At 39.1% G+C, this 72,089-nt stretch overlaps 1 protein-coding gene across 2 annotated transcripts; it reads left to right on the top strand.

Annotated features, from left to right (window-relative positions):
- The first annotated feature begins 14,259 nt into the window (after positions 1-14,259).
- SLC28A3 (solute carrier family 28 member 3) lies at positions 14,260-49,049 on the top strand. Of its 2 annotated transcripts, XM_008934222.3 has the most exons (18): positions 14,260-14,490; positions 18,619-18,720; positions 22,762-22,844; positions 25,405-25,496; positions 26,887-27,076; positions 28,971-29,115; positions 30,473-30,586; positions 32,036-32,113; positions 37,667-37,747; positions 37,987-38,067; positions 38,751-38,876; positions 39,170-39,300; positions 40,091-40,259; positions 41,890-42,087; positions 44,733-44,814; positions 45,589-45,687; positions 47,308-47,431; positions 48,747-49,049. In XM_008934222.3, exons 1-18 carry the CDS (start codon positions 14,434-14,436, stop codon positions 48,847-48,849), a joined length of 2,055 nt encoding a protein of 684 aa, XP_008932470.1. In that variant the 5' UTR covers positions 14,260-14,433; the 3' UTR covers positions 48,850-49,049. The 2 variants fall into 2 exon arrangements, with proteins under 2 accessions (XP_008932470.1, XP_017936503.1); XM_018081014.1 differs by lacking the exons at positions 14,260-14,490; positions 18,619-18,720 and adding an exon at positions 21,527-21,652 and having other exon boundaries at positions 48,747-49,047.
- The last annotated feature ends 23,040 nt before the right edge of the window (positions 49,050-72,089 follow it).

Below are 72,089 nucleotides of genomic sequence, written 5' to 3'. Positions count from 1 at the left end.
AAGCTCTCCTCTCTCTCTCCCCGAATACACATGTGCATGCATCTTGCTATCTCCTGGAGCTATAGTGACTTCAGAAAATATTTTCAATGGGCCCTGCAACTTTTGAATTCTGATTAGTTCAACTCCCAACTCCCAGTAGTATTGCCTTACTTAGCATAAATTATGAATTTATTACAGAACATTTCAAAGGGACAGAGGAATAATACTGCTTGATAAAGACAACTGCAAGAAGAGTGTACTCCCTATGTAGTAAAAGGGGGAAAATTTCTGTTAACAGTTTTTCAAATGAAAACAGATGGAAGGATGACTCAACTGGACATGAAAATTTCCCAGCTTCATCCCTAAAATTATTACTCAGTAGATCAAATTCACAGTCAGTAAAACTAGGCAATACTAAATATATACTACTTTATACCAGCTAAGGACATCTCAGCATTTGAGGGAGACTGAGTTGTTTTCTAGTGTGATTTTTTTTTTAACATACTGACATAATTTTTTAGAACAAAAATCCAGAGTTTTGAGCATCAAGAAGAGAGCCATATTATGACCTTATTGCACACTCAAAGCTGTTAAAACCAACTCATGAGACCAATAGGGTCTCTCCTCTAAAACAAGCAGGAAAAGCAGAATCAAAATTTGGAGGAGGGGAACCCTAAAATATTTTTTTTGGTTCTAACTCACTGGAAAAAGCTGATTTCTTTAAGGAAAGAAAATATCTAGCCAAAATAAATGCCTGGCATGTCTCTGTTTTCCTGGAACATCAGATTGTTGCCTTTAGTCTTACCACAAATGCTTTAATCTGCTGTTCACAGATACCAAAAAAAAAAATCCAGAGAAAACCAAAGAAAAAACCAGACCAACCAATGAACACCAAACCAAAAGCCAAGCATTTACACAAATTTTATTCGATAATAAGGAAGGTCTTATACAGGTTTCAGAACATAGAAGGGTCGAATTTAGTATTGGTATACATGTGCCAAAGTGGTTTATGCATTCTTGTTCGACACAGTCCTTGTATTAAGCTAGGGTACAATTGCCAACATCCCACCCCTGCCCCCATCCCCGCCAAGTGGCTTCTTGACACCTTTATACCTCTGCCATTTGTGTGCAGCATTAGCAGGAGATTACTTCTGTACAGGCTAGGCACTCTCAGATAACCATTTCCAAGGGTATCACCAGTGGCAGATCAGCAGGAAAGTATGTAGGAGGCTGCTCCTCATTACACTCACAGACTGCCCTCAGCTACTCACCTCTTTACAGATATTCTGCCAAGTGCTTCAGCTGCTGCTGAAGCACTGTAGTCCCTTGAAGGCAACAATTATTGGAGGCTAATGCTGCATAGTCTTACCTTCACTTTTAATCAATAGAAACCACATCAATGTTATCAGTTGCACTGTGATAGACTTCAAATCTGTTCACTTAACTTTTGTCCTGAGATCAAGCAGACAGGGTCAGTGAGAGCTCCCAAGACAGAAAGGCAACAATAACCAGGAAAATTAAATAGTTAAAGCAAAATCGTTTTTGGTAGCTGTGCCAGTAGGACTGAAAAGACTAAATCATATTTACTGTCCTTCCACTCCTCTGCAGTGATTCTCTCCTCGGACCCCCTTCCCAATCAGCCTAAAATGCCCACAGCTCTTCAGAGACTGCGCTGGCAACAATAGAGCTAATGGCATTACCGGGGCAAGAACCCAAAGTAGATACTGCCATCAAGTGTCCAGCAGACCAGTTTGCAGTGCAGACCCTTCCATCTACATCTGCAAGCAGAGACGTGGATGTTAATATACAGCATACGTGGGTGCTCACAGACAATTTCGCTGGTACAAGGTCAAGCAGTTAACAAATCTGAACAGTTAACCATCCTCCTAGGGACAACAGAGCTTCATTAGAGTTTAAAAAGTGTAGCCATGATGGGAAATCATTCTCGCCATGGATTGGCTTCTGTAATTGTACGGCCTATTGCATTTCCTGGAATGCCTCAAAATTAAATTTAAATGCTCTGTCTTGATTCAGCACTTAGGTGTATTGGCAAGGGTCTTCAGGAGAAAGTACACTTTAACACATGGTATTGCTACCAAAACCCTCATGGTTGTGGGTGTCTCAGTCTGTAACACTAATGTGGGTGTCTCAGTCTGTGCCACTGATGACAGTGCAACAATGCCCTACAACACCTGCAAGGATCCCCCCAGCCTGCTGGGGACCTCCAGGGCACCTCCCATGCAAAAGCAGGGACTAGCTCCTGAGCCTTATCCCTTCTCTCCTGATTACTTGGGAGGTGACACCATGCTGCTTGCCTGGCGCTCTGACTTGCTGGTACCAAACACCTTTCCCCTCCTTAACTCTTGATCTTACTGCTCAGTTTTAATTAAATCTATCTGAATGTTTATAATTTTTGAAAATTGGTGATTTGCAATGAAAAAGAGAAACCTCAGGTGAATTTGAATCTTATTAATCTTGTGAGATGGCTGATCCATAAAAGGGATAGCAAACAGATGCCTACCATTAAAGATAATTATGCTTGAATTTTTCACATTTTATTTGTTACCTTAAGCAGGTAGTGTACAAATAGCCCATCACATCCTCTGGCCTTCCTTGCTAATTTTAACTCTGTAACTTACAGTATAAACAGTAAATCTAAGCTTTGAGGGAACTGAGTGCAAACAACAGTAATCAGTAAGAAAAGCAGAAGTGGGAAGGTTTTCCAGCTAAACCATCTTCAGAGAGACTTGAAGGGAACTGATTGTGGATAGAAATTGTGCAGCTTCTTGAAGCTTAAGAAGCACCAGGGCAATATATAGGAAGTTCGGAGAGAGAGATGAAAAAAAGGTGAATTTAAAAGATTAGGAAAGCCAACTGAATTTATGAGGAATTTACAGTAAATAAAGCTGGAGATTGAAGCAGAAATGTGACTGTATGGAACAACCAAGGTAAAAACAAAGAAGAGATTAAATAGTATACGTAGCTTCAATATTGTATAAGCCACAACAGTGAGAACTAAAAGCCAGAATATGATGTAAGAAGATATTCATATAATCAATGTGATGTTTCTAAATGGAATCAAAGACCCTGAACAAGAATATTATTTACAGGTAGCTGTGGATTAGATTATTCTGTGTGTGTAAATTATCAGTATGATAGTAATTAGTATTACTGGCCATAGCTGAGCATAAGGAACCCTTATACTGACAAAGAGAGAAAATCCTTATTTGGGAAGACTAGGTGAAAACAAGCCAGGGAGTGATTTAATGTAAGTGTTGGAAAGAGAAAGATTACAATTAACTCAAGTAGGAGATACCACAGCAAAACAGAAGGAGGGATTTCGGTGTCACCAGAAGAGGAGGTGGGCAGGGAGTTGGCTGTTGCTGTGTTTCTATAGAGGATCTGGGCCCAGGGATGACCTCTCCATCTGGGAGCCCTCACAGGCAGCAGTGAAAGCTGGCACTGTCTTTCAAGTCAAACTTTGACTCTTGGCAGGAAAACTGTTATGAATGTACACTAAAGAATGCATCTGTCAGTAGGCATGGACCAAATGCTTTTGTTCTGTTATTTCATCAGGCAATCAGGGCATATGTGTGAATAATCACATATGAGAAATAGGAAAAATAATGCTTATATTCACTTTTCAGACCTCAAAGACAGCTCAAAAGACCAGTGCTTACTAATATTGTCACTTTAGGATAAATAGAGACTTCCTGCTCTGAGAGTCTGGTGTGCAGCCTATCTGGAGAACACCACATATACTGAATTTCTGCTACAAACAAATGTCACTCCTCTACTTAAAATTAGGTAATTTATGGGAGCTTATTTCCTCTTTCCAAGAAAGAAAGAGGTCAGGAAGTGCACCTAACCTTTCATAGTTCTACACATCAATCACTACTGGGACTGTAATATGATTCTCACACCGTGCAGTTTGGTGCTGCCTAAAAATTAATCTTATGTAGAGCTGATGCAAGGCAACTCTACGAGGTAATTTGCTTCCAGTGGAATTTTTGAATATGCTTTAAAGTACTTTAGTGTAAAGCTTTGTAAAATGAATAATCCATCACAAATAATTAGAGCTACCCTTGGAGGACTTGGCTAGTTAGTCAGAAACAGATGTGTCATGCATTTAACTTACTAGTTAGACGTGGCCTGAACAGTCAGCTTTCCTAATAGCCTCTGACTTGCATGGTAGTTAGCAACTCCAGAGGGTGTCAATGGACAGTTTGTTCATGTGAAAAAAGGCCACAAAGAATGGTAAGAATGGAAAACTAAGTAGCAAGTACTTTTCCAGTGGTTAAAGAGAGATGTGACAAGTTATTTACTTTTTTTTTTCCATGTGGCATTCACTATCCAACTGGCAATTGCTAGTTTTCTGACACACGATACCTTTTCTCTGACTATGTTCTGCACTCAGTTTTGTAATTAACTAGAACATCTTGCTCAGCTGCATAGTTGCAATTCCTTCCTGCTGTTAAACTAATTATTTACTTTTTAGTCCAATGGTAAATAATTTCTTTTCCCCTTCACTACTTTTAAGCAAGGTGCTACTTCTCATACATACTGAATATGCCCCTGTCTCACCCTACTGTGATGTGTTTGGCCACACAGTTCATGTTTGGCAATGGAGCCTGGAAGGATTTGAGTTTGACTTTCTTTATGGTATGCTTCTTTCTCACTTACATCTTCAAAAAGTCTCATATTTATTCAGCAGTAACCCTCAAGGATGCTGTGCACCCGTACAGGATGAAACACATGGAATTTAAAGATATGCAGAGAAATTGCAACCAGTAATGAGATCTGACAAAATTAAAAAGAATTATATGAGCAAGGGGGATCAGAACACTGAAGTGAACAGGATTCTTTTTGTAGAAGTTTTGTGCATATCTACCCTCAAGTTTCAAGAGTGTTTCTAGTTCAAGCTATATCAACACAAAGTAGCTAATTCTTCTGCAACAACATAGATGCATGTCATCAATCTCTGGATCACATAACTCTGCTAGGGAGACCTGTTGCTGAAAAAGCTGGGAGAAAATTATACTTGTGATATGGTGAAGTGAGATAGATGATGGCTTTGTCTGTCAGAAACACAAGTAAAAATTGTCTTCAGGTTATGTCATGTCAGTTTTATGATCAGGTTGCTCTATCTAGCAGTATATTTAAAAAACTCCAAAATGTCACTGGGTCAGCAAATATTTAGCTGAAAGAGTACTAATGAACCACCAGTAGAGAAAGCCTGTGGTACAGAAAAATCATAACAAACATGCAAGGCAGAAGCTTTGGATTTTTTTGTTTGTTTGTTTGTTTGTTTGTTTGTTTTCTGAAGCATAGTCAAACAAGATCTGCAAAAAGGAGACTGCAAATATAAATTTCCCACTAACGGACTAGTTGTGTGAACACAGGATCTGCTGGCGGAAGGAGAAGTCATTTATTATACTGGTTGTTCAAATCCTCTCACACCCTGTTAAATCCTTTGCCTTAACAAACTGTACTTTTTTGTCCCTTGGACCTTGAAGATATATACGCCAAATTCCTTAGTGAGGAGTGGGAGGTTGCAACTCCTTGTACTAAACTGTGCTTAGAACACATATTTTTTATTCTTAGGCATAATTCTAGGCTCTCTGTCTTGCAAGATGAGTTTAACTGTTTCCCAGACAAAGCAAACAGCGCAGGGGATGGGTGAAATGATCCTGTTGGGATGACACAGGGTGCAAGCATCTCCACTGAGTTAATTTCACCTGGAAGAACTGGTCTGGGTAACACTACTGTGATGCTGGGGGCAACCTAGCCCCAAATTGTGCTCTAGGGCAAGCCCTCTCCTAAAGTGATCAGGATGATAGCAGCTTTAGTTGTGTTAATAGCGGTATGTTGAGAGTGCCGTTTAGCCACTGTTGACCTCTTCATCTCCTCAGCTGCTGCAAAGGCTTGAACTTCTAAATATCCATTAAAAATTCAAAAGAGCATTTTAAATAGTGCCTCTCCCTCCCCAGGAGGCAACAGTTCCAAAAGAATGCTCTGGAATTCAAACCGAGTGCATATGTTGTCCTTGACTGGTGTAATATTTCAGAATGCAGGAAAGTATTTTCTCTTCTGAAGCACATTTTACTTCAACTTCTGTTTCTGGTCAATAAATGTAAAATGCACAAATAAGGAAAATACTAAAGGGTGCTTAAGCACATTTAAGTATTCCAATGAACTAACTTTATTATATTCAAAGGGGAGGATTCTTTCTGTTTTAAAAAAGGCTTTTGCTATTTCTTTTAAATTGCATTCAGCACTCAAGAGATGACTTTTAATAAAATCATGCTGCATGATCCCATTGCATCAAGCCGAGAAATGCTATATCATCTCTAATATACCTAGGGAACCAGCACGAAGAAGAGATTTAGCACAGTAACTTAAGAGTTAGACAACCTCACTTGTCTTCAAGACTTTATCATCCGTACTGGTCTCATTTCTGACAATTTGTTATCACTGTAGACTTACAGAATATTTATTCAACACCACAGTATGTGCTGGGCCAGCTTCCAAGTCATCCATCCCACCAAAATTTATGTATATAATTAAAGTAAGATTGTGTAGTGGGAGTGTATGAGTAGTGTATTTGACATTCCCTTAGAAAAAGTATCAGTATCACCCAAGCAAAAAAGCTAATCCCAAATCCAATCCATACCAATAGACCAACAAAGAAGACAAAGATAATGGGTAAGAAATTTGCCCTAATAGAGCTTGTATTAGTATAGTACTTCAGCCCGATAAAGTCCAAATTGTTTCTTTACTTCCTCTTGAAAATGCACACACAGTTCATGCCCTTGGATAGGCCTTGTTATCTGTACTAGATAAAAGGTACTTCTAGTACTAGTAAACTAAATTAAAGGTACTCAGGCTAGAATGCATCCCAATCCTCTTCCTCCTGCCATATTTCTTGTGTTATTAAGTAGGCTCTGGTGCCAGAGGTGCAGTATATTAGGACACAATACTTAGCTTTGTTATTCTGAAAAAATAAGCCTGCTGAACTGACAGTGTGACTTGGTGATGGATTAAAAAAAAAGGAAAGATAGGACCGTTTGTTCATAGATAAGACAATCTTACAGAGACTTCAAGGTTAAATCTCTCACCAGTGCTGCTTTTCAAATCTGGGTGACTTGGACTGCAGGTAAATTTACAGTTCTGTGTAAAATTGTTTAACCTCACTGTGATGGTGCCAGCTCTATAAACTGTACTGGTTGCAGATTTTTACAGCAGTGAATCCTTGTTGCTTGCATGATGAGTGTCTCCACAGGGAACCACACTAGGCATTGTATATTCACAGTTTCTAAATTACCTTGGATATATATATCATAAGAATGAGTGATTTATCATTAAATATAAGGAATGTAAGCTCAGTTTTTTGTGACTTCCTCTTCATTCCCCAGCCAGTGAGGATTCCTACCCGCTGGTTTAAGCTCCTACTTATCAACATCCTCTTGCAGTTCCAGGCTCCAGAATGCAATAATCACACAGAAGAATAAGTTTTATATTATAGGTATAACTTTTTCTTGTAGACAGACATATAAATACTTTCAGAACTTTTGCTCAGGTTCTTCAGATTTCTGATACATGGCTGTCCTCTTTTTGGTACTTTTCAAATACTTTATCATAAGGAAAACATTTATTTGTGCTACTAAAGCTTGAAGATCTGTACTGTACGTGAACCTGTATTGCACTGACAGGACATCTATTTACTTAGACAAAAAGCATTTCAAGACGTAGGTAAGTATGATTGTAACAGGAACAAACAAATATACAAAACCCACTGAGATACTCAAAACTTGTCAGATTATCACTTCTCTTCCAACCAAGTAGAAATAATTTAGATTTTTTTATACCAGAAGATTTTGTTTCAGGAAGAAGACTCTCTGATCTTTACAAACATTCACAGACAGCATGCTAGTTACAAAAATAATTTCTTATGACCTTTTGCATTGATGGAGTAATGGGGAACTAAATCTCTCAAACGGGGCTCTCAGTTACTACACAGATGATGTAGGACTCTTCATTGCAAGCACTGCAATGGTATCTTCACTGGCTCAGATCAGACTCCCAAACTGCAGTTGAGATGAACTCTTACAGCTCTAGTGACTATTAAGTGTCCTGCTCTAGTCCTATTAGCAGGACAACTACTCCAATAATTGCATGTGCTAATTTAAAGTACCTGCAAAACATATTCTATCTTAGCTGTATACAAAAGACCTTACCGTTACAGGAAGAGTTTCTACTGATTAGTCAAAATTCAATTATTCAGATTCTCTTATCTATGCATATTTTGGTCATCTTCTTTCCCTGCAACAGGACCTGCCTTGCCCGAGGACCCTCCAGAATTACTCCATTTCCCCACCCAGGGTGTCAGCTGACACATCCCAAAGTGCATGTAGCACCTAACTACTGGTCTCAGCCCTGAAGGAGGTGCCAGGGAAAGCCCTGGCATCGCTGGGAATCCAGCACTTGGGGAGATCAAGTGTCAGTCAGGCAGCTACTTTGAGACAAAGCAAGCTAGAAATTCAGTGAAATAATCTGTCACAAATGAGACCGCTCTCTCATCTGTACAGAGAAAAGCTGGGAAGTGTCTGTGAAGCACTCCCAGTATGCCCACAGGCATACACAGCCCCTGAATATGCCAGCCACACTCAAATAGAACTACAGAAAGACCTTGAGTTTCCCCCTGATATCATAATTATAGATTAATTTCCACGAGGTTTCTCACACCTTCCTTTGCATGTATGCATTATTTACTTTTAATTCACTTTCTATTTCAGAAGTCCAATTTTCACAGGAGCAGTTATTGTCTATCTCATTGACTCTGTTCCATTTCATCCCACTGAATTGAACTTTTACAGAAAGGCAAAATTATTACAAAGTAAAAATGAACTAATGAGACTACACACATACCCAAACCTAAACTGCATGCTGCATGAAGCATTTTGACACAAATTACACACCAAAATCAGTTGTCTTTACACAGTCTCTAGGGTCTATTCATGTGTCTAAGTGTCCTAGTTAGAACAGCTGGGCCCAGTTCATCACTGGATGGGTGTAGCCCAAAACTGTGTATTCTATGGCCCTCCATGCCATTTCCCAGAAACTGTTGTCGGCGGGGGAGGGCGGGGGGGACGGAAAGGGGTTGGGGGGCTTGCAAGGTGGGGGGGTGTTCCTGTCCCTCTCTGAGGGAAGAACTGAGCATCCTTTTATGGAATTCCTGCCTGAACTGGAGAATATATAAACCTGGAGTTTCAGAACCTTTCCACCACTCGTGGGATCCAGAGGAAGACTGCAGCTCACCGCTCTCAACCAGACTGAGACCACCACCCTCAACTGGACTGCAATCACCACTTTTGACCAGAATGCAACAGCTCTCCCACCAGCAGGTTTTCCCCCCCCCTCCCTTTACTTTGGACTCAGGGGGGGGGCCCAAGGAACACCACTTTGTTCATGCCCCAGGGTGCTGGGTTATACATTTGGGTTTGTGGGTTAAGACCAATTGTTTGTCTGTATAATTGTACTTATTGTACTATTTTAATAAATTGTTATTCTGATTTATAATCTCTGTTTTAGTTAAGTTCATTTCCCCTGCTGGTTAACTCTTAAACCAGCACACTAAGCAATGATCAGAAATGGTGTGGAAAAGTTTTCCAGCATACAGAAGGTGTAATTTAGCAAGGACTAGTAAAAACAAACAAAACTGACAAACAAAACCACTCAAACTAATAACCAAACCAAACAAAGAACACAACCCAAACCCACTGCCTAAAAGAAACATTGTTTCAGCCCATGTCTGCATGTGATGATATTTGCAGATCGATGCCAGTTATATTTCTATGGATAAAAGTTTAGAAAAAACAGTACAAGTGAGAGAGAACAAATAGATATTTTTTTCTTCAGTTAGATGTTGCCGGTGTATTTTGGTGCTGAAAAAAATCTCCAGAGCAGTTAATTAGGGGTGAGATAAGAAAGGGTTTATTCTGCCAAGGCAAGATGTTCCAAGACGCGCACAGGCCGTGCCTGAGAGGTTACATTTTATAACACCATCCATCCAATCCCAGTTGTGCCTACCCTGTGTCCTTTCCTCTGGTCCGCCCCGGGTCCACCTCTTTGAAATGAGTCTGGGGTGTATTTTGGGACCCCCCCTTCATCATCATCATCATCATCAGAGCACAAAGGGTACATAATTACCTAATTCCTGACCTGTTCTGTGGTTTAGGCCCAGATATGCTGTTCTGTCAACTGTCTAGGCCTTGCCTTGACAAAAGCCTAAACACTTCTGCTGTATTCAGAAGTAGGATTGATATGGGAAGTATAGAATGGGGTAAGAGGGTTAAGAAATGTATAAACAAGGGTGCTAGAGAGAGGGAAAGGAACAAGGGACAAGGGGGGGGAGGAAGGTTGCTGCTTTTAAAACTTACTTATAAAACTTACAATTCTTACAAATATTAGAAAAATAAAAACCATTGGGGGCTTAAGGCATCAAGATTTAGATAATTATATCAAAAATTCATCTATTGATAAAGATATTTTAGATAAATAAGACAATTTTAGATGAATAAGACATTAAAAGACAACTTTGTAAACCTAATAGCATTTTTCTGTCTTTGAGCCCATGTTCACACACAAGCTTCCACCTGCAGGTGGCCAAACACTTTTGAAACAGTCGTTGAACCTAGTTAAGATTTCTACCTTATTAGGTAGTTTCCTTATTAGTATTCTTTAAAGTAAACCTTTCTATTACCTTTAAGTGTATAACTTTCTTCTTTTATATGCTTTTATTTGTTTGTTTGTTTTCATTCCATGTTCACATGAACGTGCTATGGAAGCATCTATGTAGTGTTATTTTCTTTTACTTAGCCCTTGTATCACACAATTAAGGTATGACATAAAATCCTTTTTCTATGTTTCTCAGAAAGCCTGCTCCCTCTGGGATGGTCACTTTGAACTCTTCCGAACTTACTGCTACTCTCTGAGAATCAATAGATATAAGATTCCTTTTGTTTAGCCTTACATGGGTATTTGTCACAAGGGAGAACACAATAGTTCTCAAAGGCCCTTGACTTTCCTCTAAGGTTTTTCTTCCTCCCTAGTTCATTACATTTGTCAAGCATGCACTTTTTTACAGCGTTTCCTTTCGTGAAGGGGAACCATAGGACAACTGGTAAGCATGAAACAGTTGCATTTCTACTGCCACAGAAAAACCAGGAAGTGAACAAGAGAAAATAAAGAAGGAAGATAACAAATCTACTCAAAATCGTACAGATTTGAAAAGATCCCAGGAGAGCTGGGAGCCAGAATAGGGGCTGGAGATTTACTGGGCAAGAGGCTGTGACTAGTGAGGACCAAAAACTGAACTCACGGTCCAGCCTGGGAGGAAAAAAGGTCACTCAGCCACCTCATTTACAGTCACTTTGTATACAAGAGCCCAGATTTCATCACACTTGACAGCATTCTGATTTTTTTATGGCTTTTTTCTTTATCTGGCAAAGAGCTTTTCACTGTTCCCTTTTCCCTAAGAATGTGGGACCTGGAAAACCTCCTGGAAAACCGGGAGGGGAAGTTTCCCTCTGCTAAAAATGAGTCCCAAAGTCATATTTTCCAAGAAAAGTATGTGTTGAGGGACAATTTTACACACATAATATATTTCTTTCCCCCCGAAACAGTATTTTCTTCCCTACGCCCTTCATTCTCATGATAATGTGGAGGTTTAGAGTTTATATTTTACATTAGTATCAAAATGAAAATATTTCTAAAAACTGAATAGGCCATACTGCAAACACTTGAGATTGGGGATTATAGATGTTAACAAAATACTTTTTTTTGGTCCGTGTCCTTTCAAATATGGAAGACATCTTTTTCACTCAAAGAAGTCAGTAGAGGGATAAGCAGGACTGGCTAAATAAAGGTTAGGATATATAGCAAAATGTAAAGGAACTAACCTTCTATTTGCCAACCGTTTGTCAGTGATAATCATGCTTTTCTTTCCTTGACCTTTCCACTGAGGAGCAGTTTACTCAGAGCATGTAAGAGAGACTAAGATTGGTTTATCTCAAAGCTTTTGAAAGTTTGAAATGAAATGTTCGAAACCACAGCTGAGTATTATTAGCACAACTATAGATAATTAATAGGATCAATTAAGTATGTAAAAAATTTGACTTTTGAGCAACTTTACATGTCCTAACTACAAAATTGCTTCCCACAGTTCAACAATGAAAAAAGCCAGAATGACTCTACTCTTTTCTAGATACTTTACTTGTTCTTAATATTCCTGCTCATCTTTTCTACGCATATAGCAAATTAGCATGAATCACATTGCTAAGTATTTGCCTGATGTTTATACTGTAAGCAGTGCTGTTGATTAATATTTCTATACTACCCAAAAAAGCCTTTCTGGCCTAACCAAGCTACATGACATTTTTATAGTAGTTAGGGAGTTCACCCATGTGTTCATGTAAATATTTAAACTAACTAGAAACAGGAAGGGGTTTTGCTGTTAGTCAAACACTAAATATATTTCTGACCAATATTTTTTATACATATATATATATATAAAATTCATATATATATATAAATATATTCCTGTCAAAAAATATCAGTGAGTTTCCACCTTTTCTTTAACTGTATGGTCCTCTGTCCACAGAGAAATTGCATATTTCATTCTTTTTACAGTGATTTCAGGACTTGTCTTGGATGTGTGGATTTTGTTTTCAATATCCTCTGAGTTTTTTAACATAAAATATAATTCAGAGGAGAAAACTGCACTGAAATTATTGAATCAGTGTTATTCTGAGATTTTTCAATGAGAAAACAAGTTTTGAAAACTATAATGGGTTGTCAGAAGAAGAGGAGCAATAACAGAAAATACTCATATCTTGTAATAGTTAGCAGGATAGACCTTTCTTCGAACCATGCAAGTGAAGATTACATATTTTAAAACTGCATGGAGCAGATTTGAAAATAATTCATTGCCTTGTTTTCTCTGCCTTCTAATAGTAAAAGCATGTTCAAAATTGGAAGGAGGAGAGAAGGAAGAAAGGAAGAGAAAAACAGCTGAGGTATGCAGTAATTAGCAGGCACTTATACTCAAACTTGTTAAAGATATTTTCAGCTATTTCTTGCTGGAGAGTATTGTGCAGAGAATAAATTAGTCAGAGAATTTCCTCTATTCAGAGGGAAAATACAAATAGCAACAAACATGCTGATTCCAAAACCTGGGGCACCAAAAATATTCTGAATACTGAAAACTGTAATTAATTATTTAAAGTCATGCACTTCTTACTGAAAAAAAACCCCAACTATCTCTCCCTCTTGAGCAATAGTTATGAGATTCATAAAATATATATTGCAACAGTATGATTTATAATATTAGTAAAATATAGTTGGAGGATTCCTCAGAAAGACACATCTTATTTTTCATGTAGTTGTTCTTTATTCCAAATAATATATTCAGTCCTGCTAATCCGTTCCATCTTTAAACGTAAAACAGGGCATAACATTTTGTTTTTCACAGGATGAGGCATAACTCATGACAGTTTCAATCTGTGTGTAGAAAGACATGAATGCAGGCACCTAATGAATACATGAATATACTTTGCTGTATTTCAAAGAAACAGAACACTATCATTTTCGTTGCTCTTAAAGGCAAAATTTATATTCACACGAATCCTGTCTGACATTAGTATCTGTAATAGTGCTACTGTTTTCAAGACTTAGAACAATTTGTATACACAAAGTCCATAGTCAACAACAAACATGGGGAAGAGACCCAGCTGATACTTCTAAGAATGCATATTTGCAATACTGCAAATAGCAAGCCTGAAAAGTGTTAGAAAAACTCTCTGGTTAAAGATGAGTAATCTATGGACAGATAACCAAATGATTCCATACCATAAAATACAGGATGCCAACTGAAAATGCATTACCAGTATTTGTAAGTTTTGGGAGTTGTTCTCATTCTGATTTTTTCTCTTCCTGGGTAAACTCCTTAACTACTATAAAAGTAGAGCTGCAATAATTTCACAAAAATAGTTACTTGAGAATACCTGTAAAAAAGACTAAAACTGTGTTGACCTCTCAAAATCTGAGTGTGGAAGATTTTCCCTACACAAGTGAGGAAAGCCAGAAGTCACATTTGCCTTTGGACTCACCCAGAGATACACCCACTAAGACACATTTCTGGTGCCCCTAGGTATCCTCCCTTCTTGTCTCTGAAAACACTGAATGCCATTTTTCATGCTGGCCAGAAAGGCTGTACCAGGGGAGCGAGAAGGTGGAGCTAAGAGTGATCAAGAGTAATCTGAGAGAGCCTCCAGCTAACTAGGCTTCAAGTGATACTTGTTCCGTGGATGGATTAACCAGATTCTGGCTGCTGTTGTCCTGTGCTGCAAGTAGCTTTCAACACTCCCTCAAAACTCTCCTGCCCAGATTAGGCACATGGAGCTGATGGAGACCAACTGTGATCCCTCAGGAGTGCACAATTTGGCCTTCCAGGTAAGCATAGTTTCCTTTGTTTGTGGGGAAGAGAAAGGACTTAAAACCAATGAACAATGCTTAATTCAGTTCCTGAAAAAAGAAAAAGCAATTTCTACTCTCTACTTGCAGATATTTCACAACACTTTACATGCTTTGCTCTGCTATCCTGCCAAAGTACACGACTCTTGTAAAAAAAGCTGGAGCACAATTGACACATTCAGGAGTATGCTCCGCTCACTGCCTTCATGTGCTGCCTGGCATGCAGCTATCTTTGAAAAGTCTCCTGACTCAGTAATATTTCATAGGCTGATGGATCTCACTAGCTTTTCCAACTGCTGTACCCTTTACTTGTTTTTCCTGAGGATAGGTGATTTACTGTTCTGTTGAAGAGAAGGGTCATCATTATGCAACAAGACATATAACTCATCAAAGCAATGTATATTAATAACACAAGAAAAATAATAATTTAATCAGTGGGGCATATCATTCTCCCAGGCATAAAATAAGTGCAATTGTCTTGTTCTGCTCCCAAGAGAGAAGTAGAGAGCCAACCCAAAAGATTCTGCATTTTATATGCATAAAGTAATATTAAAAGCCATTTGAAAAATGCAGATTTCAAAAGCAGAAACACACACACACACACAAAAAAAAAACAACAAACAAAAACAAACAAAAAACAAACCCAAACCAAAAAACCCAATCCCAAGAAAACGGAGTTAGTTATTGTTTCTCAGTGCCCAGCATCCGTGTGCTTTCACTGAAATTAGAGCAGGGAGAAACAAAAATTTACGAAGCCACGGTCAAGCTGTGTCACTGTACTTGTTGCCGAAGGTGCAATAGGTCGGGGGGACACAGTGGCTTTTAAGTATCCTGAAGGGTGCTGTGGTAGCAAAGCAACACCTTGCTCTCCTCTGCAGCCTTTCATCCCTACCCTGCCCCTGAGCTCAGCTAGCAGGAAGTGGGTAGTGGATTGGAATATCAGCCGACACTATTCGAATAACATAGAAAGGTCTTCGTAGAAGCTAGGCATGTGGAATATTGCATAACATCAGGGACATCCAGCCACTCTGTATATTTATTCACTTCGCTATAGAGACAGATAAGCAATAGACTGATGTGAGAGACTGCTGGTCAGGGAATATTTGCGGAATGTAGGCGTGTCAGGGTCAAGTCCTGCTTCAGTCAATAGCTAAGCGGGACAGGTCCAAGAGGAGATAGAGAGATAACTCCCTTAAAACATGATAGCCCACTGGTTAGGTCATTTTCCTGGGTAATCTGAGAAGGCGTCGTGTTTTCACACAAAATGTGTGCCTATGCTAGTGCCATCGGCTTCCAAAGTCTGTGCGTATAAACGCAAAAAGGAGAGGAGCCCTTTCCTAGCTGGAAGCTCGTTGAATGCTCTTGAATAACATAAGCTGAAAATCACCTTTTTCCTCAGCAGTCTCTGTGGAGCATAGTAGAGTGATCTGGGTTAACCTTCTGCCTTGCGCAGCCTAGCTCACCTGGGCCTGGGCCGTGTGCAGGGAATCCAGGTTTTTCCTTTCCTGTCTGTTGTAGAGTTTTGCAAGAGCCTGCAAATCCTCTCTGATTTAAATAATTCAAATGCCAAATCGCTGAGCTATCCAACAATAAAACTTGGTCTGACCCAGGTGTTTTGGTTTTGGTTTTCTGGTTGGTTTAGTTGGTTTGGGTTTTTTTCCTGAAACATCAGAAGGTGCTCACAATTACATTTACACTGTCTATCTCTGACTCAATATGTAAGCTATTCCTTAGAGAAAATAAGACACAGAAGGAAATAAGTAAACTTCTACAAATAGACAAATAAATCACTTCATAGTAGAAGTCAGTGAGAAGTAATCAATCTCATAATTTTTTCCTATTTCTTGTATTTAAATTTTTCTTGCACAAAAAGTGAACACTTGAATTCCTTCAAGATAACAGGGTCTTACAGTATTAAGCAATGAATATCTTACCTAAATCACATCCTCCTTCAAAAATTGGGGATGATGGTAGGGAAGGGCAATGAATGTGGTCATGCAAAAAGACTTGGTAAATGAACAGCTCAACATGAGGGAACTAAACAAACTTTGAAAGAATGCTTCACTTACACGGCAATGCTCTTGCTCTTTAATATTTTGCAAGAGGGGAGTTCCAGTCAGGAAAAGCAAAGCAGCGTATGAAAGCAGAAGCACTTACTTCATACCAATTTTCATCTTGTAAACATTTAAAATAGATGGATCAATTCCGTAATTCTTCAGTTGTGGCCTAAAATATTAATGAAACTGTTATGTAACTATTGCAGCTGAATGGTGCGTTGGACAAAGTGACTTCTAGAGATTTATCCAAATGCAAATTATTCCCTACTTCTGTAGTTCATAGACAGCAACTCCCATGCTTATTGTTTTTCACATGTTCACTGACAAAAGTCCCAAGAAATCTCTACTTTTTCTTGCTCAGCAAGAATTGTAGAAATCTTCAGAGACTATTCCCAGACGCACGTGTGTCAGTTACACAGAACCATACCCCTTTGACTTCACTATGCTGTCCTGTAGTATTTTTAATATATTATTTCTCAATGCTACAGTTAATCACTGCTTTATTTTTTTTTCCCCTTGTATGCAGTGTTCAGTAGACGCTTTTGTTGTCAACTGCAGGGGCAGCTACAGAAAACTCCTGTGACAGCACGGTTAGAAGGCAAACAACAAAAAAAGAAATACCTCCCTCTTAAGGGAATGAAAAGATACTCTTCTCTTAGAAGGAAGAGAACTAATGTATCAAGGCCACAACATACGAATAAACAGCTAATTGTGACTCCTCTCTCCCTCAGACACTCAGGGTTACAGAACCACTTTTACTGAAACAGGGGTTTTTTTATCAGGTTTATAGTCAAAGTGACTTTAAGGAAAATTTGTTACTGAACAGTGTTCCAGTTGTTTCTAAGATCATGTGTCTGCTAAAAGGGAAAATTCAGTTTATTTTTAGTAGTACTGCTTATTCCTGCCTATATCATAATTTACTATAATTATGCTTATTTTGTGTTGTTCATTTGGAAGTGATTGTTTTATTATAAGGCTAAATGCAAATAATGAGATAGTTAATGCAATAAAACCCAGTGACATGGCTGTACTGTAACTGCTGCCATAAGAAATCACTGAAATATAAAACAATTCATAACCTGATATTTTGTTTAAGCAGCTTTCTTACAAAACCAAAATAAGAACTAGACATTTAAGGACCATTAAACAGAGATAATGGATCCTCCATAACATTAAGAAACAAGAAAACTCAGCTTCAGAATTTATTTAAAAAAAAAAATTAGAAATAGTGGAACTGGTTATGGCTGTCTCAGTATACTCTGATAAAAGCTATACCTCAGAGGATTAATGCAGTAAAGCTAACTCCTCTCTTTAAAGACACCCTGAGCGTTTTATTCCAAGAGCAATAGAAGTACATATTTTTTAAAAAATACACATGTACTGCATGTGCATAAGGAGTATATATACCGGAGCAAAGGTACTAACAATCAGGAAAGGCCCAAATAGTCCATTTTGCCCTTGGTGAGGAGGAAGGCAGGATCTTTGTTAACTTGTTGAACCAGTTCTGAGACAAAGGGTAGCAGCCTGAGGACATGTGAGTTTAGTCAAGAAAATAGCAGATACCCATTAACTGAGCACCATCCATGGCTGATGCAGCTTTGTGCAACAGTGCAAGGACTGGAAGAGTCAAGCTCTGTACACCGAGTTTTGGACTCCCTGTACTAGTAAAGAAATGCACAGAATTGTAGAATCATTTAGATTGTAAAAGACCACTGAGATTATCAAGTCCAATCTAGCTCCACCCTTTTCACCACTTAACCACGACCCCAAAGTGCCACATCTACAGGTTTTTGGAACACTTCAGGCCTGGTCATTCCACCACTTCCCTGGGCAACCTGTTCCAGTGCCCAACCACCCTCTCAGCGAAGAAATATTTCCCAGTATTTAATCTAAATCTCTGCTGCTGCAACTTGAGGCCATTTACTGTCATCTATTCACTTGTTCATTTGGAAGTACAGGCATCAGAGCATACATCATTTCTTACCACATATAGAAAGTCTTTCAGCTTCTGATTTGAGCCAACACAATTTCTGGTCTTGTCATGTTCTAGAATGACAGTGAAAGTGTGGATGCTACAAATCTGAAAGGCCTCGGAGACAGTTCACAGAAAATCAAGAATTCACAAAAAAAGAGAACAGGACACACTAATCAGGTATGGTTTTTTCTTTCTTTTTTTTTTTTTCCAAATAATGTTATGTAAGTTCTCAGACCTAAAATTCAATGTCAGTAATTGGCTGTGATAACACAACCAAGACAAATATTTTAACAAAATTTGAATTTCATTTGAAGTGTATAAACTGACAGAGAAGTGAGTTCTGTTCTCAAAAATACATCTAGGTAAAAACATGTTAAAATATCAGGATGTATAAGGTTCAGAAAAAATTTATTCTTTTGTTATAATGGCTTCATACAAGATACAAAAGAGGCATGAGAAATGGCAGTCAGAGGGAATACTGTGGACATGGAGTTGACATAGAACCATTTTCTCATGAGAAGGTAGAAAAGGAGAATCTTTAAACAATGGGTTTAGTGATACAATCTTTCAGTCTGACAGAGAATACATATTATTAAATATTTAATAATAAATTCACTAATATTAAATGAACATCCAAAATAGGGGAAATTGCAGACAAACATAAACTTGGGACAATAGCTCCAGTATAAAACTGACCAGAGAAGGAAGAAATAAACACATTACAGATTACTTTAATAATAAAATTCATTTTGGCTTCTTTTAACTGTTTAAACCAAGACAGTGAGTAGCTCACTATGAAAACATGAGAGTCAGGTTAAAAAAACTAGAGTCTAGTATTAACATTTTCACATCCAGTTCAGAAATAAACTTCTATTCTAAATGTTCCATTATGTTGTAATCATATCTACTTGCCAATTTTGGTGATGGTACTTGAATGAGCACATAAGAAATACCTGATGCAGTGGTAGTAATTTCTATCCTCCATTGTTTTTTCTGGCTATAATCAGAGGCAGCAAAAGCATGCTGCCAAAGTAATGCCCATGATTTCAAAGTTAAAGTAATTCCAGATATACAGTAGTAGAAAGGATCACATGGAGTGTTCTGATATGCAGTCCTGGGAACTAGACTGGGATCTGAGATCTTAGGAGAGAAAGGTTGTAGATGATACCTATAATTTTCTCTTCAAAAAAAAAAAGCCAGAAAAAAGGAAATTTTTAAAACAAAAAGAAAAAAAAAGGACTTTCAGAATTGATTGAAACTGTAGAAAATTGGAGAAAATAGTGGCAGTCAATGAAACTTGATTTTTATCAGAAAAACCAATTTCCAACTGAAAGACTCCATCTGAAAGCATTCAGCCTCTACTTGGTGAAAGTTTAGCAGAGATGAGTATACCCACATTGACACTTTCCCAGGCATACTGTGACTGATGCATAAAAATTTATTTTGAGGGTCTGCAGCGTATGGATTTTGCTCGAGCCTAGCTGGCAGCAGTCTATAAGCTCCACACAGCCCTTGGGTTACCCTCAGTAAGGGCCAACACTCACCAAGAGCCAGATCTGATATTATGTTTGTCCACTAGAAAAAAACAGAAGAAGAAAAGGGGTTTGGATCCGTTCTCCATTTTCCTTGTGTATCTGCCTAGTTTCACACAAAGTCGTCTTTTATTTCAGATTTTCTGAACACCTTTTAATGTCAATGTAGGAAAGTATTTGTGACAGTAAAATAGTGACATAATAATATTCTGAGCATATTTAAATACATTGTAAAAAATGTGAAAATATTTGGATTGATTTTTTTTAATTCAAATACTTGAAAGGAAAAAGAGGTTATATTCTCAAGACAAACCGTATATTTCACAAAGTCAAAGAGCCAGAGCCCAGGTTGTGGGTGATCCAAGTCTAGGGAGTATGCAGTGGTATGGGGGAAAGTGATGGGGGAGCACGGTCTGGCCTTGTCAGCACGTGAAGTAGGGGCACTGGGGATGCTGGTGGGGATGAAGGAAATACCTGGAGGACATGAGCTTCAGGCTGTGACTGGGAGAGTGGACATAGTGCCAAAGAGAGTATAGATGGCTGTAAATGTGAAAGCATGGCTCTTCACCACAGAGGGATGGGACTCTCCTGGTTTATAATGTAGGTTCAAAAGTCTGTGAGAAACACTTCTATGCAACAAACCCCAAACTTAAGCCCAGGAATAAATGATATTTACATACTATCAGCACTCTTTGTCCCTCAGGTGACAAGCCTAACTCCTGCAACCACTGAGAAGAGTTACTGCCAGTTACTAAAAATAGTAGCAACTTAGTAGGCATTTTTCAGGTTTGCTTTATCTCACAGTCAAGACGAAAGAGAGAAACAGATTGAGTTTAGCAAAAATCAACCATAAGTATCAGTGCAGCTTCACAGAGCTACACAACTCTTCCACACGCACCCCTCCAAAAACTGCAGTCAAGAGGAGCAAGAGACTCCTCTTCGTGTCAGGCTCAGCTTTCCCTAGGGGAATGAACTTCCACATATATACCTCTCCACTCTCTTCAAGTTTCAGATCATTCAAAGTCTGAAGGCATTTGACAGGCTGACAGTGATGAAGTTGTTCAGTTGGGAGAAGAGAAGGCATTGGGAAGATCCCACTGCGGCCTTTCTGCACTTAAACCAGGCTTCTAAAAAAATGGGGGAAAACAACTGTTCATAAGGGTAATGATAGGACAGTGAAGAAGGGTGGGTTTAGATGAGGTATCAGGAAGAAATTATTTACTGTGAGGGTGGTGAGGCACTGGAACAGTTTGCCCAGAGAAGTTGTGGATGCCCCATCCCCAGAGGTGTTCAAGGCCAAGCCGATTGAAACTTTGAGCAATCTGATCTAGTGGAAGGTGCCCTTCCCCATGGCAGGGAGGTTGGAACTAGATGATCTTGTGGTCCCTTCTAACATAGGCTGTTCTAAGACTGTGGTTCAAATCTTTTCCTAGCAACTATCTGAGGGACTTCCGGCAGCCCCTGCAGCAGGAAATCCAGACAGAATGCAGGGGCCAGGGCAAGGTCTGTGGTGGGCCTTGCTTTCCACAGCAGATTGGGGGATGGAATTAGAAACAACAGTGACAGAAAAAGAAAAGGTAAACCTACTTGCAGATTGCCACTGTTCCAAAAGTGGCTGGGGGTACTGTGGGCCACTCCTCTCAAGAGGGTAGAACACGTCCACTCGATCAGGCACCCTGGTGCTGGCCGGGCACTGCGGGGCAAGCAGCTGGTCATGCTGCCCTGCCACAGCATTCAAAGGGGGAGGGACGAGCGTGGCACCCAGGGCCCAGCTGGGTACACCGCTGTCTGAATGCAATGGTCGCCTACCCTGGGCCATCAGCCCCTCCATAGGCCCCACCATGAGCATGGAGGGCTGTAGCTGTAGGACAGGGGCTTTCCCTGTGCTCTGCTGGACAGTGATGGGGGAAGTAACGTAGTGTGGGCTTGGCAGCCCCCATGGGTGTGCCAAGGAGCTTGGGGGTGTTGTGCTGCTCCTGGCCACCTCAAGACAGTCTTCAAACAGGGTGGATGTCAGCCTGTAGTTGCTCAAAAGCTATAATGTGGCCAGGCTTACGTGGATTCAGATAGCAAAAATCTGTTTTCCAGATGAAAGTGCACTATCTGGCCAAATTTTGTGTTTCTGCTACAAAGTCTGTGGATGATAGCTCTCTTTAAAAGATTGTTAGTTATTATCCTTTCAGAGCAGCTTTTCTTAAGAGTAAATCTCTTCGCTTAGTTAAATTTTTTAAACAGTAAGCTTCTCTCAATTTAACCATTATCTCTACACAAAAGTTCCATCCATATTGAAGTTTGGAATGTCTACATGAGGTGCTGGGCAAGCTGGCTAAATAGCAGCTCTGCTGTCCCTACCTCTTGCTGTGCAGCTCTTGCTTTTTGCCTCTCTGCAGTGGTACTCTGTATGAGACCCCACCCTCTTCAGCTCTGAGTAACACTGGTATGTCTTCTCCCTTTTATTTCCCTTTTGAAAATGGTGTGAATGGCTTGAGAACAGTTCACAGCTAAACACTAGGTTTGCCTGATACTGGTCACAGAGTTGGTGGCAGACAAGAGAGCTGGAGCCATGCACACATTGCAGACTAGAAATTTGAAACTGCTTCAGCAGTGTGCCAGTTGAGATGTTTTTTATACCTTGTTTAACAAGCATGCACCCCTCTCGCAACCTCAGCATGGATCTGTTTTCCAGGGGGATGAATGCATCAATATTGAGAGTGATCTACTTGAAAACAAATGTGCCTCAGTAGATGATGAGCAACCACGCTTGAAAGGGTATGCATTACAAATGAGTAAGTTTTGCACTCACTTCATCCTGGCCTAAGCAAAAAGCTGCTAGTTTCTGCTTCTGGAGTGACAGCTCTAAATTTCACTGCCATACCCCTATGCTGCATAGATGTTTGTATCACCTAGCAATTTGTGTAATACAGGAACACAGCATGTTTAAAATTATTGTACCTTACAACTGACGTGGGTGATTGTGGAATTATCCTTTTAAAGCTTTGCAAATTAAAGGAGCAGTATTTTTAATTTTTGTACAATAACTACTTTTCCAGCATTTCCATAACAGTTTTTTAAAGTAAGGTCTCTTTAAGCCTCTTTCAGAAAGTTAAAGATTCACTATTGTCTTTCAGTTTGCATAGTCATTTACCCTCATGCAAAATAAGAACAGAACAGCTGTGGGAAAAGCCATTTTGATGGAGCAAAATTATTACACTTCCTTTGCACTGTTTCCAAGTGACCACAGAGCAAAAACATACATCTACATTTTACTTGAGGATTAGGTTTTTCGATTTTTTGCCTTTTTTTTTTTTTTTTGAGAAAACAAGAAACCCTCTATAGAAGATACAATACTTAAAATTATATTTTGATGTAGTTTTCTTGTATTTTTTTTTCTGCCATGCTGAATCTTCATTTGTGTTATTATCTTCTTTCAATGACAGATAGTACTGAATAGCCTGTGGTCTGAGACAGCCCCTTTGAAAGATCAGTCTATTGATAACGATTCACTACAAGTGCAAGGTGTTAACATTCACTTCTGGAGTACATGTGCAATAGAAAATAGATTTCTGAGTTGCAAAATGCAAACAAGAATAGTTTGGGCATAAACAAATATTTCATACTAATGTGCTTAAGTGAGATCTGTTTTTTCAACATCTTCGGTTAAGTAAAAGCCATCAGCAATGTGCTGCATTTCAAGACTCTAGTATCAGCTTTTGGGAAATAATATTTCCTTAGTAAATTAACCAGATTTCATAAGGAAGATTTTTTTTCTGTCTTCTTTCAGAAGGGAGCTGCATATTTATGACATATGTCTGGATATTTAAGATCTTTTGGTGCCAAAAGACCACCAAAGTGATAATAGCCTAAATTAATAAAACAAAAAGTAGATATATTAAAGCAAATAAGAGATTACAAGAAATTCTAGTCTGAAAGTAAAGGACTCATAAGTAGCAGTAACAGACAGTAGATATTATTTTTTTTCTCTTGGTTGATAAATGAGCCATAAATTTCATAAAGTAATTGGCTTAGTCATGCATCTATCTCTCATTTCTCCTTTTTTTCTTTTTCTGTTGTGTCTAACCTCTCTGCTGAGATTGGATAGATAACCTAATGTTCTTATAAGTTAAAAAAAAAAGATGCTGTGATTTGTAAAGCAACAGGAATTCTCAGAACTAAACTTGAAACATCAAAAGCAATCACAATTTCTGAGAGATTGTATAACACTTTTACTGCTGAAGGCAAGTGTTCCTGCTCTATTTTTTTGCTGGTATGAATTAAATTAATATTACTTATTTCACCCGAAATTAATTTAAATTTAATCAAATTTTTTTTAAGTGCAGAAAAGAAGGGTATTTTTGAATTTCGGTATGCATCTAACTCCAGCTGCATCTAGTTTCCAAACAAGTAGAGTCTGGATAATTAGTATTTCTAAATATAATGTTGTTTTTATAGAATGAGGGTGTGAGACACTGCTTCAGAGATGACGTTCTAAAGCAGTGCCTCTGAGATGACAAAGGTACAGCTGTGATTTCTTTTTCAGCTTGCACAATATGAGGATGTTTATGTAGCTACAGCTTTCGTAACTGTAATACATCTGTATCATCAGCATACTTATAATTGGAAATCTGTGTTGAATTAACTCCATTAACTGTTATTTCTCTAAATTTCAACCTCCTTCATGAAATCACTCTGTGTCACCTTTATTGAGTTGAGGAAATAAAGAAAGTGAAACACATAATAGTTGGAAGAACTGATACTACAGCAGGATGTTCAAATATAACATAATTTTAACTTCCATGAGCTGATGAGGTGAAAAGTTAATGTAATTCACAACCAAATTTTCAAAAATCCAGAAACATCTATGCCCACTGTAATAAGGTTTTAGGTGGATATTGGTTATTTTACACAAAAAATGCAGCCTTAGGCCTTCACAGTTGTGGCAACCCTACTGCTCCACATAGTAGTGCTGGGCCAGTTGTATTAACAGACTTCATGGGTCTATTAATGGGCCCAGAGTCTGTACCTACCTTAACAGACCTCTTCACAGAACTGCTGCACATCAGGGGCTAGTGGAACTGGCCTGTTGACTTTGGTCTATTGTAATTAACGGATTGTCCAGTTAGATTTCTGCCATATTTTCTTTTTTACTTGTCCAACATCAATCCAAAGAAATCTCGCTCAAAGGGCACAATTTTATTTGGCACCTGGGGAGCCAAATTTAACCATTAACAAGTTCCAACTGCAGTAGAGAAATTTTGACCAACTTAACCCAATTTTCTTCTGCAAAAGCTTACATTTTCTGTTCTTCATTATTTTTTTCCTATTTTTCTAGGCAATTAGAAAAGAACTATGATAAAATCTGTGAATTTTACAAGAAACATAAAATCAGAATTCGCTATGTGATCTATGGAATTTTAATGACAGGTAGAGTATATATTACACTCAGGGTTGCTGAAGTTTTATTTAAATGCCTGCATGAGATTATAGGCTGTGCTTGTCTTCTATCTGACACAAAAAACTCTTGTCCATCTTTCAAAACGCATTTCAAAGGAATTAAAAGTGAATTTAGTACCAGAAAAAAACTACAGATCACAAAACTTTCTCTCATTTCAAAACAAAACCCACAAATCTTGCTAAACTGCTCCTTTGGCATGTTTCCACTCTGACTAACAATTATGTTCATGATAGCAGGATAGTTAAGTCTTTATGTCTACTCCACTGCCAGCTGCCTCCAAAATTACAGTTTCAGGAACTTGCCCAAAACTATGAAATCACATTAAAGAAAAGAGTCAGGCACCAAACAGGACTAAAGTCAGTAGGAGTTTTCTTTTCTGACCCATATCACTCAATATCCACAAAAAAATGTTTTTTCAGAGGAAATGTGTTTATGACAGCATGCACTGAAGAATCATTCAGATATTCTTCTTTCTCTCTTTCCTAATTAGCCAGTAGGTTGGTTTGTTTCACCAAGTTTGTTTTTGTGATTTTCTTACTACTACCACTGAGAACATATAGAACTGAAACACATTGGTGAGGTAAGCACCAGTATACCAGAAAATGGTTATAAAAGCGCTGTTTGCATGCTGTCTTCATAACATCAGCTTTTCTTGCTTTGTCATAGTAGAGGCATATTATGGCTCAAGAGAACAAGTGGTTGCTAAGGATATGTCAGGGTTACATATAGTAATTACACAAAAAAACAACTTACCTTACAAAAATAAGTAGTCTTTCTTCCTTATTTACCATAGACAAAATCAAATTATTATTTACAAGAACTGAATATTTCTTTGGCCAGCATATATCAGCAATGAGACTGCCAAATGACAAATAATTTCACAGCTTTTTTTAAGAAGTAAGCTTCTCTTTTAAGCTTCACTTTTAAGCCTTAATTCAGGGGGCCATCAAATCAGTCAATTTACATATTTCCAGGGGTTTTTTTCTAGTTTTATGGGATACACTCATTCTCTTATGAAAGAAGGAATGAGACTCATGCTCTTAATTCACAGTTTTTACACAGGAAAAAGAGGTTCCGTGTTTTTCTTTGTATTTAATTTTCTCAAGTGGTTAACATGTTTGATATGAACTTGGCCAAAGCATATAACCTTCTCTAACAGAATGAAAGCCATCTTTCATATCGTGACCATACTACATCACCATTTACAAAAGCAAAATTTGGTAAAGAGTCATAAAAGCACTGAAAAGGTCAACACGGGCCTGACTTTAATCACATCCTATAAATTTAAGATTTGATCCTTATGATTTGTTTTTAAAAAGACCAACCTAACGGATATGTATATTCTTGTTTCTGTGACAGCATACTTGGCAATACTTATTGCAGCCTGCAGCTTGAAATTTCAGAGAGCCTTGCCACTCTTTATCATCACTGTTGTGGTCACATTCTTCATCTGCTGGGATTTTTTAATAGCTAAGTATGAAGACAAAATTACTGTATTCTTTTCCCCTGGAGAAAGATATCTGAAAAAACAGTGGTTTTGGCTGAAATGGTAAATATTAATTACTTTCTATTTTTGTAGAAAAACAATGAATTAGTCAAGTTACTCCTATAGTTCTATTTCAACTTACACCCACAGGGAGATGGGTCAATTATACAAATTTCAATAAGATCACAGAATAATTCATATTTTCCAGTATATAGATATCAGACACACCTTTAAGTTTGAAATGCAGTAGCTAGGTATCGAAAATCTTGACATAAAGTGTACAAAAATACCAAAGATTGAGATAAGACAAGTTGGTAGTTGGAAGAGAATACATTCACAGAAGTTCAGGTATGTTACATTCACTCTGCAGGCCAGAAAGTGCCTCACTGTCATTTGTTCAGAGAACTGTTAGGTTCACAAAAACCTTAACTCTAACATATGCAGACTGCTAATGACTGGAGTGTGTTGCCTAGTCACTGTTTTTCCATGTATCCCCATAACAATTTTTACTTGGCCTTCAGGAATCAAAACATGCCAGCCACAATCAGTGTCATAATAAGGTCATATAACCTTAATTTGGGATGGTAGACATTCATCTGGCAGATAAATGGTAGATAATTAAATCTGGCAGATGCTTATTTCAAGTATTCCTGAGCACGTATCAGGAATGTTGAAGTTATCCCTGGGAAAATGAGGAGCCAAAGGAGCCTTGTAGACTGAAGAAAAGACCACATGAAATATCATTAAAAAGGAAAAGCAAACTGGCCAGCTGCATTCTATTTCAGCTAAGTTACTTTCTACCTGAGAGAGAAAGAACTCTAAGGTGGAGTCATTCTCAGTTCAGGAAAATGTCCGATCTTATTCTTAAGATTTGGAAGTGGTTTTGCTCAGAAAGGTGCTATAAAGATTGTGATCCTTCTGCTCCGGAGTCACATTAGAGATCCGTCACAGAGACACATGTCCATTAGGCAATCTGGCAGCCTCTTTGGGGGAAGGAGCAAAAGGAACAGGAGAGCCCCAGGTAGCAGATGGAACAAACTGGGGGCAGTAAGTGCTGTATTACCTGGGCTGCAATCCATATCACAGATTAAGTGCTTAACCATATTCCTCCAAGAGACAGAAAATCTCTCAGGTGTAGAAAGTGCTATTCAGCTTTGCAATGGCCAAGCTATTTTGTGGAGTTAGCCTGCAACGTTTTTTAATCCAGGTCTAAAAATGGATTTTGGGTGTCCATTTCTGAAATCCGTGGAAGCTAACTGTTAGACACAAGTAGCATTAAAAACTTTGGACTGTGTTTATTTTCCCTCTATATATGGGATGATGTATTTTGCTGCCTTTCAGGCTGTCGTTGTGGTAATTACCTTCAATAAATAAGTTGAACATGGTTTTGTGATAGTAGGGACCATAGAAACACTGAAACACAGATGTACACATTGTTTCTGATACAGCTTTACAGACTACATCTCGTTACAGAGAAATAAACCATTTATAACCTACTCCTCGATAGAGTGTTCTTCATAGACTTGCCAGTTAAATGGTACAGTGCAATTTGTCAAAACCACAGCCTGTCTTGCCCAGAGCTAAGGAAAGATTCAACAAAGGAAAGGAAGGAAGGGAAAAAAGAGGAGGATGGAGGGAGAGAGGAAGATAGCACACTTCGTTTAATAGAAATAACACCCAGACAAGAGTTACTCATGCTTTACTGGATTTTCCTCTGGGTTTTTACTCTGGCTTGAGGAACCCTATTGGAGGACGCTTCTTTGGGATGCTACCAAGTGATGTTGTTGTTAGAGGTGCATCAGCAAAGGCATATTCCTGCTTGTGTAGAGCCATTTGTTTCAGTCTACAACATTGCACAGAGAGTTCATTCACAAACAGAAATGTAAGTGTTGTGGGTAGGGGAAGGGAAAGGAATATCTGGTCTTTTTCAGGATGTCATGATGCTTTTTTCCCCCAGGGTGTTGCGTGCAGCTCTTATTATAACTGTCATCTGCTGGCTCATCTTTGACACAATGGAACAGGGATCCCGCCAGCTAATCTCCTTTGGTGGGCTTGTGATGTATGTTCTCCTGATGCTTATCTTTTCCAAATATCCAACCAGAGTGAGTATTTAGTCCATGCTGGCTCTTCTGGGATTTTTTATTCAATGTCTCAAAACCTGTTCCCCTACCTGAGCACCAAGTTTAGTAAGAGTAACAGATGCTTACTAAAATTTGGGTAAAAATTTAGGCTTACCCCCTACCAAGTGATGTATTTAATTTCTGAGGCAAGTAATTTTGCTCTTGGTGAGTATGTGTGGGGCTGTACCAGCATCCACCTCTCATTGTTTTGGGAAGCTGCTGCCCATCTTTTATTCCAGCTCTGTTTCGGGTTGGAACACATTTGCTGCTGGAGAGGTAGGCCTTCTCCACATTTTCACCCACAGGAGCCTCACCACAGTCCTCTGGACATGACAGGTACTTATTTGAGGACACTAATTAACACAAATTGCATGGAACTGAAGATACGATTGCCTTGTATAGCTCTTAATCCCTCACAAGTTTGCTTCCCACTGCAAACTCAAAAACTGAGGCCAAGTGGAGGTCTTCACTTCTCACTCACCTGTTACCATAGGCTGATCAATGCCATTTGTTTTAATCTTCTGTCAGAGATGACCACTCTGTTCTGCTGTGGTATCACAAAGGGCTTAGTTCAGCCACCACAACTCCCACCTCAGCTTGTACTCCTGTGTACATGCCTCACATACCAGTTCATGCTTTTGTTAGTCATATATCCACTGTCCAGGTCATGAAGTTTCACTGACACTTTCCACCCTTCTTGCATCAATGCTGAGACTTCCTTAAAGGGTGAAGTCCTCTCAGCAAGGACTAATGAAACTGTCCTATTCTCTGCAACTGCTGCTATCTCCAGCTGAGGTGCAAACTACTCCAAATGCATTGTGCTCTCCCATGAGTTCTCATTGCACCTAACTGATTTGTATTATTAAAATACAATCTGAGTAAATTAGAATGCCATTTCAACTCCTAGTCTTATAAATAATTTGACCGAATTTTCACAAACCGAAGATGTTTTCTGAGGCAGCAGAGCAGGAATCTTCAGTGTAGTGAACTTAAGGAAGGAACTGTAGAGGAACTCATCACAGGCAGCCACAGTTTTTCTTACAACTGCCTGTATATGATGAATCACAATATAAGACTGAGTAGTTCTCAAGTATCAAAAGTCTTTTAAGCTGGGGAACAGAAACAGAGTTGAAATTACCCAAGGACAAACCCTGCAACAAAATCTCCTTATTCTCTGTCCAGGTATGTGAAGATCCAAGTCCATTACAGCCTGGTTTAGCAGCTGCTCCTATCCTGCAGTATAGTCAGACAATCCCCTTGCCTTATTTTAATAAATGTCTGAAGTAAATTATTATTTATTTAAATAACAAACAGTTTTTTTATTTTTCTGTCTATCTAGGTTGCTTGGAGACCAGTACTTTCAGGAATAGGAATGCAGTTTATTCTTGGGCTTCTTATTCTGAGGACCAAAGTGGGTTTTGATGTATTTAACTGGCTAGGCATTCAGATCCAGGTAAGCTATTGGGCAAAATCCTTACTTTTTTTACTATAGTTTTCTGTCTTGAGACTCTTACATAACAGTCAGTCTGTTCAAGGATCTGTTCCCTCCTGAATATTTTCTCCTCTTAAGAAAGATTGGGTTCTTAGAATGGTAATTGACTACTTGAATTCAACTTTCTCTTTTTTTTTGTCCAGTTAATACAAGACTGTGGGGGACAGGCTGATGAGTAATGGCCAGAATGACCCTATTTCTTAATGGATTTATCATCCTTGAAGTTAAAACTTGCATCCTTGAAACATAAAACCACTATTGTGCCAGGGCACTCATAGAAACTCTTTAGATGTGGCCCAACTCCAAAGCACCCTTGCAAATAAATGTGACATGCTGAAAAGCCTTGAAGTTTAAGGCAGAACCACTGTTGTCTTCAGAGTAGCAGCAATCCTGGCATGAGGGACATTTCATAGTCCTCATGATATACAGGAAAATTAATTTAACTACGTACAGGTGGCAAAATCCACATCTGCAAGCAGAAAAATATCTCTAGAGAGTGGATGGGATCTGTCTGTAGGTATCCCTGCAGGCATAAAGTTTTTTTAAAAAGCCTATTACTGTAAAGTAATGAATAAGCAATACCCAAAACGTAGATCAGAGAGTACCCACTGAAGGACATTCAGACTTTTCACCCCAGGGATACTATTCTCACAGCTGCTCTTCTCAGGTAATTAAGCACATGTAAAACAAGACAGTGCAGAATGTACTGTCTCTCTGTGGAAGCAAAGGCACAGGTCTGACGTCTGTCTAATCTGCAAGCAGTGGGAGTCATCTGGGTTTTGTCACCAGGTTCTCAGTCTCTAACTGAAGCAGTTCTGGTGCTCCCTTTCATTAACGTCATATGGCTTACGGTTGCTCCTGTCAGAACTCATTACTATAGCTGTTATAAACTGTACTTTAACTTCAGTTTAAACTGTATCATTAATGCATATGTTGGCATCAGGAGTATAAAAACATAACACTGGATCTAAATTAAAAAGTAGATTTCTTTAGTTTAGCTTTTAGGTACTCCTTCCAGAACTCATTACTTCAGCCATCAAATCTCTATTTTAAGCTGTATCATTTTTGCACTTACTTGCATGATGGAGCATAAAAATGCACCACAGTGTTGGGATGAAAAAATAAATGTTTCTTTTAGTTTACCTTATGGCCTCTATTGTGTTGGGTACTCAAGGAATTTGTGCCCTACACCCTTGCCATTTGCCTATATACCCTAAAGGAGACTGCACTCTTACTAGAGTAGGGCAGAGGCCCTCAATTCAGCCAGACACAGTCAATGAGGCCTGGATTCATATAGAGCACAAGCTCCTTGGACTTCACCAGATCTCTGCAAGACAGCTAGCAATATCTCCTTAGTTTTTGGCAGGTTCCAAGAGCTTATGGTTAATTTCCTTTGCTTTCTGTCCCTAGACTTTTCTGGAGTACTCTGACACAGGTGCCAAGTTTGTGTTTGGTGAAAAATATAAGGATCATTTCTTCGCTTTTAAGGTGAGACAGTTTTTATACACGCTGCATGTGGCAGATAGACAACAGAAAAAAGGAACAGTGTAGCTGGGAAATAAATTTATTATATGTCTTGTGGTACCTGCGTAGTCACCAGAAGAATCAGCTAAGAGGAAAATTGTTCCTTACTATGTGACATTCTGAATAGAAAATTTGGGAAGCCCACAGGAAGCCTTTCATTTACTGCTATACACTGAGTTAGATAGCACTTATCTAGTCCAATTATAACAACATATATTGCATGTAGACAGAATCTTGGGGTATCTTTCTACAAGGAATAGCTTAAAAGGCTTTACCTGGCCACTGACAGAAATATTATCTCCGGCCTATCTTTCCCATCTCTCCATGAGTAAAAGTGCTATACCATGCTGTGTTGTCATTCTTAAATGCTGTGTAGAACAATGCCTTACAGACATTGCCCCCGCAACAGTGAAAAGCCTTGATATATATTTATATATACCTGGTAAAAGAGATAGAAGCTGCTCTTGCATAATCAGGAAGAATTACATTACATTGTGCTATTATTACATTAGTAAGATCCCAGGGAGATTTCCCATTCTCTCCCTTAGAAGACCTTGCTGGGAAACTGCTGGAATACAGTTTGTATGCTCTGTGCTCTCTAATCTGCACCAGTATCCTTCCTGGTTTTGCTTCAAGAAGTAGCCCATTCCATAATACCTGCTTAGGCTGGAATCAAAAACATATAAAGCAAAAAAACCTCAAACAAACCCAAATTAAAAAAAAAAAAACAAACAAAAAACCTCCCAAACAAACACGAGAAATTAATCAATACTTACTCAGAGATCATTCTTTTGATGTTTCAGAGACCTGACCATGGGCTTACATGCCTTTCATCTTTTTTTCTTGAAGTGATATTCCAAACTAGATAATCTTCAAATTTAGTTCTTTCACTACTTGAGAATGAAGGTGCTATCTGTAGGTGCTATCTGTAGAAACTCTAAAGAAGGTGCTATCAGTAAAATAGGTTGCTACTAAGAATAGTTGGAACATCTTAGTGGTGAAAAAGAAATGAAGAATTTCATCAATAAATATAAATTGTGTTTGAAGTTCAATATTTTTTGAAATACTAAAGTGAAACCTTTCATTTCACTTTCTAGGCTTGTCTCACTTTTACTCTATTGAGCACTCAAATAACAATTTGTGTTCCCAATTACATATTTTAGGGGTGAAATTATTTAATTCCCACCTCCCATGTTATTTTTCCTGTGGTTTTCGACAATGCCTTATAAATATGATTATATCAAGGTGATTTCTAGTGCCTCAGTGGTGATGTAAAATACTTTGCTGACTAAAGTCATAACTAGGGACCAGACAGCCAAAAGTTTGCTTCTGTGTATGCAAATATCCACCAGTCTTATTCTATGGTTCAAGCCAACAAAAGATGTGGAATATCTAGAAGAGGATAACAGGAACAAGCACGTTATTTTCACACTGAAAAACACCAAGAAAACAAAACTCATGAGTTGATTTTCAGAGCTGCATATGTCTAGGAATATATATATATGGTAAACAGAGTGGCAGACAAGTGCACAGCAATACCAAAACATCCTCCATCTGCTCCTTCTGTAGAAAGGGAATTCTCTCTTCCAGTGACAGTGAGCGACAGCCAGCCTATTCGCTCTTGAAACACTTTTCATTTATTTACACATTAACATGGTCCAAAGTGCTTTTTTTGTATCTTTCAGATATTTTGTGAGGTTTGCATGTTACTCTTGAGCTCTCCAAATCTTGCCACAAGATATTTCAAAGCATCCTTCAAAAAAGAAATGTCTCAGTATTGGCTTAGCTCTTGAGAGAGTAGACAAGGGATAGGGCATGTCTTTGCAGAAAACCGTCAGAGTCCAATTGTATCCATACTGCATCCTTAACAGTATGCAGGGACATATCAGTTTTTGCTAACTTAGGTGGACATTGTTACCAGAGCAGATACAGCCCATATGTGCATATGCACACCAGTATGGGTGTTCAGGCCAGCACCACTAGAACCTTTGAGTACCTGGTTCTGGAAGCACTAATTAGTCAGAAATGCATGTATTCACATGTATAAACTGGGTTATTTTAAATGGATATTTGTGAATGCAGACATAGAGTTTCAGAGTTCTGAAAAAAAACCACACTTGCCCACATAACCAAACACACCAAGTACTTAAGCAGTTGGAAAAAACCCTCTTAGTATTAAGTCATCTATCCTGTTGACTATGAAAGGTAAAGTTTGCTTCGAGCAAGCAGGAAATAAACTTCCTTTCTGCACCAGGAGAATTATGGCTCCCTGAGAAAGGCTTTGCTTTGAAGGTCAAGTTTTAGGAGTGTATGAAAGCAGGATATTCCTTAACACTAGTAACTTCTTCTTTTAAGGAAAATAAGAAAAAAGACAAACATCAAACCACAAATGGGAGGGGGACTTGAAAGCAGCCACCAGTTTTAACTCACTGCTCTCCATGTAACATTCATTGTAATGATGATCTGGAAAGTAGTTCTTTAGTAAGGTCAAATCTTATTTCAGAATTGACAATAAACTGGAAATAATCCAGTTCATGAAACATACCGATTAAAGAATTTATTTTCTTAGAGGTTGTATTTTGGGAAGCATAAACTGCAACATTTGTAGGTCACATAAATGTAATTCTAAAGAGCTCTTTGATTACCATTCTCCATTGAAAGGCTGTGCGATTTTTCAGAGTGCTCATTAAATGTATTCATCCATTAAAACTTGACTATTTAAAGGTATGTAGTACGTATCAGGAGCTGAAGACTAAACTTCTACTTGAGTTTGTTCACAGAGAAAAATGCAATTGTAACATTTTAAGCATGCAGTTATAACTAAACTACAGGACCCATACAGAAATGTGCTAGACCTTTTGGAGGAGTCGGCTTCTGCTACAGTCTGACTTCCTGGTCATATTTTCTTTTTGCAGTTCTCTCCTCATTTTCTCTCAAAGTTGACAGCTGTCTCCACCTGCAGGTTGTAATGGCGTGTGTAGATGCAAATTAAATGTGAATTTTTTCATGGCAGAAGCAAGTGGAAGACAACCCCTTGTTCAGAGTACTCATAACTTTGAGGTAGACTTCATGTTTTATAAAGACAAGTGCTTTATCCAGGAATGACTCCAACAACAAAACTGGAAAAGCGTGTTCTAATGTTATTTAAAATATTTTCAGAGGAATGTGGAGAAGGCCCAAGGGTGCCAGCTGTCACCCAGTGTTGGCAGAACAGTGTTGCAGTGTTCTCTCCCCTTCCGCTGAAACAAAACCACAACTCTCAAACTTGAGAGCTTTTGCTGTCCATTTAGCTTGAAAGATGGGAGGTCACTCACAATTTTTGCCATCAATCAACTAGAGAGAGTTGACCTTTGCCTATCTGCCCGCTGTTTCTCCAGACCCATTTCAATACACACATTGCATCAGGATACACACGTTGTGCCAGGATATGGATCTGGCTGGGAGTGAGATGCCTCTTTGGCTAGCACAGGTCTAGAAACAGTGAAGGGAAATGGCAGAAGAGAAAAGGCAGGGGAGAAAGATTTTACTTTTACTACACTAAACTTTCTGCTATTGCTGCATGACAAACGATCCTGAGAGGATCGCAAAAAGGATCAGAGAATCAAACTAGAGAAAGGAGTCTTTATTAACTTATTGAACAGCACAGTGATAACAGTTAATTGCACTCCATCCTTTCAATGAAAGGTTCTGATCATCTAAATCGAGTTTCCAAAAATTTGTCAAGACTGTTGATAGTACCAACTCTCCTCTAGAAAGGCACAGCTTCTATTTACTGTGAAGTTCTGAAATAACAAAATGATTTGCTCTTTTTCGTTCTATTACTTGATTTTATGTTAAATGCATTATGTCATTAGTGAACAAAAATGAAAGCTTCTTAGTCCTAGTGGTACTGTTCTAACTGTAACTAATCTGTTTTACTAATTTTGGATCTTTTGGGGGGATTTTTCTTCCTGCTGTATAGCAGCATAGCAGTGGTGAGGTCCTGTAATATGAGTTTTATTCAGAATGAAAACCCAATACATTTAATAACCCATCAGACAGTGGGTTAGGCCTTCATATGATTCTTCTAAATTATATGTTGAAGGGAAACATTTTCCCTTCAGTCTCCAATGAAAGAGATTTATATTCACTTTTTGTATTTAGGAAGTATACACCTTTAAGCAGATTCTGTCTCTGTGTACAGTTAGAGAGTTATTGAATATTCCACATTGGCATTATAACGAATAGTGTAAATACCACAGAATAAAAGAGGATTTTTCTATAATCTTTTATTGAAAGGCATCTACACAGGCTAAGAAAGCTGCCTTTGATTCTATGAAATCAAGTCAATTACAATTCCAATTGAAACCTCTTCAACTTTTGCTTACACAGCAATCTAAACTGTGTTTTTTAAAACACAGATATAGAGATGATGGTTGGGGTGGGGTGGGGTGATGGTTGATGAAAAACTCAGCATGACCTGGCAATGTGCACTCACACCCCAGAAGGCCAACTGAACCCTTGGCTTCATCAAAAGGAGCATGGCCAGTGTGTGGAGGTAGGTGATTCTCCCCATCTACTCTACTCTTGTGAGACCTCACTTGGAGTACTGCATTCATTTCTGGTGTCCCCAACATAAGAAGGACATGGAACTGTTGGAGCCAGTGGAGGGGAAAGTCATGAAGTTGATAAAAGGACTGGAGCACCTCCCCTACAAAGACAGGCTGAGGAAGTTGGGGCTGTTCTGCCTGGAGAAGAGGTTACATGCAGATCTCATGACAACATTCTGGTGTCTGAAGGGGAAAAACGAGGAAGTTGAAGAGAGACTCTTTGTCAGGAACTGTAGTGATAGGACAAAGAGTAATGGGTACAATTTGAAAGAGGGGAAATTTAGGTTAGATAATATTAGGAAGAAATTTGTTACTGTGAGGGTAGTGAGATACTGTAACAGGTTGCTCAGGTAGGTTGCAAATGTTTCAACCCTGGCAGTGCTCAAAGCCAGGTTAGATAAGGCCTTGAGCAACCTGGTCTGGTGGGAGGTGTCCCTGCCCATGGGAGGGATGGTTGGGACTGGATGATCTTTAAGTTACCTTCCAACTCTTAACATTCTACAATGCTATGAGAAGTAGAGCTCTGAATTCTACAGCACAGTACCACTGTACATATTTCTGTTAATGGTTTTCAAAATCGAATTTTTATATATCAAAGTCTTTGTAAATGCTATTGCCAAGTAATGCTTGGACTGACCTAAACATGGCTATAAACTAATGTATATCATGTTAAACCAAACAGTTTCAAAACTATTGCAGCACTGTTAAAAAACTATGTAGATAAATGAAAATTAGTTAATTCCAGCACAAACAACAAGTCTAGAAGGTTAACAATTTTATGGCATATGTGTAAGCTAAATGACAAGTTTTCCGTAACTGTAAGAACATTTTGAAAACATGACACACTTTTTCAAAAATCAAATGGCCCACAGAATCAAGGAAAGGAAACCACTTTAAATGTGTTAATGATTTTGTGTCTCCAAATCAGGTACTGCCCATTGTGGTTTTCTTCAGCACAGTAATGTCTCTTCTTTACCACATTGGATTCATGCAGTGGCTCATTGGAAAGGTATGAATTTTGCCAGTAGGTACTCATTTGGCTACTGTGGGACACTTTTTGAACACATGCAGAGGAATTGTAGCATTGACCCTGGCCAAGCTGCTCAGGGGTAGACATGAAAAACAGTTGTTATCTTTAACCTGGAAATATCATAACAGGTCTCAGAAGTCTTAGATTGATATGATTAAATCTAGAAGTGCATGGAATAGGCAGATTAAATTTTTATTTCTGTTTTTCAATCATTTTAGGTTGGTTGGATTATGCATGTTTTCATGGGGACAACACCTGTTGAGTCTCTGGTAGCTGCGGGTAACATATTTGTGGGACAGGTGAGTTGGAGTACAGAAAAAACATGATAACACAATATTATTGAAGGTAGTGAAATAGCACTGCTCACTGAGCATCTGTGTATTAAAAAAAATTTCCTTTGACTCCGCTACAGCAGTACTGATGGTTGATTACAAAATTCCAGTGTGTTAGTATGTTGGCAGTAGTGCAAAATGGAGTGGAATTTGGAAACCATATGTTTTCCCAACAGAAAGTCAAGCATAAATGTAGGTTAAAGATGTCCATTAAAATGACTACCAGGCTACGAAGGCTATGATAGCTCCAAGACTATGAAGAAATAACAATTTCGGGTGTTTTTTTTTTAATTCAGAAGGCAAGTGGGATGAAAAGAAGGCATGCAAGGCAGGCAAGGACAGGAGAGAAAGACGATGCAGAAAACTAGGATTCGGTGCTAGCAGTACAAGGCCTTAGCCATAAAAGCAGGAAGCAGAACCTAATAGACCACTTAAATAGGAAATCCATTAAACCCACATTTACAACACTGTCTGTCCCAGGGTTCAAAGTGAAGTAGAAAGATCACCAAGCAGAATCCAAGCCCAAAAGCAATATTAGCATGATATTTAGCAGTGGTTCGTCACTGCTCATTTTTCTGCACTGATAATAAAATAAATTTATGGGCTTTTATTGGGAATTTCTGAATTTGATGCTTGTTTTTCACTTCCAGACAGAGTCTCCTCTTCTAGTGCGGCCCTACTTACCATACATCACCAAATCTGAACTCCATGCAGTCATGACAGCAGGATTCTCAACTATTGCTGGAAGCGTCTTAGGAGCATATATTTCTTTCGGGGTAAGACAGAGGAAAAGAACTGGAAAATGTATGATTTGCCTGAAATCTTCTAAGTATAGAAGTCCAGCTAAAATTCTTTGAAAGTATCCCTGCGTCATTCCCACTAGGCTTTTTGTCCCTCTCTGAAGAAATTAATCACAAAAATCCTGTCTTCTTTTCCTTATGAGCAATGTGAACTTTTTAATGAACCCTTGTAGAAAAATCATCTGAATGTCTGAAAATTTTAATTACTTTCCTTCATGTTTACATTCATGTGGTTATCACAGAGTATTTTCTGTCACCTGGAATTCTAGGTTTCCTCCTCCCACCTACTGACTGCTTCTGTCATGTCAGCACCAGCATCATTAGCTACCTCCAAATTATTCTGGCCTGAAATTGAAAAGCCTCTGGTAACTCTGAGAAGTGGCCTACAAATGGTAAAAGGGTAAGCTGATCTAGGCTCTAGTTAATCCTAATATTAGTGCAAAAATGAGATTTGGAAAAATCACTGTTCACACATAAGCATTAGGGGGACTACATGGTAGGTCTGCAAGCAATAAATTAATTACACACTCATATACTGCAAATGGTTGATTTGTGAATTCAGGTGTAGTGTGCCCAATGACAATGTAACATATGCAGGTGTCACATTCCATCTGGACAGACAGTAAACTCTCCAAAGAAAGAGGGAAATGCCTACCTGAGGTGACCCACCAAGAGGTTTTCCCACTTGTGACATTGCTATCTTTCTTTTGTAATGAATCTGTTAGTGCAAACATGCAAAAGCAAAGGTGGAGCAATCATTTCTGCAACATCAGCGAACTTGTTGCCGATCTGCAGGGAGACTTAACTGTCTTAAGAATGACAGGCAAAGCAAAAAGGCTTGTAAGAAGCTGTTCCTGAACAGCCCGGGCACCTCTGCAAGGGGTGCATGTAAGAAGAGCAGTGACCACTCCCTCATCCTAGCAGTGCCACAGTATTAAGACCTGGTCCATATCTTGCCCAACCCCGACCATGTCAGAGAATTCATCCTCAAGGCACCACAAACACATGCTTCAAGTGTCTGCCATGAAGATTGACAGCAAAAGCCTACTCCATCTCATCACTGTTTTCCCTATGAGTGAACAGATAACTTTGGTACTAGACTTCTAACCAAGTGCACATACCCTTTAGTTCTATTATTTATTCTTGAATTGAAAAATGTTCATACTCTTGTTTTCTCTTCATTGACAAAGTGACTCAAAGAATCTGCTGGAAGCAGCCAGTCAGGGTGCCTCTACCTCCATCACACTGGTAGCAAACATGGCCGTGAATCTGATCGCCTTCCTTGCCTTGCTGACATTTCTTGACTCAACCCTTTCTTGGCTGGGCAGCTTGTTTGACTATCCACAGCTGAACTTTGAGGTATGGTCTCCAGGTTCTTCATGCAGCTCACATACACGTATAGTTTATCCTACTCAAATAGCCTGTGTAGTTTTGTGATGGTTATTTTTCATTGTTGTATTGCTCTTTAATATGATCCAAACCCATATTTTATTTGTATGTACTGAAAGATGTCTTAACAGTCAAAGTAAAATTATTGCCATGTAAGTATTTCTGTAGCTATTACTCTATGTATAGTTTCCCTCTTTGGTGTTCTTGCTAACCCTCATGGTATGTTTACACAGAGTATGCTAACACCTACCTCCTCTGACTTGACAACGCAGCAAATCTGTCAGGTACACACTGGACAAACCATTAACATCTTCAGCTAAACATTAAAGTAACTTTAATGTTCAGAATCCCATCAAACCCTTAATGTTCATCAGGTTCACTTAGATGGGGACACTGGGACAAGGCTGGACTTGTCTGAACCGACATTTATTCAACACCACTTAGTTTTCAACACAATCTAAAACTGTATCCAAGTCGCTCAGCTGAGCAAGCAGTTTTCAAATAGGACTTCTGTTTTAACCTAGGTCAATATGTCATTTTTAACTCAATGCAACCATCTTGTTCCAATGGTTTTGGGCATTTTGTTTTGCAAGACTCTAATAGAAGCCCTGCGTTAAACATGGATATAACTTGTGATAAAGGTGCTGCAGAAGTGAATAGGCACTCATAACAAATGTGGCTTCATTAATATTAAGATAGTACCTGCAGAGCTTTCACAGATATCTCACTGCACAGACACTTACAGTCAAGGAAAGGCTCTAGTATGCATGCCTCAGCCCTCGTGAAAGGGCTGGTATTTCATTAACTGTTGGATAGTGTAAGATTTGGACAGGTAGACAGTCCACGAGGATCTGAGTTGCACAGACATGATGCATTCAGCCATCCTTCCCTTTTGAGAGACATTAACCTGTAATCCTTTGAGGGCAGAGAAACCAGCCAGGAATAGGAACTGCTTAAAGACCTCTTTTACATTTGCTAAGGACTATCTGACCAAACCCTTTCACAGCTGGAGCTATTTTTGCTTAGTATAAAAATAAGCTGTACTGCAAGATGGGATTTCTTTTTAAATTTGCATAATACTTTTAATGCCAGGAAAAAAATGGTACAGCTTTAACTGTGTCAGATGCACAGCTTTTATGCAGAGACAACTCTACTGTTTACACCAGTTGGAGTTCAACCACCTGGTATTTAAGCACATTCATTAACACTTTTGATTTAATCAGGAGAAGAATTAGACTTCTCAGTTTCCTTATCAGCTCCTTTAACTCAATATTTCTTCTTTGCTTCAAACACCATGCCCAATTTAAAGCCATTATTGGGGAAAAAAAGGCACAGAAACGTTTGTTTTACTTTACATGTAAAATTAGGGACATGCCAAATAACTTTTTTATATCTAGATTTTGGGTTAGTCTTTTAAAAATTAGTCAGGCGTACCTTACTATGAAAAAATCTTCCAGAGGTGTTCGCAGCAAGAATTCAAAGCCAATTCTTCTCCACTGAAATAAAACCATCCTCACTGGATGTTTAGAGAAGTTATTGCATGCCATTGTTCTTTGACCAGCCGTATCTTTTGACATGGTTTGTTTTATATATTCCACAGACCATTTGTGCTTATGTCTTCATGCCATTCTCTTTCATGATGGGAGTAGACTGGGAAGATAGTTTTATTGTCGGTGGTCTACTAGGTTACAAAACTTTCTTCAATGAATTTTTGGCTTATGAGCGTCTTTCAAAACTGATTCACAACCGAGAAAAGGGTGGAAGCATGTACATTAATGGAGTGAAACAGTATATGACAGTAAGTAACATTTTCTGTTCTACAGATTTATTGGATCTAATACTTTAATGTTGAAACTCAACTTATTTTTTAATATAGGCATAAAATGGTCGCATATTACTCTAAAGCGTGTCCTTAAGTGACAGAGTTCAATTATGAAAGTGCACTATTGCTTTGTGAGGCTGCTAGGACTGTCATCACACTAGCCGTCTCAAACCAACATAGAAACAGAAGGGCACAGTTTTGGCAAACATGCCATGTCCCACAGATAGAGGCTGTCTTCAAGGTAAGCTTCTTACCTGGTTCTTAGCTAGCACTTTCCTGTGAGCTACTGTCCTAAGAAGAACTTGGGCAAGAACTGGAGGATCCTCCTGCCCTCAGAGGTTTGCCCAAACATTAAACTTGAAGAGAGACATCCAGCAAGCTTTAGCAGATGTCATTACTGGCACACCTTTGCTGGAGGCAATTGTCCCCTGTGCAGAGGGCAGTAATAAAAGATATGTATTACATGGCATACACTTCACTTGCCACACTGACTCCAACCAGTCTGTTTCAACTACCACTGAAAGTTAGTTTACATAAAGACTTCCAGCCAAAGCCTTGTCCCACCTCTCATTGGCAGTCCACCCAACAGATACATGACCACAGTGCACTTAGGAAGGCTGTGCTAAGGGAATCCAAAGTGTGTGCACAGGGCCAAAGGTCAAGCAGTGATCAAAGCTGATCAAATCTTTGCAGCCATGACTGCTCCCCCATCTGGCACCCACATGCACAGCCTGTGCTGAATTTGTCCTAAGCACAGGCAACAAAAACCATGATATCCAACTTGACACCTGAATTGGCCTTCCTTCCTGAAATCAAGACAGATTATCACTGCAGAAGAACCCTTAATTATAAAGGATTTTATACAACTTTTAATCTTCTTTTAATCTGGTGTGATGCTGCGAATACCTCTCATATTAAAAACAAAAACCATGTCCTTGACCACTTGCATTCCTGATTACCAGGACATATTTCACATGTGGAGGTAGAAAGATAGAAGAATAGATGGTCTGATCAAATATTCACACCCTTGCCTGACCATCCATTATCAGTGTTCCTGAAATTCCTGCCAATAGAATCCTGGGCTTGGAAGGATCTTTGTTGTGCCCTGCTACAGTTGTGCTTCATTCTGCTTGGGGAATATGGCTCTGAACTTCTGTATATGTGAATAAGGGGTTTTTTGGTCTGGAAGTCAGCCTTAGAATGCAGATCCTATGAATTCTATTTCACTTTTTTTTTTCTTTTTCTTTTTTTTTTCTTTTCAGTAGGATGTCATACAGAACTTCCACATTCACTTTTTATACCTGTAGAGTTGTATTAGCTTCCATGGTAAAAAGGTCTGATATATAAAAATAATTTTGATTTATAATGCTGGTAAAAATTGCCCAGTAACCATTATAATTACAGCACAATAGTTCAGGTGAGAGTGTGCTTGACTTTCATCAGAGCTCTCTAATACATCCTCACACAGATAATCACTCAGAGTGAACAAACAAGTGTCCTCACCTGAGTCAGTAATTATGTGGCTTCCTGTTTTCAGAGAAAATAAAGTGTAAATGAAAGCATGGAAATCACAGCACACAAAGCTTTTTCTAGGAAAACCTGGTAGAGTGGGTACTTGAGAAGCATTTTTCTGCATTTGTGCAGATTGATTGAAAGTATCTACAAACTGATGTTCATAAAAGACAAATTAAAACAGAGAAACTTCGAATAAACAGGAAACCTGCTAGAATACTCACACATTTTCAGCTTTAGCCTAAAACCCTATTCCTATATAGCTTAAACAGGAATTCAGAACTGCCAAGGGAACAAAACATTTGCTGAGATACATTGCCCACTTTCTCAAAATGTTGGACTATATTTATCTGAAGTTTTGCAAGGTTTGTAGCCTGATTTCACCTGAAGTCATTCTGTGTCATGTCAGGGGTCCCTCCATGGAAGCAAAGGCCATCCTAACCTCATCTCTTGTTTGAGGTCCAGGTTGAACTGGTGTTACTCAAAGGGAGAAAGATGTTGGAAGTCAGTAAGGAAATAAGCTGCTGAGGGGGATTCCAAAATCTTAATGTCCCTCTCTGCCTGTTAACACATCAAAGTATCACTCTCTAGGAGACCAATTTCCCTTCTGTGCCCAGGGTGGAACATGCACAGAGCAGCTTTGTACATAGAGTCCTCTGCTTGTTCAGGGACAAAGTAGTCGGGGATGCATACCAAAACTTGAGGTTTCAACAGACTATCATGGAGGCATCCAGCTATGAAGGAGCAGCTGAGTTATAGCTCTCTGACTCATACTTTCAGAAAGCAGCAGTCAAATTTCCACTAGTAAGATAAGATTTTTTTTTTGTCTTTAATTGCTATTACTAAATTCAACAAGACACAACAATATACATGAAAAATAAAAACATGACATGATTTGTGAGTTCTCACATGGGCAGTGGGTATAAAAGCCATCAACTTCCAGCAAGAGAATGAGCCTACCTTTCTGAAAGCCATTACTTGGGGCAGCAACCAAGTGAAATTGAGGAATTTTAGTACTCGGAGCCCTGAGCCACAATGCCATATTTTCAGACCCTTGAATCAGCACAAGCTGTTTCAAACAACTGAGAGGGTATGTGTTTGTTTTCCAGGTTCGCTCTGAAGTCATTGCCACCTATGCTCTTTGTGGGTTTGCCAACTTCGGCTCTCTGGGACTGGTAATAGGAGGCCTGAGTAAGAACCTCTCTAAAAGACAATTTGTTTGGCAAGCAAATCCCAAGGAAAACACCAAAAGGAATAGGCTGTGGGTGAAGCTTAGTAACATTAGGAGCTGAGGTGCTGCTCTGCTAGCACCTAACTGTGCATGGAAGGGGTCCCAGAGGGGTATAGGCTTTGGGGTGCAGGTACTGGGAGAGGTGCTGAGGGCAAGGGGAGGGGACTAAGCCTTGCTAACAATCCTCCCTCTTTAGCCTTCAACCACGAGCCTGAGCTACTACAGCTCCCTTGAGCTTCAGAAGGAGCAAACTGTGTCAGTAGTATGCTGGTTTGAAAGATGAAGTTGGCTGTTTCCTGTAAAAATGTTGCATATATGGATAAAGAAAAATTAAAAAAAAAATTTGAGTTCCTCACGAGGCAGCTGGAATTACTGGCAGCCTTCTTTTGCCCTGAAGCCCAGTGGGCTCCACGGTGCCAGCAGTGGGAGAGCATGGAGGAGCAAGACCCAGCCACAGGGCCAGACCCTTCAGAAGGGTACCATCAGCAGCACAGATGTACAAGCTCCCAAAGCAAACAGAAGTCACCATTTTATACACAAGCCGCCTTCTTAACAGAAGAGCCAACACTGGCACTTGGCCTTCAAATAACCCACTAAAAACCGTCACACTTTTCCTCCTTTTTTTCCCTAGTTCAAAATGCAGGGTTAGAAATTCCTCTTGTAGTGAAAAAGCTGACAGCTTAATCTTCCTTACATATATTTCTGTTTGACACACACTTTATTTTTCTTCCTAGCGAGTATTGCTCCCTCAAAAAAGAAGGAAATAGTTGATGGTGCTTTCAGAGCAATGATTGCTGGAACTGTCGCCTGTTTCATGACAGCCTGTGTTGCAGGTAGAGTACCCAGGTTTGGTGTCCCCTACAATCAGTGACCACCATGTGGCAGTGCATTGGTACCAGACTACACACAGCTGGGCAGCCCTTGTCACTCAAACACAGGTGGTTTTGGGCTTGGCAGGGTTAAAAGTCAATATGAGATGGAAGGTTCCTGAAAACTAGAACAGGAAAAGATTTTAGTTCTTCCATTATGTCTTTTTGCCTTTTTTTTTTTTTGGTTAGTTTGTGCATAACACGACTCATGTGCAAAGCTACAGAAATAGAGAAGTAAATCTGGAGCAGAAACAGAAGAATTAGAATGAAGGAAGAGTGTAAAAGAGAAAGAGTAAGAGGGAAACTGAACAACTCTTTGTCTCAACATTAAATTGATATTTAGGTTGATATTATTTCCACAGAAAACCTAAGTTAATGAAACAGAAATGGGACTCAACAACAGATCCTTAATTTTTGAAGTCTCACCTTCAAGCTGAGGGAAGAGTCACAATGCAACAACCATTTTAGGGGTAAATTATAAAGAACATAATATTAATGATTACAAAGATTTAATTAATTGATCAGATATGATTCAATAGATAAAATTTATCTCCATCATTTAACAATCACTTTTCCAGCTCTCTTCCCTGAGTATGTGATATACAAAATGTAGCTGAAAACACCATGGCTGTGTCTGCCACAAATTCCCTATCCCTTTTTGATCACCGTATCAACAGAAACATACACATTTTAAGGATAAGCCCACACTATTTTCTGAAGCTTACAGAACTAGTACACTTGAAATGTCTTTAGTCTCACAGCCATCCATAGTATTTTAACACATGACACTGCTCTGCATATCTGAGGAATCAGGAAGACCTACTAAAACGTGTCATTTCATGATACTGATCTTAAGAATAATATTGTGAACAACCACTGGGAAAATCTTTCCAAAATAATAAAATCTACTTTAGAAAAAAAATTGCATTCCACCCACTCCTGCCATGGCAAATGCTTTCCTTATACCTAGGAGAAGGTAGGAGAGCCAAGCAACTTCTATTACCCCAGTTCTGATAAGAACATACTAAAAATGCGTCCGAGTTGCACAACACTACATGAGTTGTCACTTTCATATCCCGTGTCTCCATTACTGCAGTGAGTGCTGATATTACTGTTTGCAGAAAAATTTCAGGAATATCTATGAAAGCAAACTATCTCAATTTAAAACAAAATAAAAGGTTCTGTATTTACTTGCACTGCTAAAAATGCAACATAGCTCCATTTTAGTTAATGAAAGAACACTGATGCAGCAATGAGAAAGCCATTACCATAACTTTTAGTGTTATTAAAAGGGGTAAAAAGCTAAAATGGTTGAAGTGTAACAAGTTACTGTAGTTTCATTTCTACATATAAAAAGTGACTATATTTTTGGGTTTGCTCCTTAATCCAGTTCTTTAAAATTATTCAGATTTTTTCAAAATCCCACAATTAGAGGTTTTTAATCTTACACCTTTACAGAACCATCTCAAATGGTGACTTTTTATCAAACAAAATTGTTCATTTGATCATGTCCCCATGACTCACATCCCTGTGTCTTATCTTCCTCTTCATTACTCACAAAGAAAATTGCTACTTACTTCACAGGAATGCTGACTGTCTCCGATCTGGAAGTTCCTTGCCACATCTTATTAGGAAATGCCTCCAACTTCACAGATTTCCCTGTCAAGAGCATAAAGCTAGTGGAATGTTGCCACCGTCTCTTCACCAGGTATTAAGGAACTCTTTATCCTCTGTCAGCATAATTTAGGGAGCTCATACATTCTCTGAAAACCTTTTTTTTTATATTTTTGGTATTTTGCTTTTTTCCTTGGACACCTGTTTTCCATGAACTCGCATATTTTAAACAAATGAGTATTTTAATGCTGCTGAATTGTTTACCTTTTCTTGGGGAACTTTTCTGTTACAAGACAAGCACAGACGGAACCAATACACAACTCAAAATATCTTTGTTCAAACCTGAGCTATCCAAAAGACTAAAGATAGCTTATCATACAAAGATTCAGTGGCCTAGTTCTGGTTCATCTCAAGTATTGACAAAAAGATAAATATTTGTACTAGCATAATGTTTTAACTAGACACATCACCCTGACTGCCTGTTTGCCACAAGAGTTTTCTGTGGAAAGAGGTACCTTGTTTCATTTACTTGGTACCAAGATTAGTAGAAACTTGAAATTCCTTACACTGTTTAACTCCTTTTGTTAGGAACCAAAATTCCAATTCTAATTTCAGGGTTTTTTTTTCTCTATTATTCTTTTGACAGGTATATTTTTTCCTTCTGTGTCTTGACATAATATGTATCTTTGAGCATGGGCATATACAATGTGTAAAGTCTCATCCTTACGGTAAAATTTTTAGATTTCAACTATTCACAAAAATGTAGTTTAAAAAAATTACTCATGGTAGTATCAAGGCCACCAGCTTCTGCCTGAACATCAGTGCTTGAATATCACTTCAAAGAATTTCTGTTCTTGCAACCTGATGTTCCAAAGGAGTTTATCATGACACTGAACCATTGTAAAAAATGATTACATAGTAAAAATCATCTGTAGGCACATTCCATCATTTTTATTTCTTCATTACTCCAACTTTTGTGCATCACACTGATTTTAAGTCTAACAGGTGGCTACAAAAACAGGAACCTGCTCTATTTTCAGCAGAATCAATACTGAGCAGATGCAAAAACATTTAATGGAGGAGTGACACCCTCAATCATTTCAGTTATCTAGGAAGATATAGCAGAGACATGAAGACTTTGTACAGAAAACCATGCATTATCTTCATAAAAAAGAGAGAATATCTGGTCATGGTACTTGGCTGGTGCTTGGAAAGTCTTCTCTATTTCATTTCTCATGAAAATTTTAACACATTTAAAGTGCTTTTGAGAAAGTGTGTCTGCCTGTGTGTATGTGCATGTGTGTGTATGCATATACTGCAGAGAAGAAGAGACAAAAATTCCCACTAGAATATCCTGTGATTCTGTGAAAAGGAGTTTATCTGATTTCTGCTTTTATCTCCTTCCCCAGTGCAGAGCATTCGGAGAAGATCTTTCCTGAGGGAAACTACAGTTTGAGTTCCTGGAAAGTATGTTGCCAGATACTGGGTCAATCTGCTTCTAATTGTACTTAGATTAAGTTCCAATTTTTTGCCAAGGATAGATTATAAATAAGAGTTGTGTTCCTTAGAAGAAAGGAAATAAAAACTTTCCTTTGCAACAATAAGTGTGAATTTCCCCCATGCGATCTTTATTTTCCATCTCTTACCAGCCCAGTTCCTCTGACTTGCTTGGTATTACTCATGAATTAAACTGGGATAAATGCAAGACATGTCTTGCTGCAGATCTCTTCTTCTTACAAATTAGAATGGAAGAACATTTCTAAGCCTGATTCTCCTGATTTCATTTCTACCCTGAAACTGATCAATCTATTAGATTGAACTGCTGTAGGTATGAAGAAAATCAGATTCAGAGGATTTGGTAGCCACTTACAGAAAGCTGTGAACTAGAAATAATATTCAGAACTGCCATCCATTCTAATAGTATTTCCGCTCTTTTTGATAGCATAGAAGTGTTTACTGTATGAAAATAAATGACTCCGTTCTCAAAAATCTCTGCACATTCTGCAAAGATAACTGTGGTTACATATATATATATAACTGCCTGCTATGAGTAGGTAACTATGACTGCATGTGAATTGAGCTGCTAACATGTGGTATGCCTCACCACCTTGGCCACTGAAGCACCGAACTGGGGAGTAGCCACTCTATACCCTAGTCCCCCTTCTTTTGTCCACAAGAGAGTGCAGGAGGTTAGTCTACGTTTAGAGTCAACTACATGAATGAAATGTCCAAACTCCAAGTAAAGTTTCCTGTATTGATTCTTCTAAATCTTTATTTTTAACCATTGTGGAAATTGACCCTGGAGTCACGAACCAGGAACTTTTACCCAGATTTGAACATTATCAAATGTGGGTAAACTTGGGTCATAACATGACTATTCTCTGTGAAAACAACATTAATGTAGAAGACTTCTAAAGAATCCTTTTGAGGAGGAAATTGTTATGGTTTTAAGCTTCAGACTTTTCATAGACTCCAAAACTGAGAAGTTCTTTGCAGATTGAGATGGAGTGAGAGATATTCCTATCCTATGACATTGTAAATGCTAAATACTTGGGAAGAAAGCAAAGATCTAAAGTAAAGAAACATCAGAAAATCTTGACATACCCTCCTAATAAAAATTGTGCAGAAGGTCTATTCTGACAAAACAATTACTAACTTTTCAATCTTTCCTTAGTTACTGCAGAGTCTATTCCAAGAAATCCAGATTCGTAACCTTAGACAGTTGCCAGAACAGCTATTTACAGAGGGGATAGATTTAAACTTACTTTAAAAGACGGTGGTTTCCTGTAAAACTCAGTTTATTAACATTTTCTCTGAAAAAATTGTCAGTATTATTACTACTTTCAATTATTATCACTGGTTTCATATTGTTAGGTGTTTTTCTTTGGCCTCATCCATCTAGGTGTAGCAGACTGCATGTCAGTCTCAGTTTTCAGGGTTTTAAAAGAGTGCTGACAGTCCTGATTATGGCATATATATGCTCATATATACTTCATGCAAACCCATCCTAAAGAAATTGCATGGGTTTGATCCACAATTTTTCTCCAGCTTGCTGTTTATAGCAGGATTTATCTCTCAAATAAGTTTTGAGTCTGAAATAAAGAAATACATTATTTCAAGGAAAATTAATTGGAAACATTAGCTCTCACTGTCAAGCAGAACAGCGCTCTGTTTACAAACCATCACTAGTACTCTCCCTCTTTGCTACTCCCTACTATCCTCTATTTAATATCAACCTTTTGAAATGACCACTCTTTCCATTCCCACTATTGTATGCTGGTTAAAAGGACTACTCAGCCTAGTAGATACAACCATTCATGAACTTCTAGAAAATCCTCTCATATAGTTTAAGGTAACAGTCTTCCTCCCACAGAAGAGATGTGGTGTATTTCTTTTCCTTTTTAGGACTCCTCTATAGAAGGATTAGATGGAAGGCAATTTTTGCAGAGTATACATGACATTTCCCTATCTATACCTGGTCAAAGAGATTACCCACCTAGTTTGTAATGGTTTAGTCAAAAGACAATATACATGGGACATTGCATCCTAAATGTAGCAAAAAAAGCCATGAAAGCAGGAGGGGATTGCTAAGAAGTACCATCATGCGTTCAGGTAACTGTTTTCCTTCTGTCCTTGTGATGGTGGTAGGAGCCCAGTGCAGAGCTCTTTGTGTTTGTTTTGACACAAAAAGGGAACAGTACATTTCACCACCCTGGCATCCTGGGCCCTGAACTCTCAGCACCCAGGAACACAATTCCGACAACTCTGGAGACAATGAACCTGCATCACAGACCTGAAAAGAAACATATTATTTAATCAATTGCTCGCTACACATGTGGTGGGTTGACATGGGTGAACACCAGGTGCTCACCAAAGCTGTTCTATCCCTCTCCTCCTCTGCTGAACAGGTGAGAGAAAACCCAGCAAAAGGTTCATGGCCTGAGATAAGGACAGGGAGAGATCACTCACCAAGCACTGTCATAGTCAAAAAGTGACTCAACTTGGGAAAAAATCAATATAATTTGTTGCTGATCAAGTCAGAATAGGATAAGGGGAAATAAAACCAAATCTTATAAATACTTTCCCCACACGTCTCCCTATGCCCTGGGATCAGTTTTACTCCTGATTTTCTCTACCTCCACCCCCTCAACAATGCAAGATGATGGGGAATTGGAGCTGTGGTCAGTTCATCACACGTTGTCCCTGCCGCTTCTTTGTCATCAGGGGGAGGACTCCTCACTCTCTTTCCCTGCTCCAGCATGGGGCCTCTCCCACAACAGTCAGTCTTCCACAAACTTATACAATATGAGTCCTTCCATGGGTTGCATTTCTTCGTGAACTGTTCCAGCACTGGTCTCTTCCCAAGGGTGCAGTCCTTCAGGAACAGATTGCTCCAGCATGGCTCACCCACAGGGTCACAAGCTCTGCCAGCAGTACTTCAGTGCAGGCTTCCCATGGGGTTATAGCCTTCTTCAAGAAACCACCTACTCCAGTCTGGGTCCTCTAGGGGCTGCAGGTGGATCTCTGCTCCACCATGGCTCTCCATGGGCTACAGGGGAATAGCCTATTTCATCATGGTCTGCAGGGGAATCTTTGCTCTGGTACCTGGAGCACCTCCTCCCCCTCTTTCTCCACTGACCTTGGTTCTGCAAGGCTATTTCTCTCACATATTCTCACTCCTCTCTTTTGTCTCCTTCTTTTGCAGCAGGTTTTTCCCCCCTTCTTAAATAGTTATCACAGAGGCACTACCACTGTCACTGACAGGCTCAGCCTTGGCCAGTAGTGACACTGCCTTGGACCTAGCTGGAACTGGTTCTGTTGGACATGTGGGAAGCTTCCGACAGCTTATCAGAAAAGCCACACCTCTATCACCCCTCCTGCTACCAAATCCCATCCATGTAAACCAAATACACTATACACATGTAGATTCAAAGATCTAAATTAACACTTTGTAAATGATTCAAAAACAGATGAAGACTGTGTGGAGGCATCCCTGGTTCAAAGGTCTTGTAAAAAAGAGAGAATTTAACCAACTTCGTTGTTATTGGCATGGTAGTGCGCAATAGCTTGTAACTAATGCAGATGAAAAGTGAATGAAGCATTAGTGGCACGACTCAATTTTTCACCCACTGGATGTCAGTACATATCTAATTTCTTTGTACTGTAGCTTTCACAGGATGTCAGTCATTAGAAGTCACTGGTAATAATTCCAGGAAAACTTTTACACAGTTCTGTGTTCAACAGTTCCAGGAAATATACTGTGCAGCCTTTATCTCGCTCAGAACATGTACCATCAACGAAAACTATCCTTAATTTAAGACAAAGTTCTCTCTGGCCCCAGTTCAGAAAAGTACTGAAATACGTAAATGAGGCAAGCCTAGTAGGTAACAGGAACATTTCTGTTTTAATTGGCTGAGAGGCAGATGGAAATAACAAGGACATTTTTGAAGGAAACTTCTAATTCTACATATCCACAGCATCACTTGAAACCTGTATACCTTTGTGAATGTGGGAGTCATTCACTACGTGTTGTGATTTAACCTGGCACGTAGCTAAACACCATCCGGTCGCTTACTCACTCCCTGCCACTACTAATGGGATGGGGAAGAGAATTGGAAGAAAAAAAAAAAAGGTAAAATTTGTGAGTTGAGGTAAAGATAGTTTATTAGAACAGAAAATGAGGGAATAATAATAATTAATAATAGAATATACAAAAGAAGTTATATACAAGGCAATTGCTCACCATCCACTGATTGTTGCCCACCCAGCCCCCAAAACTGTGACCCCCAGCCAACCTTTCCCCCAGTTCATATAGCAAGCATGGTACCATATGATGTAAAATATCCTTTTAGACTGCTTGTGTTTTCTTCCAGCTTCTTGTGCTCCCCTTCTCCAGCCAATTCACTTGTGGGCTGGTATGAGAAGCTAAAATATCCTTGACTTAAGGTAAGCACTAAATAATGAAAAACCATTGTGTTATCAACATGGTTTTCATCCAAACCACAGCACTATACCAGCTACTAGGAAGACAAGTAACTCTATCCCAGCCAAAACAAGAACAGAGAGGCAGGTCGTATACAGCAAGTTATGGAGCCAAGTCAGTGTTCTCCAAAGCAGGTATCAGCTTGTTCTCACAAAAGACATGAATAGAGAGGGGCAAGATGTCAATGATACAGTACATTAATACCAATTCTTTTCTTCTGCAGACTGAAACTGTTTTTGCTATGCAGTAGTTAGACTGATTCTCACTATGTAGTGCCATAAATCCATTGTTTCCAGAAGTTGTAAGTCTGTGGATGACTAACAGACTTCCAAATTCAACTAGATACAGGTAGCATTAAAGCCCCTTGAGCAAGCTGCTCAGCAGTAACATATAGGTAGGTAGGTGTCTCTGAACCTCAGGCCTACCAGCCGTGGTAGAAGACTGTGTCAAGGGCATTGAGGAGTGCATGGGAAGCTCTTGGTCCTTGTGATGTACATGGCATTGGAAGCACAGCCCTGTTTGGCAGCCATCAGCACAGCTGGATATGCCCTGAGAGCAGCTGGTGTGAAGCCTCAAGTTTGAATTCTGTGGGCACAGTTCATCCATGTGGCACCATCCCAATTCTGTGAGCAGGCCTGCAGAATAAGTGGGCCTGCTGCAATCCTAAACTGTTATCTGATATCAAGTATAAAAACAAGTGTCAGGTCACAAAACTTTGAGAGGCTGAATCAAAGTCTCTCATTTGCATCAGTCTAAACTTGGTGGATTTCCACTGAAGCTGGAGTTATCATGCACTTATATCAATGTAGATTACACATTAATTGTTTCCTTGGATTTTATTCTAATTTCAAGCTGGTTTTATAGTCTTATAGGTGCACAGAAGCCAATGAAAGTACTTAACTTGTTCCACTATCGTGTATTGGTCGGTACACGTGCTTCTGTTTTGCCTTATGGAGCTCTGAATCTGAAACATGAGAATATTAACCTGGAAAACAGACTGGGAAAAACAATTTCCTCTTTAGATCATGATGGTTTTATAGAGAAGGGGAAAAACCAAAGCATTTCTTGTTGCTATGGCATTGTGCAGCATGGGGATTCACTATAGCAACTAGTGCATTACCTCAAAAAACATTGATCAGAATGCGTGTGTTGCCATGGTTGCCACAATGAATATTTTATTTTTGCTATATTGATTCATGTCTTTGATGTCAGGTGGCTAGAAATGTGAGAGAGATGAGAACACCCCACATGGCACTGGTGTTTGTTCCCTGGTGGTAAATATAGATGGAAGTTTAGGACCACGATTTTCTAGATGAAATAAGAAAAATTTTGAATTTTTACATGCAAAATCTTGCATATTACCAGAATTAAATATAGTAAGAAACATCATATTTGGATCTTCTTGCTTACTTGTTTTTTATGTGCTAGGGGAGTGTTCCTACCTCAGCAGAAAGTGCATTGAAACAATTCTGTGACTTCCCACAGAATATTTTGAGTTGGAAGGGACCCACAAAGATCATTAAGTCCAACTCTTAATTGAATGGCCTGTATAGGGATCAAACTCACAACACTGCTGTTATTAGGACTGTGCTTGTCCCCATATTAGGGAGAATGGCCCCATTCATAGGATAACAAACCCGGATTTGTGTCCACTTTTGAGTTTTGTAACAGGCCCTGTTTTCGCTTGGGAAATTTTCTCAGCTCTGCTTCTGATCAGTGTGTGTTGTTAGAAGTTGTGTTGCAGCAAAATTTTTTAGACAGCGAAAATGGGACAGTGGGACTTTCACAGTTGTAGGATTATACACCCAAGAAGTCTCTTCATCTGATTCTTTGCTGGAAAGTAAAGAGAAACTATACATTACATGCCTAGTTTCTGTCAGAGGCTCTTACACATGGATCAAAACAGATATAACTCCACCAACCCGGTACTTTGCCTAAACTAGCAGCTCTGGTTCAACTAAAGAAAGAAGACTGGACAGGTTCATAACAGTGTTATTTCCCCTCTCTAAAGAAAAACTATTACACTGCTGTAGCATCTTAAACAACAGCAGGAACACAAAAATTTGGTGTCTATACCAAATGACTACTTTTACATCTCACAAACCCACTTACCTTCCATAGTTACATATCTTTATAACCCCAGATAATCCAAGCATCATTAACTGCTGACTGAACTTGTGCCACAAAACTCTCACTTAACTGTAGTTGGCTATTTGGTCATATTACAATAATTATTACATAGGGAAACACTCTGAAGTCTCTCACCATTTTATCTTGAATAATTTTTGTGTGACAGGTATTTCCCCAAGAAGCCACAGAAAAAAAAGCCTTTATCTTTTTCAGTTCAGAATACCGTGTAAAGGACATCCACTCCCAAATTTTTTTGAATAATCATGTCCAGGCATTTCAAAATAGAAATTGATCCTTGCAGCTACATGCTGTTTTTGCAGACAGCTCAGCTGAAGTCAGTTGATGTATCTTGTGAACTATACACATTTACCTTACTTAAGTGATTGGGGTATCTGGCTTCACTTGAAACCACATAGGAGAATCTGCAGATCTCCCCTAGAACTCTCAATTCTCTCCTTGTGCTACCTGATTACCATATTAAAACCACAGCAGAGGCCAGACCGAGGTTTCAGGTTAGGCTTCATTTAGTGTTGAATCCCCAAACCTCTTGCTTTCCTCCTTTCATCCTTTCTTCTGACCATTCCACGACTTCACAGGAGCACTGTTCACATCTTGCTTTCTTTATCTGCTAGTTTTGATCACCTTTGTTTTGATTTCATGCATCACCACAAGGTGCTGGAATTTTTCCTTTCTTTGATCACTAGGTGGCAGAACACAATCAGTAAAAGCTCTTCGCAAGAAAATACATAGGGATACAAGTATCTAGTCTCTTTACTTATATATGTGTGGCCCGCCTGGGGTTTCTCTTGCTCGACATTTCGTGTTATATACTTTGATTACCGCATTTTCAGGTAATGTAAAAACATCATATACTTTGGCCAAGGTGGTTTGCTTTTAAGGGATCACTGTGGGCACTTTTTATAGCTCCACTTTTCAGAGTGCCACACAACTTGTCTGTGCCCTGAAGATCATCTTTTCTAAAATTACGTCAGCTGATTCTCACAGATTTCTTATCACCTTTGTACGTTGTATGCTGCAAAAACTTGCAGTAGATGGAGGCATGGAGAGGGTAGTTGTGCACACTGCTATGATATTCTCATTCTACTTAGCTCCAGATAATATGTGGCTAAAGATTTCTAAAACACGTGAATGGCCCACAACATTTTAGGCCACAACAATAATAGTACCAAAGCCTGTTCTACTGTAATCTCCACCACCAGTCCAGCTCTCAGCATGCTCTCTACCTTGGGGCTTCCAGAACATAGCAAGGCTTTTCACCAGCTGATATAGATTTTCTTAGTTTCCTTGTAGATGTAAGGGGAAGCAGGAGGAATCAGCTCACTGTGGGAGAAAGTGTTAAGAAAAAACATATTAATAATGACATAACCATGTCCTAGAAAACAGTACCCTTGGAAAGGAAAGGGAAAAGTATTGTGCAGAAAACAAAGACAAGGGATCCTTATGAGAATTGATTGTTGCAGTCTGGCAAACTATTCACAGGAAAAAGGGAAGCACAAAGAGCCTCCCTTGCTTTCCCGAGATACTAGAACCACTACTCAAGGGCTTAAAGGCTTACTTCTAAATATGGCAAAGTAATCCACTTCACAGAACAGCAACCTGCTCACAGTGAGTTGCAAGACCTTCAACAGAATTTGAAAGGCTCTTTAAAAGAGATTGGATTGGTATAGTATTCTCAACACCTAAATAAGGAGGTCTCTCCTTTACATTCACTCCAATTGAGAAGTGTTTCATCTAACAATATGAGACAGCAGCTACCTAATTTGGGCTGCTCTTCATCTCTTAGATCTATGATTGTGTTAATGGGAACTTCAGGAAAGGCATACACGAGATGTGAGCACCCATCCTTCAGAAATCTGTATTGGAACCATCCACAGAACACTCTTGAAAAACTTGAAGGGCTCAAAACCAGAGACAGTGTGCTGTTGAGACAGGCTTAGATTTGGCGTTCTTGCATCAGCTTTTCTTCATATTTCCTTATGTCAGTCTATAAAGCCTGCTGTGTATGCTCGTCAATAGAATAAACTAAAACCCTTGTGTCGCTGGGTATCTGTCGAAGGGTCCTGGTCCAAGGGGGGAAGAAGACACACAACACACACGAGGATGATGAGACAAAGAGATGTCTGCCTGCTCAGAGCAGCAGGTAGCCTTTTATTAGGTTCTCCTACTTCTACTTTCTCACACACATAGCACAAACATCTTTCTACAAAAATACTGAGGAATGCGCACCTGCACTTCAGCCACACAGCTCAAGGCTGTGTCCATGGGAACTATCTGGTTAGCTTCACTGCTCCCATGGAAAACGGCCCAACACCCCGCAACGCTCCAAACTCTTCAAACTTCAGTTGTGGGGCTGTGACTTCACCCCACACCCTTGTGAGCAATAGTGGGGTGGGTGGTGGTTGCTCTTACCAGCAATATCCAGCTTTGAAAAGGCTCCCTCTTCTGGGGCATTGTTCGTAAAAACATTTTCACTTGGACATGAAAGGGAGCATATTCTCCAAAGATACTTGCAGCTAGTTTCAAAAGGTATGTTTCCATCCTGCAGACTTCAACCTGGTTGTTTCCAATGAAAAATTTGCCAAATAATGGCCAACAGCAAAAACCTAAAATGTTGGTTTAATTCACCATAGCATTTTCTCTGTATTCTTCTTTACAGAGAAATGCAAGACTTTAAATAGTGACTGCTTTATTTTCTATAAAGTTTGCTGCCTAAAGTTCCTTCAAAATATTAGTGCCAAATGTAAGAGTTTTCAAAAGACAAAAAATCTTCCATTTGCAGATTGTCCTTGCAAATACAGACATTGCAAAGAGATAAGGTTGAATCCCGAGGTATTGGTAGAAATGACCCTGTTCTTTCTGTAAAAGTGATCTCATTTAGAATTCTCAAAAGACCATCCTATACTTACATGCCCAAGAAAAACTCAAACAAAACCAAAAACCAAAACACCTGGTACTAAATGTCATTTTCCTGATTGTGACAAAAAAAGACTATGTTGATGAAACCTGTTTTGTGTGATGGCACTGCTTGTGGCAAACTATGTTCTAAAACAGAGTAGGTATAATTCCCAGTGAATTACATTCACAGGGACCATGAGCAGACACTAACCTCCTTTTCACTCCGCATTATGCAAGCAAATAGACCAAGCATCAGAGAACTTTTGATTTAATTTTTACGGCATAAGCAGAAAAAGCATGTGTAGAGATCAAGGCAAAAACAGACTTGGGCGCATACAATGGTAATCACAGTAGTGTTATCATAGATTAATAAAAGGCAGTAAAAATTAACCAGCCATTAATGATACAGTATAGAGCACAATACTGTGATCAAGTCTTGTTTCCTAAGCAAGACTATGAATGTCTTACAGTTGTATTCTATTTGTGTAGTATAGTCCTTAACTGCTGATAAAGCAAGACCTGTTAATCTTTTCCTTTCGACCACATTTAATGGTCCATTGCTAGGTCCACACTGATTGGTTCCATTGCTGGCCCAAGTTCTTATCAGAGATGGGCCTGTAGGTCTTTGTTTACACTACAGATAAAACACTGCCTCTGGGTGGGTTGGTACTTGAGTTTTATATACATGTGTCTTCTGTATTGTTCTAACATCAGTGACATAATTCAGGGTGAGTATTTTGTTTTAAGTGTTTGCCCTGGTCTCTTCATCACAGGTCTAGATAGACCAGGAGTGAACATGTATGCTCCATCTGATGCTGCTACAGGTAGCATCTGTGGAGCTGAAAAAGGGTCAACAAGGACAGACTTCACAAAAGTGTTTGTGAAGGGAGGGGGTGGGAGGCAATTGTTTTATTTGGAGTTTTTGTTTGCTTAGTTTATAAATAGTCAGCTTGATAATGATTAAAAGTTAAAGAATATATTGGTTTTGCAGTATCTTAGCTCTCTGCTCTACATTGAGTCTAGAACTGGCCTATGAGGCTCTGGTAGGTGAGTGGTGGCTCTGTGCTGGATCTCCACTGTAAAGCAATGTAGATGATTCCATTAAACTTTTCTGAAATCAGTGGCAGAACTGATTATGGAACTGCAGTTGCTGAAGCACTTCAGCACACAAGTACACCAAACAGAGTCTGTTATCATGAAGTAGTGTACTGTTTTTATGTGGCAAAGTTTTGGTGGTGGGGAGCTGCAGGACTGACCTCTTTAAGAAGAAACAAGGGCTGTCTCCATGTCAGACACAGCAAGTTCCATCCAGCTCCAAAACGGAACCACCACTGAAGTCCCCATGTTATGTGTATAGAAATACCTCCTGGACTGTCTATGTGCAGCTATGGAAAAGGTTTGGGTTATGAAATTGTCCAGATGCCCCAACAGACTGGACATAAAAAAGAAAACAGTAAACAAATTCCAAGTTCTGTCTATTAAAAAAGAGTGACACTAATGGAAATATTACACCTTCTTCTAGTCCCATCTAATTAGAAATACAGAACTCTCCTATTGAACAATATTTTTAACAAAAAATGGACTATATGAAACAGTCTGAGCTTTTTAGTTAACTGTAAGTCATACTATTTTTCTCATACAAACTCTAAGATTATTTAAGGATGAAGTTCATTATTTTTCATTTTAGCTGCTTCAGTTGCAATGTGTTCTTGAGTAGTTAAAACCTACCTCAGAAAGTCTAAAGAAGAAAAAAGCTATCTGCAGTGGCAAGCTTTTTTTTCCCATTCCTCTACTCATCAAAATGATTCAGAATCACAGAATAACTATGGTTGGGAGGGACCCCTGGAGATCATCTGGTCCAACCACCCCTGCAAAGGCAGCTCAGCCATGTAGGTACCACATCCTTCAGGCATATACAGAAGTATCTAAAATTTCCCACCAGCCCAAAGGTAAAAGATGAAAACAATTAAGAAAACCTGGAAAGTGGAGCTGAAAAAGAAACTGCAAAACAGTGGGAAATTAAAACCTCTGGGTGCTGCTTTTATATTTTCAATGGCTGGGAATGTTTTTCAGTGATGGAATTTATTCTTCCTCTGTCAACTTTTTTGCTTCATGAATGAGTGTTTGGGTTTGGGTTTTGGGGGTTTGTTGGTTTTTTGGTTTTGGTGGTTTTTTGGTTTAGTTGGTTGGTTTTGTCTTTGTGGTGGAGGTGTCTGCTACATCTCCTCATGTAGCTAGAGGTTACTTACTCTGATGAGAGACACCCTAGAAAGGCTTGACAGTGGGTTGTGTCTGTAGGCCACTCACTTTGTGGGAATGACTGAACTCTCTTTGCAAGGAACTGATGCAATGTTATTTCATTGTCAGTTTTCCAAGCTCAGGCTTGCAATGCATCAGAGAAGTGACAAACACAACATTTGAGAGAAGATAATAGAATATTAAGTGCGCTGATTTTTCATCAAGTAAGTTTTCTGCAGCAATCATTCTGAACCCAAAGAGGCCTATTACTTAAAACATCCATCTCTGGAAAACTCTAAGCTTCAATGTGACAACGAGAAAGTCATTCCAACTTTTGTGCAGACTTTTGCAGAGGCGTGCTTGCTCTATTATCACCTTGTCATCTCTGGCTGATTGAAAAGTCATGTCTATACTCTTCATTCTCTGAGAATGATGGGAAATTCATCTACTTTAGAAACTCTTGCTACCTTCTAAAATTTCCTTTTTTTTTAACTATTGCCTCCTTGATCCTCTTCCCTGGTTTTAAGCTGGTTTTGTTCTACTCATGTCCTACTGACTCAGCTGTGTGCTGTTTCTGTGGTTTTTCATTTTCAAAAATATTTTTCTGAGCTCATAATCTACATTGCTTACTATATTCTAGTCCCTTCTCACAAACCTGTTTGGCAGTTCAGCACATGTTATGGTCATCCAGCCACATTCATTCCTTGATTCTGGGCTTTCCTCACTCATGACTGAATTTCATTATTCTCCTGTTTTTCTGGTCTTAAACCCAGAGCACCTTTGAATAGGGAGCACCTGTAAATATATATAATTAGATGTCTATTTAACTAATATCTGCTGATAAAAGGGAGACCAGATCATGTCGAGTATTAGAAAGTTTGGCAGTCTACTGTTCTGTGAGAGAGTCACAGAACGTAGGTCCTGTTTCAAATGCAAATAGAGTCAGGAGAAGTCACTCTGATTTAGAACTTTTAAGTTTGACAGTACCTGAGGTATGATGTATTATTGTAAGATGATAAAGTAATAGATTTGTGTATATAAAATGTTGATTAAGTTACCTGTTATTTTAAAACTCTGTAAGCACATGAATGGAAAAACAATGTATGCGCATTCTTGAGATGTCAGTGTTGGGAAAAAATGGCAAGAAGAGGTTTACATGTAGCAGGTACAATGCAAACTTAGATCTTTGCAAGGTCACTCTGAAGTGGGATTTGAAATATCCACAGTAAACATGCATTTACACAGAACTAAGCAACTAACATATTCTTTTATCTAGATCAAATCAACGAATAAAAGCTTTGGTTTTTTCCTCTTTTTTTTTTTCTGGAGAAACTCAGAGAATTACATCAAGACCTGAAAAACAAAGATTTCAAAGGTTAAGGAGACCCCTCTCTTAGGATTTTTAAATGGAGCTTTTCAGAGTATAAATTATATTTTATTGAAAGAGAAAAGTCATTACTGGGAGCTGTAGCCATATGAAATTATAATGAAGAGTTGATGACCTGGTAACCAGAAGAGTGGCTCTCAAGTGGCTTACCAGACTGAGAGGCTGAATGGATGTTGCTATTCACAATGGCAGTACAGTTCATGGACTGGTGGGGTTTGTCATCCTTTAAGAAGAGATACTTGTCCCTCTTCCTTCTAATGTGACCTGTAGATATAATTTCCACAGGCCAATTCAGTTGTGTTACTGTAATTTTCTTTAGCTTTTATTTTTAATTCTGCTTGCCAAGAAAACCAAAGGACCTGCTCTCATTTGGGGAGGAAAGGAAGGGAAGGAAGGGAGGAAGAGAGGAAGGGAGGGAGGAAGAGAGGAAGGGAGGGAGGAAGAGAGGAAGGAAGGAAGGAAGGAAGGAAGGAAGAGAGGAAGGAATGTGCATAGAGTGACAGAAAGGTTGAAGAATTGAGTAGGAACATTAAATTTATATGACCGGGATGATGAGGTGGAAATAAAAATCAGAGAAGAAACTATTAGGACCTGAAATAATTTTAAACCCCAGGAAAAAAAATGCAAGCTCCAGTTACAGAAATGGATTTTTTTCCTATGCATTCAACCCTTTCTGAGGTTATTTTTCCCTTTAGGAAAAAAAAATTACAAAAGGATAGCAGACACTCCAGAATAAGAAAATCTCGGGCCAATCCTGCCCTACACAAAGTGGGAGGAAAACCTTCGTTCTCTTGCTATGATCAATTCATAGCTCTGATTCTCAGTCATAGTAAGAAGTTCAGAAGGAGCTGTTTGTCTCAAAGTAGCAGGAGTATCTTTCTACACTGGTAACTGGGAAATACAGTGAAAGGATTCAGTACGGATGACCTGCCCTTCAACTGGGTGAGATTAAAGTCAATTAAAGCATTTCTTTGCCATACTTCCACCAATCTCTTAAAACTGCCATTATAACTACTTGGTACTGTGCACGTTAGTGAAAAAAGACTCAATTTTGCATTTTGAACAGACTATTTTTATAATTCTCAAATTTTTCAAAACCTTTTTCAAGCCCAACACTTTGTTGAAATGAATGTTTCCCCCAAAACAATTTTTGGTTTGAAAAATTAGCATTTTATGGGAGATAAAGGATGTTTTGACCAATTCCAGGTGCTCTGGAGGAGAGAACAATATCTCAGGAACCTTATTTCCTTTTAAAAATCCAGTGTGATTTGTTGATATAGATGTAGAAGCCTGTTACCACTGTTTAAAAGCTAAGGCTTTGAAACCAGAACATTTTTGTACTTCGTGAGTTACTTCTTTGTTACTTATTCTAATTAGTACAAGAAAGTCATAAATATGTTTATTATTAAACGAATTGTCTCTATGAAAAAAGTTTATCTAGTTGTGGTTTTCAGTAATGGGAAATATAGATTCAAGTCCTTTGTAAAGTCCTTTGCAGGTAGGTGAAAGGATACCGGATATGTGCTGTCTCAACCAGAATATCTTGGCTTGTCGCCATGTTCAAAACCATACTGAATAGGAAATGAATGTCCAAGTTTCTCTAAAGACTTTATGTTTTAAGTTATATGGGAAACCACCCAAGGATGTTCCATTATTTGCTGAATTGATGGTCTTCTCAACAATTGCTTTTTCTAAGACATCCCTTTGTGTATGAAGGCATGTGAGGCATTTAGGGGCTGTTAAGGAGTCCATTAATTTTCTTATGTGCATCAGAATAGTAATTTTTTTTCAAGTATATATCACCCAGACTTGCCTTGAGGCTTTATATTTCTGTTTGGTTAAAGTTCTTTCACTTTATCTTGGATTTAAATGAACTTTGCTTTATTGTTGTTGCTTCATTTTCCAAGCGTATATTCTGGATATTTTTAGTTGTCTGTTGTCCGTTTTCCTGTACTGCTCCCTTAAATGCCAATGTACCGCATATTATTCATTAGGGATGGAGAAAACTTTTATCAGTAAAAGCTGTAAAATGAAAGATTCATCCCTCCACCACAATAATGTCTCCTGATTTCATTATTTGAGATGGATCAATAATGCTTGGCATTTCTATAACAGCCTGTATTTCAGGAACTAAAAGCACTTAAAAAAATTGCCTGAGTTCTGAGAATGTTCTGAAAATTTTAGTAATACTGTGGCGTGTTATTTCTCCTACACGTTGGACTACTCAAACATGACACTTTTGAACAGAAAGTGGCAGCAGCAACTCTCCATACTTTGGCTGCAGTACTAAGACTGAAGCAGAAAATGCAGATGTGGTTGTCAGTAGTCCATGTCCAGCACCTAAGAAGGAGACTGAAGAGGTTCATTGGTGGGATTTGTGGGGAGAAGGGTTTTGCCACGACCAGATGTGGAACTGAGGGGTTTGGACCAGGTTTATTACACAATAGTAGCAGAGTTAGGAAAAGAAGTTGTATAAAAAAAGAGATCTAGTTTTAGGTTACTTGACTGTCTTGGTTTAAAGACAAATATTGGGAGTCAGGAACTCCAATAAGAGGAATCATCCTCCCCTTTTATAAACACACAAAAAACCTGAGGAGGTTATAAGTGAAAAAAATAACAATTTACTAGAAAGAAAATAGCAATAACTACAAAAATACAGAGGAAAACACAAAGAAGGGAATCATCACCCAAGTGGCCCCCAGGGGACAACGGGGAAACAAGCATCCCACAAGCACCTCCCTTCAGCTCTTAACTGCAGCAGTGCTACCAGTTTGAAGTCTCTTTGTTCCCCAGCTGGGGAGCTGCGACAAGGGCTATGGCACGGAGTGTGTTTCCATGTGGCGAGCAGGTGCCAGCTGCGGGCAGGGGTGATGGCAGCGGTAGTCGATCGAGAGCTGTGGTGCAGGCATTGGCAGCGGTGGTGGCAGCGGGTGGTGGTGGAGGCGCTCGGCAGCGGCGGCGGCGGCCGCGGGCAAAGCAGAGCGGCCGGGGGTGCTGCCATCCCGCGGTGCGCCAAACAGAACGGCACACGGCTGGCTCAGTCTATCTCACAGCTCTCCACTTCAGCACCACGCTTTAAAGTTGTGGCTCAAAGGAATGGAAAAGGGACCAGTGGTGGCAGGGCGGGATTGGCTCTGCCACACTGATCCTGATGCCTTCTCCTTGAAGATGGAGCCTTTCCGGTTACCAGAGTGGCTTTTTCCCTTTGTCCTGGCTAGGCAGGCAAAGCCACTCCTTTCCCCTCCAACTCCCCGCAAGGGGAGGGCAGATCAGCCCCCTTCAGATGACATAATGGTATGAATATTCATCTCTGTACCTCTGTTTTCCCTGATTTGTAACCATTATCCACTCTTTATTCTACACCATTCATGTCATGCCCAGATTTACACTTTCCAACTACTTATATACATATATACTTACATTCCAACTATATACAGATAAACAGGCTCCCTAGGGAAGTGGTCACAGTACCAAGCCTTTCTGAGTTCAAAAAGTGTTTGGATAATACTCTCAGGTACATGGTGTGATTCTTGGGGTGTCCTATGCAGGTTCAGGAGTTGGACTCCTGATCCCTTCCAACTTGTGATTCTGTGATATATATATATATATAATATATAGGTACAATGTTACAGATAACTTTACCCAAAAATCAGATCCCTTGCGCCTCCCCATCTTTCTGGGTTGTAACCATAACATTGATATTTCTAATCAGCTTCTCAAGTTCCGACGATTTCATTGGAAACTTTCAAATGAGAGCTGATCGACTGATTAAAAAAAGGTATGGGGGGGAAAAAAGAAGGAAAAGGGTAGAGGGAGGAAAAAAAAAATCCTGTTTTTTTTAGTTGCAATCTTTTTTTTGAAAACCACCTCTGAAAATAAGAGTAACTATGCCCAGAGACCCCCAAAAAAACCAAAAATCCTCTTTTTTTGCAGGGTTGAGAGACTTGGAAGATCCAGTTTAAATAATTTATTTTGTGGTTATATTTCTTTACCCCGAGTAATTTCACAGATCTGGAACAGAAAGCAGTGAAGAGCAATGTCTGCCCTATATATGGCATATGGAAGAAATGGCCCTGAGGATGTTTGCTAAGCTGATGTTGGTGAACTTGGTGATTAAGTTCAGGAAATCCACACTTTTGCATCCAAATATGTTTTCTTCACCATAACACAAACTGTCTTTTAGCATCTGTATCTGAGGTTTCTAGGGCAATAGTTTCTGTAGCCCTTATGCTGAATTCACTTTTTTCCTGGTGAGTTTACTTGGCTTTGGTGCTTGTGCTCCTACAGCTTTGCTTCAGGATGCACATCACACAGAACAAAGAGCAAATTTCCAACTATTTCCTGAGGGTGCAGTGTTTATACACTCACTCATTTTCTGCTCTTTCAAATACTACTCTAAACAGCCTGCAGTATCAATTCACCATTGTTCATTCCCTGTTATGAGAACTGTAAGACTGACAGCTTGTTTTTTGTGTATGTATTCATTTGTCAAACAGGGGGAGCATTCTGTCTCATTATAAGTATATTGAAGCAATCATAGTGCAGGTGCAGTTCCATATATTTAACTTGCAAACCAAGGAGGGACTGAGAAATAGAGGGATTATTAAACAAATAGCACCTAGGAAAAAAAAAAAAAAGAGAGTGCTTTTAATCAGTCTTTGTCCACTGAAATCCATTTAATAGCAAGCTGAGCAAGAATTTCTTTGCATGTTGTGGCTGCCTATTCCAAATGGATGACTGCCAGCAGTTTTGCCAAGAGTGTGAGCCAGAGAAAGAGAGCAAACACATCAGCAGGACATAGGAGATCAGAGAACCAAGTGGCATTTAGAGAACAGCCTGTATTTTCTCTGCAGTTTAAAGTCAGCACAAGTTGAATAAAAGCATGATTTTTTTGGCACCCAGCTTTTGTCCAATGTCTCTTTTAAGCTCTAAAAGTGTAAAAGATGCACTTATTAGTTACAGCTTGTTAAACAAGAGCTTGAACAGCTCCAGTCTGAGTCAAACTGTCCTTCAACACAGAGCGAAAGAGGAAGACCTTACAGATCTTTTCGATGATGGGCTACAATATGCTGGAATACTTTGTGCTGTGTGTTTAGCTCCATGCTTGCACTTTTCCCAGAACCAGACTTCAACACAATGTGCTCACGATGCTTCACATTTTATGACCTAGATGTACTTTCCAAGTTCACTTATCTTTGCCTGAACAGTAATAAAACTTCTCACCAGGTAGTATACCTGCACATACATTTACTGTGGAGTTAAACTGGGCATTTACTACCACATGGTTGACAAAAATCTTCTTCCTGTTCACCAGCTAAAACCTTGCCCAACCTCACAGTGACTCCCAAGATGTGCTAGCTTGCTATCTAGGCTAGGTGCTAACCTCTGAGCCAGGTTATGGGCTCTGTTTCCTTTGTCTTCCATGCTGCAGTGAAGTTGCAGCTGTGTCACTCAGTTGTGGGTAGATCTCCACTGCCTCTCATTTTATGCCCAAAGAAGCAGCGTGCTCTTTTATGAGTCAGCACGGAGGAATCACAGAACATCTGAGTTTATTAAGGCATCAGGACTTGTCTGCCTCTACATCTGGTTAACAAACCCCAGCGATCACAATGCCAGCAAGGGCTTGCTGCTCACAGACACAAGGATGACCTGCATGGTCAACTGTATTAGAAAATACTCTGATTTGACTCTGCAATGAGGACACTCCACTTAACATTAAAGTCTATCAGGTTAGGGCCCTCTACACAGCTCTGTGCAATGGTAGTGAGCTCTCAGTCTTTTCCATTGCCAGAAGGGGAAGGGGAAAAATACCTTGGCTCCTCTGCAATCATCACTTGAAAATTAGTGTAATTAAAATTATTAAAGTCACATTAAAGTACACTCACATTGCAAGTATTTGTGAGAAAAATGTGATCATCATGGCTGGGCTTTGTGAATGAAGATTCAGGAAAGGTCTCTACCCACGTTTGTCAAAAGTGCGCTGGTGGCTAAAAAGGCCAATACGAGACAGGCATGTCTGATTGCAAAAGGCACAGCAGAAAGACTCCTCAGGTGGTAAATTCTGCAAGGCATGATTCTTTCTGCATTGCCTTTTCTCCTCAAGGGTGATCCTGCGTAAGTTCTCAAAGGAAACGGCAGCGTTGTAGATGGTGTGTCTCCAGACCTCCAGGTTGGAGGCCAGAGTAGACCAGTTCTGTTGATCAATATGGCCAAGGCTGAGATGTTGTTTCAGAGAGTCCTTGTGTCTCCTTTTTGGGGCTCCTCTCTTGTGGTAGCTGGTGGCAAGTTCACCATAAAGCAGGATCTTAGGGAGGCGGTGGTCCTTCATCCTGGAGACGTGCCCTGCCCAGCGCAGCTGTGTTCTCAGTAACATGGCCTCAATACTCGTAACTGCTGCCTTTTCAAGAACAGATGTATTGGTCACATAATCTGACCAGTGGATGTTTAGGATTGAACGGAGGCAGCATTGATGGAAGCGTTCTAGGAGTCGCAGGTGTTGGCGGTAGATGACCCATGATTCAGATCCATATAAGAGAGCAGACAGTACAATGGCTCTGTAAACACTGATCTTTGTACTTTTCTTCAAGTGTTTATTTCGCCATACTCTTTTATGAAGCTTTCCGAAGGCACTATTTGCCTTTGCTAACTTATTGTCTATCTCTCCATCAATCTTACCGTCCGAGGAGATGAGGCTGCCTAGGTAATTAAACTGCTGGACTGATTTGAGCTCTGATTCGCCACTGGTGATATGGGGACGATGGAAGACTTCCTGAGGTGCAGGTTGATAGAGAACTTCTGTCTTCTTTTAACTGACTTCCAGCCCAAAGAGCTCAGCAGCATCTGCAAAGCAGGATGTTAAACGCTGCAGAGCTGCTTCTGTGTGGGCCACAAGGGCAGCGTCATCAGCATAGAGCACCTCCTGGACAAGATGGTTTAAGGTCTTAGTGTGGATTTCTATATAATTAACAGAAAAAGCAGAATGTAAATACAGTTACTCAATGTGCGTAGGGTTGGTTTAAAGTGTCTACTTCTCATAACTCATGCTGTTAGTATACACTCTGCTCAGTAATAATAGAAATTTCAGCCCTTTAATCAAACATTAATGTGTTTCACTTTACTGCTACCATATGAGTTAACCCCAGTAGGTAGTTAAGTACCACGCTTGCTTGCCCTTTCCTCTCTCCTCCAGTGGGATGGGGGAGGAGCAAAGGAGGTGTAATAGCAAAAAACCTCTGGAATCCAGCTAAACATTGTTTAATAAGTGAAGGAGAAATGAAAGAAGAAAGAAATAGATTGAAACAAAACAAGTGGTGCAAAACCACTCGCAACCTCTCACACGTAGACTGATGCACAGTCAGTTCTGAAGAAAACATGGCTTAACTCCATAAAACTCCTCCTATTTGTTTTATTGCTGAGTGTGGCATGATGTGATGTGGAATATCTCCTTGGTTAATTCGGCTCATTTGCCTTGTTGTGCTCCCTCTCAACCTCTTGCCCATCCCCAGCTACCCCACTGGGGTGGCAGAGAAGGAAACAGAGAAACCCTGGATGCTGGAAAAACACCATTCAGCAAGACAGTTGTGTTATCATTATTGTATTGGTCACAAACATAGGACACAATACTGTACAAGCTGCTATGAGAAAATGAACTCTATCCCAACCAGACTCAGTACTGTTGGTTTTGTTGATGATCTCCAGTGTAAAATTCCTTGACTGGGTTTCTACAGCTGAAGTCATGGTCCGTATTTGAAAGGTAGACACCATCATCTCTTCTGTGACTAAGGGAAACAGATTGCTGTCCAAATGTGCTTTGGTCCCTCCAGGATTAATGACACAAGTCCTTCAGTGGTCACAGGACCAAGCCCTTGCTAACAGTACCACAGGGGCTGAGGGTTTGGAGTGCAGTGCATGTACCCTCAGCTGATCCTGATCAGCACAAAAAAATTAAACTGAAACATGCTTTTTGCTGATAATAGTTCCTCCAGAGTCAGAAAGCACTATGTCATTCCCTGGAGGAAGTAGACTGACATAAGGCAGACATTGCTGAACAGTGTCTAATAGGCTGTAAATATATCAACTCTTTGTATAACCTAGTGTCTCTTCTGAGATGACCTCAAGCTGCCAATGTCAGCACGCTTTATCAATGTCATCTCCACAGATGTTTTTCAAGCAAGACAAAAAGCAGAAAAGATCACAGTTGCTGACTGGAGGTCCTGCACAGCCAGGGGTGGGAGTGTGTGCTGAAACATGGGAACTCTTTCCCATGGGACCAGTGGGTAAGTATGGTTGCAAGAAGGGCCCTGATGACATAGACTCTTGATATGTTGTGGAAGGGTGTTCGAGGACAGAATTTCTTGTGTCAAGGTACTAACCTGTATCCTCACCGTATTGCTTGTCTAATTTTGTTTTCTTTTATATTTTTATATAAATTTGTGTTAATTTTAGTGGAGATATGATCATTTGGGGGGTTTTTGGAATGAAATCTGAGATTACAGGTAACGAGGTGGCACTAATGAATAAAAGCTGACTAGTCACTGATGCAATGCAATGCAGGAGAATTCTGACTCAAGAAATGTGTACTGAGGTAATAATAAAATTAATAATAATAAGAGTTCAAGAACCTTTTACAATTTATATCTTAAGTTTGATTTATGTGTCTGTGTGAGTTAATAGGACATAAATACATAAGAGGGTGCCACAATTTTCTATTCAAACTATTGGATTTGTGTACATGTGTTGAAAGAGACAGATGTCAACAAAGTTTAAAAAAATGGACCAGTTTAAATATCTATTTCAGATTCATTCAAATCACTCACAGGCATCAATTATTTTATATGACTGCCAGATAGGTGCTTATAGGCACTTTGGGGCTGATTTCTCTTCTTAATCATTGCAAAAGCATGTTAAAGGTAGAAGGGAGAGGATAATTTCAATGTTTCTACTGATCTAAAAAGCTAGTGCTGGATGACAACGGGAAAAAATGGGAGTCTGATTTCTAAAGTACATCTAAATGGGGCCATCAAATGCCTTATCTAGTGCCCACACTTTATCCTTATGAACATCATTGGTTGTTAGTATGATATAAGGCATGTTGTTTAAAATTAGGAATTAGGGTAATTATGACTGTTTAAGTTTGCAAAACAAATTGTTAACCTTAGCCATTCAAAATGTACAAGTGGTTTTAGGGTTTGGAAATTACATTGGGATATGAAACTTGAAAGCTACAGATAGATTTATCCACATAAATATACTAGTTTCAAACATGGCTGAAACAAACAAGGCTAGATGCCTTGGTTAACTTTGGAGAACTTTTTGTCTTTTTAAACAAAAGAGTAATACTAACTTGTATTTTATCTCAGCTTAGTTTTTCTTGCAGATGTTTCAAACTGGCAACGAAAGGCAATAGTGCCTAACATTCTATTTAATTACTTTGCTTCTCCCCAGTTGCCTATTCCAATTTATGCTAAAAAGCAGAATACTAATAATAGCTTTTTAAGCATTACTATATTCCTAAGAACCAAAGCAAGGTCTGTTTGAGTTTAGTTAATAAGACCCTTTTTATTCGGGAACACATGTACATGCTGCATAATTGTGAAACACAGCTACTGAAAGAAAAATCATCAACCAAACAAGTGAGGGGTTGAAGTGGTCTATAAACTCTGCTTTGTCCAAATTAGCAATGTGGTCAACAGTAGTGTGTTGTATTTTCATCTTCATTTGCATCTATTAACAGCTACACACGAAAAATAAATTCACCCTTGTGGAGAATGAATTATGTAAATGTAATTTATAGCTTTAAATTGGATTTGTAAATTTAATCCATTCAAATTTAAAAAGGTTTTCATGCACTGAATATTCCTGAGGTGGTTTAATATACTTAAAATAAATGTTGAGCAGACAACAGAAAAACATGTCCTCCATATTATAAAGGTTGTTTAAAAACAATAATTTAAGTGCCTAATTAATATTTACTACCTGGGTATTCTAAAATATTAATTGTGCAATCTATAAAGGTGACAGGCATTGATGAAAATAGGTTGCAAATGGGCAAGACAAAAGAACGTTATAAATGCTGCTGCATTAAAAAAATTTACCATG

Source organism: Manacus vitellinus, unplaced genomic scaffold (genome assembly GCF_001715985.3).
Source record: "Manacus vitellinus isolate BGI_N305 unplaced genomic scaffold, ASM171598v3 scaffold_50_pilon, whole genome shotgun sequence".
NCBI lineage: Eukaryota > Metazoa > Chordata > Aves > Passeriformes > Pipridae > Manacus > Manacus vitellinus.
The sequence above is the reverse complement of the archived record's forward strand: the minus strand, read 5'-3'. Positions and strand labels throughout refer to the sequence as shown.

Bases quoted from the DNA above. Each gene is read 5' to 3' on its own strand.
- SLC28A3 (XM_008934222.3), top strand. From the start codon at position 14,434: ATGGAGCTGATGGAGACCAACTGTGATCCCTCAGGAGTGCACAATTTG. The intron at 14,491-18,618 runs GTAAGCATAGTT...GTCATGTTCTAG, and splicing joins TGCACAATTTGGCCTTCCAG to AATGACAGTGAAAGTGTGGA. The intron at 38,068-38,750 runs GTGAGTTGGAGT...TTTCACTTCCAG, and splicing joins GTAACATATTTGTGGGACAG to ACAGAGTCTCCTCTTCTAGT.